At 37.1% G+C, this 72,089-nt stretch overlaps 1 non-coding gene across 1 annotated transcript; it reads right to left on the reverse strand.

Moving 5' to 3' along the window:
* Positions 1-32,093: 32,093 nt before the first annotated feature.
* TRNAA-AGC (transfer RNA alanine (anticodon AGC)) lies at positions 32,094-32,166 on the reverse strand. Its single transcript has one exon. It is a non-coding gene; the product is annotated as a tRNA-Ala (tRNA).
* Between the last annotated feature and the right edge of the window lie 39,923 nt (positions 32,167-72,089).

Consider the following 72,089-nt stretch of genomic DNA (forward strand, 5'->3'; position numbering starts at 1 on the left):
GTTTCTTAATCTTATGAGCCCTCATCATTCACTATCTCTTGGTCTCTCTAGCCCTTTGCTTGGTTTGTTTGTGGTGGGGTTCGATGACTCGATCACGAAACCTTGGATTTGCATCAAGTTTGAATATTCATGAGAAGATAAGAGGAAGAAGGGAGATCATCAGTTGAGCTGATCGATTTTATTGGGTGGTTACGAGGACCACAATGTGTCACCCATATGTTTTTTTTTAGCCAGAGCTATTTTTAGACTTTTAAATAATTTTTGACTTAATGGAAATGGAATCCAAGATTGAAACTACTTGATGATATACTTAAGTTTTATTTCACTCAATTAATAAATGAGATGTTTGGAAATATTATGGAAAGAGAACTTGATTATTAGATACTTATTGCCAATTTATAAAAAATTATTAGTGGTTAAGTCAACATTTTGGACCTTCCCAAAAGGTCTTCTAAAAATCCAATTGAGAAAAGATGGTAGATAAATGAGCATAACAAGAGAGAAAGAGTATGCTAAATACTTAGCTGGAGAGAAAGGATAAGTTGGGCGAAAATTATAATAAAGCAAAGTGGGAAATAAATACATTCTTTAAAGAAAAAGAATTATATTTTTCTGAAATAAAAACAAAAGGCCCAGGTAACTAAAACATGAAAACCCTTACAGTAGGGCACTATTAAGGAAAAATGTGCTAGGAAGAATCTATAAGAAAACCACTCAGGAACCCAAGAAGGTTGTTGCTTCCCAGAGGCAATAAGGTATCATCTCGGGGGGAACTATTGGAGACATTTCAAGGTTGGGTGAAACATGCTTTATTCTTGAATATTCTGCAAGAAACCATTTATGTTTAGACGTGTTTGTGTTTGTAATTTACATGTTGATTATGGGATATTTTAATACTATTATAGTGAGAATGTATATTGAATATTTAATTTAAAGAATGAGTTATATATGGTATAAGTTTTCATTCATAGCTCTATTATTTCCCAAGGAATAAATATGGTTAGATATGTGATTGCAATGATTCCTATATTCTCAATCTTATTATAGTTAATGTTTTATTGTAATGAACTAGATGAATGTGGAAGTAAGAAATTATATATATATATATATATATATATATATATATATATATATATATATAAGTTATTTATGCATAGATAGAGAAATTTCCAAAGTGCTTGATTATGGTCAGATGTGGGATATTGTGTGACTACATGCTAAATCAAATAGTAGTTGAATGTTTATATGAAGGTGAACTAGAGTATATTGTGAATTAGAGTTTAAGGACGAGAAAGAGATAAATTGTACATGCATAGTTAGAGAACATTCTTTTAGACAAATCAAATAGTTGGTGTAAGCTTTGTATTGTAATTCAGTACAGATAACTAAATGAATTATGATAGAAGTATCATCCAATTGTAATACAAGTATCAAAGTTTATATTAAACTTTATATTTAACTATACTATACAATTTCTGGAGAATTGAGACCAAGAAGTTATACATGTTAGTTCTAAATATTTGTTGGTCTAAGTCAGAGTCTTATGCTGATGGAAAAAAGCCAATTCATAAATATCTTATCATTTCACAAATATTTTTTTTAGCAAAAGCTTAAATAATAATAAGAAAATAGACATATTGGTATTATCAAAAATAATGAAAAATAGTTACAACCCTTAAAATTTATAATTTCTTTTTATTTAAAACTAATAATTTTATTTTTATTTTAAAAGAATAAAAATACATATATATTTAGCAAAAGTCTTCATATTTCATCCTCACGAGAAGAAGGTTGGTTGACTGACTTTTTACATGAAAGGTAAAGATTTAATATCGGGTGGATATGCTTCGGTAAGTTTGTCTGTCCATCCATCACTTTTTAAAATAAAATAAAATATTATATTCTAAATAGAAAAATAATGTGAACTATAATAATAATAAAAAATGAATAGCAGTAAAAAAAATTGTTAAAATAAAACATTTTAATGTTGCATATAAAAAAATATATTCAATGTGGGTTATCAATAAAATATTTTAATAAGAACTAATATTGACATATACTTAAAAATATATTAATAATAAAAAATAATTTTAATTTCTGGGATAAAGTGTCTTGATGTACATGTGATGTAAAATGTTTTAATGTAAATTAAGTAGATATTATATATCATTTTAAAAATTTTATGTATATATCATGAAAAAAATAGTTTCTATGGTTAAAATGTTTATTTGGTCCTATATACATTCTATTTAGCATTCAAAAGTATCATTTAAACAATGAAAAATAACACATTATATTTGGCACTCTAAAGAAGTTTGCACATGAAAAACTTTGATCCCTCTCGGCTCATGTTAGATATGTGCTTAAGATGGATCTATGAAAAGAAAATAAACATACTCACAACCCAGAAAGTCGTAACATTCAAAACAGAAGGTTTATATTTCCACAATTTTAGTTTAATAGATTTAGATGTCTATTTTGGAATAGGATTTCCACAATTTTAATTTAATTATCGATAATTATTAGGTGATTTGTAGGGATTTAACTTCCATGAAATATTTTACAATATTTTTAGTAGTATTCACAAATTAAAGGTTTAGATTTATCTTAAAAGTAGTTATGTTATTCCTATCCTTTTAATTAAATTGATTAATTAAAAAAGTATCAATCAACATGTGGCATATGAACATGAGGTATATATTTTTGGCCATGTGATATTAGTAAGTGATGGTAATCTCCATAGAAAAGTGAGAGTGAATTTCCATGGCTAAGAATCTTGTTACATGTTTCTTTAAGTGTATATGTGTTTAACTCATTGGCATACACGTAGTAATGCACATTTTTCCAATGGTTGATCATCATGTTGGTGTGATTCTAAACAACTTATGAATTTTATGACAATTCACATAATTGTCATATTTAAGGATTGGAGAATGTACTTATGAGAGTTGTCGGCAAGAATGTATGTTGTGCAGAGGCCCATTGAAGTGTCAAATATTTAATGCTCTTTGGTGGACAAGAATCTCTTAATACTAGAGTGGAGGAGGTTCCATTCATCTAATAGTGGTGTAATATTGTGCATGTTTATCTATAGTTGGTAGAACCAAGTTTGGGTGCCAACAATGCCTTTTTTTGTGTAAGCTTGGTAGTACTTCCCTTTTCTATTAATTTTCTATAAGCAAGTAGTAAAATATGTCTGGTGAACTCAACCTGCCTGAAGAAAACCAAGTTTGTTGGCTATCGATTAACATCAAAAGCTATCCAAAATTTAAACAGTTTGATTCTTATCATCTAGGCTATATTTGTTTATATATCTACTATATACTTAATGCTTATAAAGTAAATTATATTCGTCATAATAACAAAAATTAATTTTTTGTCTCTCTACTTCAGACATCTGATGATTCTACTGGGACGGGTCTTTCGCACTTGACCCAGGTGCTTCACTCTACAATAGTGTCTGGATCTGCTTTTCCATTCTCTTTAATCAGCGGTTTTGGTGATATTGTTGCACTTGCACTTACTGGATTTCCTTCTAGATATCTTTTAAACTGGGTTCCTCTTTCCTGTCCCCCTCTGGCTCTTCTTTGTCCTTATAAGTTATCATTGCCTTGGCGAAAAGGTTTTTCATTACCCAGTATTGTTGTATGGTCTGCCTGAACAAAGTTTGGTGACCTCGAGTATGGCCTGGATCATTAATTATTGGCTCCCAATCTGCTATTGGGAGTTCTTCATTTTCCACATTAGCATTTAAATTTGCTTCCCATGATGCTATTACTGCATTTACTTCTGTTAAGGTCCCTACATGGTAGGCATGAATTAACTTTTGCATTCTCTCCTCTCCTGTTCTTCTTCCCCTTTTTCTCTGCGGTTTTCTTGTTGATGCCTCCGAGCCCTTCATTTTCTAGTTTGTCTTATTTCCTACTTGTTTTCCAACTTTTTGTCCTTCCTTTACCATATTTTCCTGCTTTTGTTTCCTACAATCCCTGAACTCCCGCAGCCTTACCTGATTCGGTTGCCAGAGCTTTGAAGACTGGAGAGCACCAAGATTAATACTACATGTAATGTGAACCAATAATAAATCATTAAAACCAGTAATAATTTTATCCATAGTATTCTTCCATTCCTTTTTATCTGAGTTTCAACATTATCACTTCTGGTTTTCTTCTCAGCTGCCCAATCACCCCCAGTTTGCAAGCACTCAGTTATTTCCTCTCGCCTCAGTTCTATGTCCCCCTTGATTCCCATTCCCCGGTCTCTCCACAGGTGTCCCCCTCCTCTCTTATGATCTAGCCGACTAGGGGTTATCTTACCGACTTAAGGGGAGCTGAATTTTTTCAGCCATTCTGCCATAGGAATAGACCCCCTCTTAGCTTTTCGAGGTTGCGGCTTCCCTAGAATTCCATCACTAACCAGTGTCCTCACTGTTTTTTTTCCTCCGACCTTGGAAAGCCTGTTAACTCTGGAATTTTCCCTTCCCTACCCCAAAGGTGTGAGTATCCCACCCGACATAGACTATCCTCACCAGGATTTTTTGGCAATTCTGGTTCCTTACTCTCTCCCCTCCCTGTTCCAGGAGGCAACAGCTCCCTCGAAAGCTCGCAGAGGCCTCAAAGCCTCCTCTTGGCTCAGTTCTACAGTTGTTCCTAATGACAGGTATCTTTATTTTTGCCCTAGGTTCTGGCTTTCCTTCAGGCCTCTAACAGGTCTCGATTTCCCCCCCCCACCCATCCAGGAGTACCATCCAGTTATACCCAGATACTATCAACAAGCAATTATACTTGAATACACAAAATTTTCCATTACTTTCCATGGATAAGAAACCATATAGTCTTTTTTTAACCCAGGCCCCTCACAGGGCTCATTTTTTCGCCCCCACCTTTCCAGGAGAACTATCAAGTTAGACCCATGCAATATTAGCAGGCAATTATACTTGAATACATAGAATTTTTCATTTCTATCCACAACTAAAAGACCAGACATTCTTTTCTTAACACAGAACCAACATTTTCCTATTTCATTCAACACCTCTCTCCTTATTTTCCAAACTCTCCTCCAATTGCACGACATTGTTACCATATCAACACAGAGGGGAGCTTTGTTTACATACCAGTTGCTACAAACAAATTCTAGTTGCTACTCGTCGCACCCCTTCTCTTGAAGTTCGCCAACTACTCTGTCTGCTCGTTCTCCCTTAGCCCGTTGCATGCATTCCCCTAGTTGCCTTACCACCTTTCTTTCCCAACTGATCACCCACCTACCTATTCTCATTACCGAGAATTCCTCCACTTGTCGCTTTTCCATGTCCTCCTCCCCTTCCTTCGTGTGAGGTCCTCGACCGAGGCACCCACTTCCCCTCCATTTAATGTCCTATGTCATATCCTTACAATTTCCGGTTGCCCTAGTCGTCTCCTGCTTTCTGTCTCCATACACCAGTTGTCCTGCCCTCCTCCCTGTCCTTCCCTTATTCCATCTGGCTCCCATTTCCCTACGCACCCCAATTAGGGATTCTGTCCTTTCTCCCTCTCTTTTCTCAGAATTTACGTGAGACTATTCATTCCTTATGTTTAATTTATTTCATATCTCGGTATATCCAGGTTGCTCCCAAGCTTTCCACATCCCAGGTTTCCTAAGAAGTCCGTTGCCACGTTCCCCAATCGTCGGACTTGTGTCGGGATGATGTAGTCTATCCCTTGAATCAGGGTTCCTATTTCTTGAACTAGTATTTTCGTTCTCCAGCTTTTGCTTGTCTATTCCCATTGGGTTCCTTGTTGGAGTTTTTTCATTGTGTCTATCACCATTGTTGAGTCTCCTTCCACCGCCATCTTCTGGAAATTTTCTCTTTGAGCAATTGCTAATCCTTGTTTAAGCTCATAGAGTTTCGCTTCATTGTTTTTCGCTATTCCACAATTCATTGCAAACAACCAGATGGTTTTTCCGTGGTGGTCTCTGAACACTCCTCATGAGCCTATTGCTCTCGGATTTACTTTGGTTGCACTGTTAAAGTTTAGTTTTATGAAATCCTCCAGAAGAAACACAAAGTAGGCTAAGGATTATCAAGGTGTAGGTTTCAGTTTCCAGGAGTTAGGCATCAGCATGCTCAGACTCAGATTTAACATCTCCATTATTCGGTGCTCCTGTGGTGTGGTTTCCCAATCCTCTGGGTACCATTTCTCAGCTAAAATCATCTCCCTAATATTATGTACTATCATTTCCCATAACTCCATTGTTGTTTTCCCCCCTTTAAAAATTCTTCGATTCCTCTCTTTCCACACTGCCCACAGGAGAAATACTAAGGAGATATTCCAAGCTCGATTCAAGATAGGACTCTGGTATATTTTCTTTCTCCAGTTTTCCATTGTTGTTTTTGTACTTAATTGATCCCCATCTATGTGGCCGAAGAGTGTTTCATGATTTTTCCATAGGACTTTGTTGTAACTACAGGCATTCATAAGGCATTCCATTGTTTCTGTTTGTCCTCCAAATGTGAAAAGAACCAATGGTCCATGCATCCCCCTTACCTGTAATTGGTCCCATGTTAGGGTGCGGCCATGGAGGACCACCCATAGGAAGAAGGCTACTTTCAGCTACAGTTTGTCCTTCCATATGCATTCCCATATGGGTAACCCTTGTTGTTGTTGGTGTTCTGCTTGCAGATAATATCCTTCTTGGATAGTGAACATTCCTTTTATTCTATATCCCCACCTTATAATATCTGATCCTTTCGCAATCGCTATTCTTTTGGAGTCCATCTCCTTATCGTAGGTTTCCCACTATATAGAATCTGTTATCTACTCTCCCATTTTCTCCATAGTACTCATGTCTCTATTTCCTAGAAGTTTCTCACCATCTGATTTGCTAGGCTATTTGTATTTAAGAATATTTCCGCTAGATCCTTCCTGCTGAATAATTTTTCTCTCTGCTGCCAAGCCTCTTGCCAAAAATTAGCTTTATCTCCTCCCCTAATTTCCCAGAAGTTATGGTTTCTTATCAATTCCTTGTTTTCTGTTGCAAGGTTCCATATGGATGACCCCTTTATATTTTCCTAGATTCTCAATCGTCCTTCTGTCGACCTAGGCATCCCATATTTTCTACCCCATATTTATTTCCATAGATTTGTTCCTCCCTATATCCATATCCACGATAACTTAGCCCCCATTACCTCGTTCAAAGTACACAGGTGTTGAAGGCCTAGCCCCCTGCTTTGTTTGGTTTAATTAGCCAGTTCCAATATAATAAAGCCCATTTCTTTGTTGTTTGTGGCCCTTGCCATAGGAATTTCTTGAAGATATTTGTCATGTCATTACACGTTGTTTTAGGGAATGCTAGGCTTGAGAATTGGTAGATAGGAACTAACTACAACACTGCCTTTAGTAGGATGACTCTACTCACCATGTTTAATTCCAGGAAGGTTCAGTTTTGTAGGTGACCTTGTATCTTTTCCAGGAGAACCTTCCAAGTTTCCACTCTAATTGGATGAATACTTAACCCCCAGATATTTAGATGGTAAGGTTCCAATGCGAAAGCCTATTATTCTTGCCAGGAATGCTTGGGATTTGAGCTAATGTGTTAAATAATAAGAGATCTGACTTCTCTTTGTTGATTTGTGTTCCTGAGGCATTCATGAAGTCTTGCAAAATGGCTAGGAGGGCCCTGGCTTCCTTGAGGGTAGCTTGACAGAACATCCTGATGTCATCAACGAATTTCTGATGAGTTAAGGGAAGGTCATTTCCCTACATGCACAGACCTTTAAATTGTCCTGCTTGCACCTTAGCTTTAATATATCTTCCTAACCCTTCAACTACTAATATAAGCAAGAAGGGGGAAATCGGGTCTCCTTGTCTTATCCTCCTTGTTTCATTGAAGGCTTCTAATGGTCCTCCATTCAGGAGGATTGAGAACATAGGAGTCGATATAAAATAATAGATCCAATTTTCCCATCGGGTGTCAAAGCCAAAGACTTTCAGGATACTTTGGAGATAGGTCCAGCTTAATCGATTGTATGCTTTTGATAGGTCTAGTTTGATCATTGTTCCTTTGGTTTTGAGGTTCTAAAGGGAGTGGATTTCCTCTTGAGCAGTTACTATCCCATCCACAATTTCCCTTCCTTTAACAAAACCAGTTTTCTCTTGGGAGATTAGTGCTGGGAGGATCGGTTTAAGTCGATTAACCATTATGGTTGATAGAATTATATAGATTACATTGCATAAGGCTATAGATCTAAACCCTTGCGGCTCTTCAGAGTGGTCATATCTTGGAATAAGAGCTAAAAAAGTTGAGTTTAGGGTCGGATGTACCTTTTTTGTTCTTCTGGACTCCTCCACTACTCCTAGGATGCCTTCTCCTAGAATTGGCCATGTTGCCTTGAAAAATTTTGTTGTGAAGTCATCTAGTCCCGACGATTTATTCTTTGCTAGTCCATTGACTACCTCCTCCACTTCCTCCATGGTAATAGCCCTCATTAGTTTTAGGTTCTGGTCCCTACTGACTAACTGAGGGATATGCATAAATATCTTGTTTATATCTTCTATCCTATCAGGGTTTGGTTATATCATTATATTTTGGAAGTGATTAACCAACAAGTTCTCCATCTCATCATTTTGTATTAGTTGGTTTCCTTCCTGGTCTAGTAACGAAAATATTATGTTATATTGTCGATGTTGAATCATTACTTTGTGGAAGAATCTAGTGTTCCTTTCTTCCTCCCTTAGCCACTGGACTCTCAATTTTTGTTTCCACGAGATCTCTTCTTGCTACCTCCTTTCCTCCATCCTAGTCAACAGTTGTCCTTCTTCCTTCGCTAAGGATTTCGAATGACCATTTGTTATTATCTGTTGTTGCACCCTTTTCATCCTAGCTTGTAGCAATTCCCGATCTTGTTGAATATTACCAAATTATTCTTTATTCCATTTTTTATTTTTCCTTTGATTTATTTCAGGTGTAGCTGGAATGTATGCATTTTATTTCTCCCTTATTATGTACTTTATCTCCACCATTCCTTCATTTTTACTAAGAAGGTAGGATTGCACAGCCAAAAGGCTTTGAACCGGAATAATCTCTTGTTCTGCCCTTGTTTCATGTCTACTTCTAGCCTAATCGGATAGTGGTCAGATCCCATGCATGGAAAGATTGACGCTTCATAATATACATCTCTACTTATTAAATTCTCCGTTACCAAGAACCTATCTAATCTTGACGTGATTTGGCAGTTTCCTCCTCTTTGGTTATTCAAGGTGTAAGTTCCATTATTGGTGGGGATATCTATGAGATGCAACTCTTATTGAAAATCCATGAACTTCTCCAATTCAAGTTCTTCCCTTATTATCCCTCCCTTTTTTTTCCTTCTGTGAGGTTATCAAATTGAAATCCCCTGCTATTAACCAAAGTTTTTCTGCATGCATTTGGCTTAGTTTCCTAATTCTTTGTATAAATTTTTCCTTCTCTCTAGGAGTATGCATCCCATATACTGCTAAGATTTTGATCCACTCTTTAGTCCCTATATTCTAGAAGTGTCCAGTCAGGATTCGCGACATTCCTATCCAGTAATCTACCATTACCTTTGTCGGGTTCCATAGTATGGTGATTCCCCCCGGACTTCCTTTTGCATCCAATGCTACTACTTCGAATCTTGGTTTCATTTTCTGTAGGATCTCATGTATTTTTCTCCTGTTACCTTTGTTTCCTGGAGGAGAACTATTTGAGGCTTTTCCTTTCTCAACCGATCATGTATGTATCTATGTTTTCCGCGGTTGTTAAGGCCCCTTATATCCCATGATAACACTATCATTGGTTAACTTTATTAAGTTGTTGGAATACCGTTGATAGCGGTACTACCCTTCCATTGTTTACCATCATCTCTCCCATTATTTGGATTGACTCCTGCAGATTTATTCTCCCTCTTTTCTTGCCTCCTTTTACTTCTATTTTGTTGTTCTTGTGAATTTTATTTTTGCATGCCTAGCTGCTCTACTGTGTCTACTTGTATTTCTCCTTGGATAGCCTTATATTTCTCGAAATTTTCCTTGTGCAGATTCTTTTGGTCCTCTGGGATGAATCTTTCATCCAAATGCCTCCACTCATTGAATAGTATTTTCAAAAATTCCTCTTCCATGCTTAACTCCTCCCCCCTGATTGCATATGCTTCCATTACCATGAGATATATTCGTTCCTGCTCTTATTTTTCTATTAGATCTATTTGGGCTTTCCTATTTGGGGTTGTTTTTTATTTACCCTGACTACTCTCTTTTTCTTTATCCTGATAATCCATTGTTTCTGTCTCATTTTCTATTTCTTCTTCTTCTTGCGATAACTCATATCTATTTTCACTAGCCGTTTGCTTTTGGTTATTGTTTCCTGGATATTTTTGCCCTCTCATGGTCTTCCTCTCGTGCTTGATCTCTTTGAACCCCTAATTTTCCTCCTATGGGGGTTTTATTTGATTCACTTTTAGATCCAACCGTACTTCTTGGTTCACCGAGAATTCTTTGAATAAGTGGCCATACTCATGGCACCGACGGCAGCAGAATGGGATATGCTCGTAGTCCAAAGTCTGTTGCTAGATTTCTTCATGATATTCCAGTTCTATTAATTTAGGGATGGGCTCTGAAATATTCATATACACGCAGATCCTAGCATATGAAGTGTAACGGCCCCTTCGTGTGGTTTCTGCGATTTTGACAAATCTTCCTATTGAGTTTCATATTCCTTCTAGAATTTTCAGGTCCCAGAAATCCATTGGAAGACCAAAGAGTCGTAACCAGACAGGGGTTGCCAGGAATTGCTCTTTATCAGGGTTATAACATTCTTCCCAGTATCTCATGAACAATCCTGCATTATAATGAAAATATGGACCGTTTTAAAAAATTCTTTCCTTATCTTGCAAGTTTGAGAAGATTTCCGTAAAGAATCCTCTGGCTCCCAAATTGAGTTCTACATGGCCTTTTGGTTTCCATTTCTGCTGGATCCATTTTATCAGGTCCTTCTTTGTCAGCCAAACGCCAGTAAATTTTCATATCATGAGGTGATCCTTCATGTAGTTGCGATATTTCTCTAGTTTTTTTAGAGGTATTACAAAACTAGATTTCTCTGCTACGCATGGCAAACACTTCCCTCTACTTCTTGCCTGTCATCTAGCTCCAAGGACAGGGCAATTAGTGGGGCCTACCACTTCTAGGGAGCTTGCATGCTTGCTGGATTTCCCACTTGACTCGCAAGTTGTTACATTCTAGTAGGAGGGGATCGCTCCCCCCCCCCCGCCCCTGAAGCTTGCATGTTGCTTCCTTCTCTCAGTTGTCTATCATATCTAGTCGCTCCTCCTGTATTGTCAGGGTTTGTGCAGGTTTTGGAACCCTAATTATTCTTCATCTTTTTCAAAGCATTGGTTAACCTGTTATGAAAAAAAACCAATCACCAACAATGCCTTTTTGTGTAAATATTGTTTTCAAATTGATTATAGCAGTAAAGGTTCTCCATAAACACCTCCTTGGAGTTTCCAATTCATAAAGAGGTCTCCCACAAAAATTATTTCAATAGCCCTGCTTAATGCTCTTGAATATTGTGAGTATTTTATTTTTGTAGTTAATAAAAAAATGACTGATGACTGAGATAATAACCATGAGTAGCTATGCTATCATAAGTGGGAAGGGTGAGGGGGTCTAATAGATTTCTTCATGTATAAAATTCTGTGTTTTTTCTATCTATCTTACCTTATCATTTTTGTCTTATTTAAGCCATGTGTAATGGAGAAAACCATTCCTAGGATTAAACAAAAACTCCTATAATCTAGCAATGCGTCTCCCCTACATTCTTAGAACAAGAAGAAGTAGTGGGGGAAAGTGGAATTCATGCATGGAAAATTATAATAGATGGAGAGAGGTTGTTATAAAAGAGAGAAATTACCATATAAATGAGATCAACCATGAAAATGAGGATATACACTTGTTAAGAAGAGCCAAGGAACTAAAAAATTTAGAAGAGTTTTGAGATAATAGCTAGACCTTTCTATTTCCACATTAAAGAGCATTGGAGGGAGTAATTTCTAAAGGACTATTTAGCAAAGAAGGAAGTCATCCTTTTGTTGTTTGGGGTAAGTAATATGGATACCTAGAGCTCTTATGTCTTCAAGAAAATTATGTAGTGAAAATTATTTTGATTTGGACCCCATTAAGGATGAATTCAAAGTCTCACTCTTCTTACTTCACCTTGGTGGTATCATAGTGTGACTAGGGGGTGGAGTTCTACAATGAATACCTTATAGTTGGGTGGAAACCACTGGGTCTTGTTTGATTTATTGGTCATTTTCTTTCCATACAGATAAATCATTTATCTCTTTTCTTGGAATGGGTTTGAAATATTATATATATTTAGTGAGTCTTGTTCTCTTACTGGAATTTGTTTATGGTGATAATTCTCTATCAAGGGGATTTATTGCATAATTTTTTCAATCTGGGTTGAGTTCTTATACAAAAATGACATGTTACAACATAAAATAGCATTGCAAACTTTGCTTGATCTCACTATTCAATCACATGGGAAAAAATGTGTGCAATGATTACTATGTAGGTACAACATTATAATTAATTTAATTGAATATCTAGTTTAGTTTTGCAAAAATATTTTGTCTTTTACATTCTATGTTTTGTGTTTTGACGTTGTGCAAATTTAAATACTTTTTTGGGTTTTGAACTACTATCAAACTCTGTACAACATAGTTTTGTTAGAATGGCCTTGGAGTCTCTATTTGTAACTAATATCAAGGCAGGTTATTTAAAAAGTTATCCAAAACCATTACATTGAATGGATTAGATTTTTTAATGTGTCATGTTGTTGTATCTAAATTAATATGTCATGTCTCCTTTTATTTCCATTTATTTAGAATTATGTGGATGCAAATATAACCATATTCTAACCATGATTTAGGTGGAAAAGCATAATAGTTTCATTCCACATTTTCACCAGTTCCATTTTTCTAGAGACAAAGGATGTGTTTGTGCATGCATTCATGTGTGTGATAAGAGAGTGGCAAAGGAAGGAGTCACTATGAGATTCCTAACTAGCAAGTTGAAGCTAGTGGTAGGTTATAAAGACATTTTAAATTCTTGATAATAAAGTCAAGGTTTATTTAGTCATGTCTATAATAAGCATATCAAGGTAATCTAGGGTTTGTCTTATTTATAAAAGTTTTACAAGTGCGCTCTCTTGGTGAAGAAGGATGATGCATTAGTACAACCTTCTCCTTTATCCATTATATATTTTAGTTTCCCACATAAATCAACAACAAAGCAAAGCAAGAATTACAGTTATGTATTGATTACTCTTTTCACAAAAGAATTTTCTCGTTAATGTTTATAGAAATACCATTTGCAATGATTTTGAATTTCTCGTGATAGTTATTTTGTTCTCAATGTGAATTTGACAATTAAGTAAGATAAAAAAGCTTCTCGTATCATTTATCCTTAAATGTTAGCATCGCATTGAAACTTATGGGAATGAGTTTCCTTAACATGTATAGTGTTCTTTAGTAGGGTAATCCTTTTGAATTTCCAATTGGACATGAAATTCCAATTTGTATTAAAGGGTAATATTGGACATTTATTTAAGTCTTGGACTATTATCCTGTTACATAATTTTTGGAGTTTCATATATTAGTAGTACAAGCCTTTAGGTTTTATTAGAATTTTATAATATAAACTCTTACTCATTTTTTCTATATCTTCAATACATGTAATGCTCAGCTAGAGATTAGGCAACTCTGAATATGGAAAATTGTGAAATGCCACACCATAAAGGGGATACAATTTCCTCTTTCTGAGTTATTGTTATAGAATGGAATATCCAACTTAATGGCTCGGAGATATAGGTGTTAAGGATAGTGTGGATCACATACCTTTAGATAACCACCAACAACATATATATATGATATTGTAAAATACAGAGATGGTACAATTATTGAGCAATGATCAAATGAACAACGATTCTCTCTATAAGTCCCTCACACAAACGACTTTCAATCTATACATAAAAAGTTTGGGTCTTATGAATCTCATCTCATCAATGAGAATGCACCAATATGTTTCAACATTTCTTGGAGCTTTGTAAGGAACTAACCATGTAAAGGGTTCATGTCCTTAATAGGAATCTTAAGCCATGCATGTATGTTAAACATGATAACTTTAGTAGGAGCAAGAAGCAATATTAGGCAATGTCCAGAGTTAGCAGCAATAAATAGTATTAGGCTATGACTAAAGGTTCCTTGAGAAGATAATGCTTCTTTGATGCAACTTATAAGGTATGATTTCATTGTGCTTGCAATGTCTTAGATGATCATCTTCAATGGTTGTTTTGATTCCATTGCTTGTGAGTGTTGTGGCACTATATTGAATGAGTTAGTTGATTTCTAGACAATATATTACTGGAAGGACATAGGGGATCGGGTTCTTGTATGACTTCCTGAAACCAAATTTGTAGGGTGACTATCACATGGATCCATTTTGAATATGTACCTAATGTCATGGGAATGTTTTGGAAACTCTCTTTAGCAACATCAAACTCTCAATAATATTTTTGCAATTTCACCTTTCGTTGCAATACTAGTCACAACTTGAGTATTATCACAACTCAACATCTCATTTTCTAATGTCTTCTCAACTACTCCGTTATTGGCAATTTTCATCTTTCCACCATCCAATTTTCCATCACTTTCCTAAAAATATACATGTTCAATCAATTTTGCACCAATAAATCTCTTTTATCAAATAAATTGTATTAAAAAAATCTTCTTTAACATCAAATTTAATTATTTAATCATAACCCATAAATTTTGTAATAAATTTATTTTATGAAATAAATTCCTAAGTAAAATTTATAATCAAATTTATTTCTAACCAATATTATGATGAATTGTAAATCAATCTTTTATGCTATGCAGTTCACATATGTACATATAAATATTGAATAGTTATGTACTTTTATTAAATAATTTTTAAATAAATAGACTTCATTGACGATGTCCCTGCCCATAATAAAATTAGAAATGGTATATAAAATCTCGAACGTGTGATACAGAAGAATTGAATGGAACGGGTTAGTCCATAAAAAGAAATGAACAAAACGTGTTGCTCTAGGAGGAGGCATAAATTCAGCCTATCCACAACCATCTTGACATTACCATTACATACATATAGCAATAAATTAAGTAACGATGATGTTATTTATGCTTGAGTAGATCTTGTTAATATGTGTGTGTCAAATTTGACAGGGCTACAATTTAATTCTTTTGGTGTGATTTTATTGTTTTTCCTAATGTTTCAAGTATTTAAACTTTATTTTTGATGTAATTTGGTTATATATTATTGGAATAATAAATTTGAGTCGTTAAATTTGTATAAATTTAGTGTTTAAAGTTTGTTTAAGATTTTACATTTTTTTATGCATACAAAAATGTATTTGTAATAATTTTACAATAAACTATACTTTAAATTTTTAATAAAAGAAGACAAAAATATAGAATAATTAAACTTTACCTTAATTTATAATTAGTTTGAAAATTTTATATTTTTTTTTTGCTTTCAAGAGTATTTTTTTTTCAGAAAGAAAAAGCGAAATTGTATTATATTGAGTCTATATAACTGCTCCAGATAGTACATTTACATGCTAATTGAGGAAGCTAAGAACATATGACACAAAACCAGAGGAAGAGATCCTCTGAGAAGGATGTCGAAGCTCAAAAACATACACAGATACAAATATATTAGACACCTCCAGCATAACTAGGAAGATGATCAGAGATAGATATAGTCATTCATACCATACAAATGCTTGAAAACCAAAAAGGTAAATAAAAATAGACCTGAAGGACATAAGCAAGAGATTAAAAGCCAGGGATAGCAAAATCCTGAATGATAAAGGACTCCTCGCCAGATATTACCTTCATGGACCAGGAACCTGTACCTAGTTGAAGACCCTCCTTTGACAGGCAGTCCGCTTGCTGGTTCTGAGCTCTGAAGATGTGCTGAATGGAACACCCTCTCATAAGTCCCCAAAAAAACATGATCCTGTCCATCCAGTCTACCAGGTGAGGGCACCTGATGAAGCTTTTACCATTGACATGATCGACCATGGTTTTGGAGTCCCCATAAATAGAGATGGAATGAATGTAAAAAAAAATACAGAAGGCGAGAAGACCCGCAAGGGCCTTCGCCTCTGCCATGCTGTTTGTGCCCTTACCTGCATTCCAAGAAAGACTATATTGGAGATTCTCGTCCATAATTATGAAAACCCCACAACCGCAAGAGTTTTGCTGAGCGGCGCCATCAAAAAAGGCCCTCGGGGACCTGAAAAGAGAAACTACTTGTCCATTTCTGTTGACAGCTTTCAATTTGGGCAACTTTTTCGGGACAGAGTCGTAGATGAGAATTATGTGTTGTAATATATCCTTGAGAGGCTCCTTTGCTTCTTTGAAAATTATGTTGTTCCTCCACCTCCAAGCACACCATAGAATTGTTGAAAATGCAACAAGATGATGGAGCTTAGTGGAAAGGAGTCGCCTTCACTAAGTGGGCCTGCAAGCTATTTTTGGCGCAAAGTCTATTTTTAGACTATGTCTATTTTTAGACATATGGATCATGCTCTATGAGTTGCAGGATGCTATTTGTGGATGATTGGTCATGTTGGTAAAAATAGATGGACTTCTATTTTTAGACATATGGGCGGAGTCTATTTTCAGACTGCCAGGCTAAAAATAGAACAGTCGAATATTATTAGCTCATAATAATATTTGGACTATAAACATTATCTTATCCTCTTGGAGCACTTTAGTTTGAGCTACAGATGTGGCACATGCAGCTGTCAGAAGGAAATACACTTTTCTTGTGGTTCAGTTGAGTTATTGCATGGTGGACTTCAGTTAGAACTCAAGTGGTTGAGTTTCGGTGGAGTTGATTGAGGAGTTGATGGAGTTGTGTTCAGTTAGACTTGGTTAAACTAGTTGTATTTAGTCTAACTGCAGAATACACTAGTGATGAGTGATGTGAATTAATTTTTAATTAATTCACTAATTATTAACTCATAAAGCAACTAAAGAATACATCAGTTAACTCAGTGCATGGACAGTTCAATGGAGACAGGTGTTAGAGGTTGAGATTGCTATCAGTTGTGACTATAGTTGTGCATGAGATCTTGCACAATCAATGGATTGAGTAATGCCAATGAGGATTGTGTGGTTCAACCAAGGAAATACGAGTTTGGATCAGCCATTCATCATTATTCTCATGCAGGATTGTGCAGTGGAGGCAAGCAGATAGTGGAGGAGATTTGAACCTGTGATTGATTCAGATCTGAGCTAGTTTTGCGTGTAACAGGTGGAGATAACACTGAGTACTTGTGAGGAGTATTGTACTATGTATTGTTACATGTTCTCAATCATTATAATATACAGATAGTGTGGGGATTTCAGCTGTATGCTTTCCCCAGGTTACATACTGTGTTAATGTGCGCATGCGATTGATGTTTCATTGTTTTTAATGCTGCTAAATTGATGATCAACGTAGAGGAGGTTATGTATTATGCATGTATTCCGCAATAGTGTATAATTGGGATAATCTATGTGAATAAGTGTCATATTATTCAAAATTTCTACATGGTATCGAAGCAGAGTTGATCATCAGATCTATTATTCAGAAAGTGTTTACATTTTATTTCTTCAGGCAGAGTCTGTAATCGGGCCAGGTAGCCTCTGGATTCATCCTTCTTTGGAAGGGGAGATATCCGGTAAAAGCCCATACAGTCAATATCTATATGAGAAATACTTTGTTCTCACGAATTTTAGATCAGAAGCAGTTTAGTTTTGAGCTGGTGGAATTCGAATTTGCAGCAGTTTTCTTGGTGTCAAAGTTGAAATGTCTTTCAACGGATTGCGATTGGAGTATGCTCTTGATGGCAGCTCGAATTATATTGCATGGAAAGACAGGATGGAGGCGGTGTTAGATGACAATGGGCTGAAGGAGTTCATAGAGGCTAAGGTCCCAAAGCCTACTGATACTGCGCAAGTTGATGCTTGGCAAAAGAAGATAGCAAAGTGTTGAAGGACTCTGTTGGAGGGTGTGAAGGATCACATTGTGTCCAGCCTGCATGGAAAGGCTTCTCCATACTTGATGTGGAAAGCGTTGACATATCTATTCCAAAGCAAGAGCGATCAGAGGAAGCTAGCACTCAAGGATAAACTCAAAAACATTAAGTGTGAGAATGGAGACAGTATGCCCAGGTATCTCACGAAGTTCACCCAGTGCCGGGATGAGCTGGGAAGTGTGGGGGTGACTGTTGATGATGAGGACTTGGTGAGCTTGGCTCTCCTTGGTCTTCCGAAGATTTGTCATTCTTATCAGGACTATGTCAATGGTCGGGAGAAATTGCCAGGATCGGAGAGACTTTGGTCGGATCTTGTGCAAGAGGAGATCAGGCGGAATACCAGGGATGGATCTTCATCAAAGGCATCTGATGAAGAAGAATGCGCTTTGGCTGCCAAAGCAAAGAAGGGGAAGGAGAAGGGTTCTCTTTTCGAATCCAGCTCTTCCAATGATGGGAAGAAGGTTGACAAGTCGAAGGTGAGATGCGTTCGTTGTCATGAGTTGGGCCATTATGCTACTAATTTCCCCAAGAAGAAATCCAAGAAGGGATCTGGGGAAGGATCTGAAGGTGAGGCACTTGCTTCACAATTTGAGTTGAATTTCACACTCTTCGCATCCATGGTTTCATCCATGGTGGGAAGTGGTTGGTTTCTTGACAGTGGAGCTTCTTTCCACATGACCGGTGACAAAAGTTTGTTCAATACTTTGGAGGAGAAAGATCTCCAGATACTCATAGTGATGGGTAATGATGAGAAGTATAGTGTCTCAGGTGTAGGCACGGTTATTTTTCAGAGGGAGCATGGAGCTCGCCTTACCTTGACCGATGCCAAGTATGTACCAGGATTGAAGAGAAACGTGGTGTTGATCGCGATGCTGGAAGACAAAGGCTGTGATGTAGTCTTCAGTAAGGGAAAGGTTTTCCGTAGACACATCATCACTAGACGGGTGAAGCAGATTGGTTCACGGGTCAAGAACCTGTATGCTCTTGAGGTTCAAGATGCATGAAAAGCCTTGAGCAGCGAGGCAACTGATGGAGACTTGGTGGTTGAGAGGGATCGTATATTACCTCTCAACATGCAGAGCCAGAAGAAGTCTCAGGCGATTGTGGAGGAGCCACGATTGGTGCAACAGCTTCAGGAGGGTGTGGAGCAGCCACAACAAGGGAAGCTGAGAGGAGATCGAGTAGAGACATCTACTCATGCAAAGACCTCCAGTAGGGGGAAACTTCGAGCCAGGTGGGTAGAGGGATCGCATGCAGCCATACCTCCAAGTAGGAGGTGGGGTGATGTGGATTGATTGTCCCAAGGAGGAGGGGTAGGATCCTTGAGGTACCCAACCTCTTGGATGAGACCTTGCTACGAGAGCCCCGATGTGGAGTAGCAAGAACTGATTGATTGGGTAGAGACAAATGCGGATGGAGCGGCAGAGAGAGCGACAGTGTAGGGAATCCCAAGGGGACAACGCATAACTAGCAGGCTGCAGCGATGCGAGAGGCACAAGTGTTTTGCACGATGCTAGGTGGCACAGAGAGGTGTGCAATGGTTCGAGATGCATGGAGTTGTTGCAGTAGTGCAAATTTCAGAGAGGGAGCAGTTGTCAGCAGCAGGTAGAGCTTCAGCATCAGAGTATGTTCCTAGCCCAACGGAGTGGTCAGTTGGGAGTGTTTTTTGTTCCAAGTGTTGTTGGAGCAAGTGGACCGGGCAAATGTGTTGCATGCAGAACATTCCAGAGTTGTAGGATAGGGGTTGCAGATAATCCATATCTTGTTGAGAGAGAGTGTTGAAAATGCAACAAGATGATGGAGCTTAGTGGAAAGGAGTCGCCTTCACTAAGTGAGCCTGCAGGCTATTTTTGGCGCAAAGTCTATTTTTAGACTATGTCTATTTTTAGACATATGGATCATGGTTTATGAGTTGCAGGATGTTATTTGCGGATGATTGGTCATGTTGGTAAAAATAGATGGACTTCTATTTTTAGACATATGGGCAGAGTCTCTTTTTAGACTGCCAGGCTAAAAATAGAACAATCAAATATTAGTAGCTCATAATAATATTTGGACTATAAACATTATCTTATCCTCTTGGAGCACTTCAGTTTGAGCTATAGATATGGCACATGCAGCTGTCAGAAGGAAATACGCTTTTCTTGTGGGTCAGTTGAGCTATTGCATGGTGGAATTCAGTTAGAACTCAAGTGGTTGAGTTTCGGTGGAGTTGTGTTCAGTTTGACTTGGTTAAACTAGTTGTATTTAGTCTAACTGCAGAATACACTAGTGATGAGTGATGTTAATTAATTGCTAATTAATTCACTAATTATTAACTCATAAAGCAACTAAAGAATACATCAGTTAACTCAGTGCATGGACAGTTCAGTGGAGACAGGTGTTAGAGGTTGAGGTTGCTATCAGTTGTGACTATAATTATGCATGAGATCTTGCACAATCAATGGATTGAGTAATGCCAATGAGGATTGTGTGGTTCAGCCAAGGAAATATGAGTTTGGATCAGCCATTCATCATTATTCTCATGCAGGATTGCGCAATGGAGGCAGGCAGATAGTGGAGGAGATTTGAACCTGTGATTGATTCAGATCTGAGCTAGTTTTGTGTGTAACAGGTGGAGATAGTACTGAGTACTTGTGAGGAGTATTGTACTATGTATTGTTACATGTTCTCAATCATTATAATATACAGATAGTGTGGGGTTTTCAGCTGTATGCTTTCCCCGAGTTACATACTATGTTAATGTGCGCATGCGATTGATGTTTCATTGTTTTTAATTCCCCAAAATTGATGATCAACGTAGAGGAGGTTATGTATTATGCATGCATTCTGCAATAGTGTATAATCGGGATAATCTCTGTGAATAAGTGTTATATTATTAAAAATTTCTACAAGAACGATAATAATGAACGATCTCCATGAATCTCTTTGCCCACTCCACCAATCAAAAGCAGCATGCATAGAAGCATGAGAGACAAGAGGGAAAACATATAAAATTTCCAATTCGTGCCATATTTGCAGAATATATTTGCATTGGAAGAACATGTGAAATTTTGTTTCCTCTTCTAATTCGCACATCAGGCACCTACTCGGCCCATGCCACTTCCTTTTCTTTAAATTCTCCCAGGTTAGATTTTTATTGTAAAACACCAGCCACGAGAAGTATATTAATTTGGGAGAGCATCCTGATTTCCAGGACATTTATCCTTCTTAAAGGCCTTCATAACCCCTAAAATTTCTTCCTCTATTATAGGCTGGAAGAGATCTTCATTTTTTCCATCATCAAACATTTGAGGGACCGGATCAATACCCCATAGGACATCCTGAAAGCTACTATTTTCCCTTCTTTTGTATTGGTCTTTAAAATGTCTCACTGCTGCCTTTGAGATTTCTTGCTGAGAGAAGAGAAAACCTCCCTGACCATCACTAATTTTCCATATAGTGTTCTTCTCCCACCTGGAATTTGCATACTTGTGAAAAAATTTAGTGTTCCTATCACCTTCCTCGAGCCAGATCGCCTTGCTCTTTAATCTCCATAAGGCTTCCTCCTTCTTTAGAATATTTTGCTTTTTTTCTTTCGAGCTCATTTAGGCGGCATCTCATGCTAAAAGGGAGAGAGTTAGCTTTCAAAAACTTGGAAATATCGTCCAGTTCCTTTTGTATTTCTTGTAGAGCCAATCTGTCCGACTGTCTTTTTTTATGTTGCCATTCCTTTACCACTTTTCTCATTGAGGACATCTTGTCTCTAAAGGTCATAAAAGGAGGAAGCGAGCCTTTTGCAGATAATTCCTTCCAAACTTTTGTTATTTCTTCATTGAAAGCTGGGTCCTCTAGGCATGTTCTGTTGAATTTAAAGGGGTACCCATTCCTATACCCCTTTTCCCTCCAGCTGAGAGAAATTGGCCTATGGTCGGAAATGAAGACATTTTCAATGGACGAAAAAGGCATGCCCATTTTGTCAATAATGCTGACATGTACTATAAACCGATCTATCCTTTTTGCAATGTAGGCCTCTTCTATTCTTCCGTTATCCCACGTAGGCGACATTTTGGGCGGGGCAACATCTACAAGATTCCTGTGGAGGAATTCATACTTAATTCGATCTGAGAGTGGATCTCTCTTCCTGCACTTTCCCCATCTTTCTTCCGAGCTTAGAGTAATGTTTAGATCGCCTGAAATCATTAATGAATCAATGTCAAAGATTTCTGAATCAAAAAATTTATCCCAGAAGTGAGTCATGTTCTTATAAGGGGCATAGATATTCAAGATATTGATGGGACAGTTATATCCTCTAATAAACGTTGTGATGAGAATTCCAGCAAAACATTTGTAGGCTTTAGCTTTGATCCACGAAGGATCCCACATAACCGCCAGCCCTCTCAAAAGTCCCTTGGCTTCCGAGGCTGCCATATGCGACAAGGGAAACATTTTCCTGAAATAAGAAATGGACACCTGTTTACTGTGCATGGTTTCTTGTACTAGAATGATTTTTGGCTTGGCTGAGAAGAAAAGCTCTTTGAGCACCACTAATTTGAGATCTGCTCTCAGACCTCGGATATTCATTGATATGATGAAAGTCAATTGAGGAGATTTCCAGCCGCGCTTGCTCTAAGAGGTTGATTCTCTGTCATGTCAATGATGGGAATGTCCACAAGGGACAGGTTCCTTACTGCACAGTCCGCATATTTTTTCCTCCCCCGATAGTGTCTACTACCCCCCTTATTTTTTTCCTCATTGTTGTATTTTTAGCAGAGTTTGGGCTAATGAGCGGGGGCGAGGGATTCTGAGGTTTATGGATGGTTAAGGGCTCCATCTCGAGAGATTTCTTGCTTAGAAGAAAATCTAGGTCACTGTCATACAAATTTGTTGGAGATGAGACCGGGGAATTTAAAGGGGTGGCAGATACCATCGGCTCTTTGCCTTTTGAGGAGGGAAAATGGATTTTATCGGGCGTAGGCGAGGAAGATGAGATGAGGATGGATTGGGATCCCACTTTAAAATCCTTTGGCTTGGAGATCGGAGGGGGAGGAGGAATTTCTTTTTCATCCTTTGGTTCTGGGGGGGGTGAGCAAAGAAAAGTTTGTAACTCTTTTTCGGCGCTAAAATCAGTTATAGAGAAAGATTTCGGCTTGGAACCGAGGCACAGAGAGCGATCTTGAGAGAAATACTGAGGAGATTGAATGGTTCTGTTTTCCAGATTCTTGAGATCTTGAACAACCTCCAGATCTGTCGGAGTCAAACTGGCTGTAGGAGATAGCTTCTCTTCATCAGAGGACAGTGGTGAAGCTGCCCAGACCTTTTCATGATACACCCTTCTTTTTATAATCGGGCGCCGAGGGCAATTTCTTATTAGATGTCCTGTCTTGTGACAAGCGGCACATCTGAAGGGGATACCCCAGAAGTCTAGCCTTTGTTTTATTTTTAAGTCCCTCCAGGCAATCTCTATATGATCCAGAAATCCTCCCCTGTAGGCCTTTTCAATAAGTATCCATGCAATGCGCTTGTCTTTTTCCCCTAGACACCATGGGTCAACATAGACAAATCTTCCAATGGAATTACCTATCTCTGTTAAAGTCTCCTTGGACCACATCTCCAGAGGAAGATTTGGGAGCTTGACCTAGATCAAATTATTTGAGGGGGTGTTTTTCAAAGGGTTGTATCCTATATACCACCTATGGAGTGCGAGGAAACTTCTTCCATGTACCCAAGGCCGAGTCTGAATGGCTTCTACATCACCAGCGCTTAAAAAATGAAAGCAGTACCACTCCTTCATGAGCTTTGATACAATGGGAAGGTATCCGATCAGCGGCTTCCACTGAGACACAAGCCAATTTCTCATCGCGGCATCATCCATTTTTGGAAAGTGCCATCTACCCACCAAGGCAAGGTCCTGGAGGCTTTCTATACGCTCAGACAAGGCGGTACTATCCAGTTTTAAAGCAGTAGGCGGAGGAGTGGTTTTAACGGGGTTCCGGGTCTTGTTATAACGATTTGCATGTTCATGCAAAACTTTTTGTGACCGGTCTCTATCCTTGTCAGCATCTGGCATTGTTGATTGAACGACCACGTCATCCAAAGTAGATTGCCAACCTCCCACTAACGTGGAACCTCCCCATTCTTTCTCAGCCTGTATGGCAGCGCGTATCATGGCCTCCATGGCCGATACGTCTGACCCACCCTCCATGCGCCTCCAATTCGTCCACCTAGCTTTGACTGTAGGATTTTTGTCCTAGATAGATTTCCAAATCAGGTTTTATAAACCAGGAATAAATGAGCAGCAGTCCGGCCTCTGAATGAAATGCCTGGATGATATAATGCCAAAAGTGGGGGATAAGACTTTTCTGACAAAGAAACCTGGCGATCTGAAGACTCGGTAAGGAATGTTTTAATGGGCACAGATATAGAAAATCCTCCCTTCCAAGGATAATAACTAGGGGATGGATTGCCAAATCAGGAGATTGTCAGCTATAAATGAGCATCTGACTAAGCACTGAAAATAAGACCTGGATTAGGTAATGCTGGAAGTATGAATTAAGACTCTTCTGCCAGAGGACTCGCTATTCGAGAGAGGCTCGGGAACAGATATGGACAGCTGTCCAAGACCAATAACTAAGATTTACTGCACTCAATTTGGCAAGGTGAAATGGCGTCGGTCTTGGTACCTTATCTCAGTGCCATTTGAAAAAACCGGGATAGGACACTCAAAACCCCGGTCCCGTGAAGAGGTTTCTGATCCCGTGAAGTGGTTTTGGAGGGAGAGAGTTCTGAATCCTGCTCATGAGCTATGGCGAAGAACGGACCCTATCCAGTATTCTACCAAGACTTACAATGGAGTCTTTCAGCTTCTATGAATAATTTAACTAGATGATGAGTCTTGGCAGACTATGCAACAACAGTAAATTTCAAAAATGCACCACCAGGTTCCTATCTTAATTCGAAAATCTGAACAGGGTTTATAGATTACTACAGACTGCTTCAGTTTGTGTATGAAAACCCAAAACATGCTGATAAAACCAGACTCTAAGCAATGGGACTTAAAACTTTGCTGGAAAAACCCGATTTTTAACAGAGATGCTAAATACTGGCCAAATTATAACTCGAACTTTCTTCCCATCTATAATCTTTTTACAACATCTGAGCTAGGATAAACATCAGTCTAAACAAGCTCACTATGACTATGAAACGCTAAAAATTTTCAAACGAGTGCCTGCATTTCAGGAGCTTAAAGAGGAACTGAGTAAACTGTAAAAAGCGGAAAAAAGAACAAGAGAAGACTGACCTCTTACCGAGCGCAAGCCGAGTGGAGAGCAACTTTAAACCTCCAGCAAAACCAAAACCAGAGCTTCGACACCGGAGATGATAGTGAAAGAGAAAGAAGGGAGAGACTAGCTGCAAGGTCGACCCTGCGCGGACTGAGAAGAAATGCTGGCCAAACTTCTTCCTTCCCGCAAAGGCTGGATTTGTAGAAGCTACTAAGGATTTGAGACCGGGGAGAAGTAGAGTGAGCGTGTCAGTCTATGGAATGGCATGGAGGGTCATAGGGCCATATTCTGACAGATGGCTAGCGCGTCAAGTAGCAAACGTGCATGGGCATTCAAACAAAAACGTCGGGATAATCGTGTCGGTGAAAAGCAGAAAGTTAGACATGCATTGGCTCCACGCATTCCTGCATTGCACTGATAGGCTGTGAGTGAGAGATAGTCATGGCGGATGCGACCTGGTTGGTTGCCTTCAGCATGCAGCTCCACCAATTGCTTGAAAACTAACCAAGTATTGTTGTAATACCATATTTGAGTTGTTAAATTTGTATACGTTGAGTACTTAAAGCTTTTCATGGTTATGAATTAGTTTATGCATTCAAAAATGCATTTCAAACAATGAAAAATAACAATCTTACCAAGAATTGTATGATCATATTCTGGCAAAAATAACAAGAATGTAAAACATTTAAAGTTCATTTAACTTGTAAAGTAGTCCAAATGGTCTTCAATTTTACACTTATTTGGGTAATTTTTTTTTATAAGTTTTGCACAAATTTTGGCCAAAAAATGTTGGAATGACATATTAGAATTGTTATATCTATATGCATTGAGTGAGTCAAGGGTTTTTTCAAGGCTCTAAATCCCTTCATGCATTCAAAAATGCATTTCAACCAATCAAAAATAATAGTGTCACAAAGAATTGTATCCTCAAGTTCTAGCAAAAAAAAAAGAAAAAAAAAGTAAAAGAAATAAACTTCACCTGGAGTTATTATTAAATGTTCTGCATTTGTCCCTTTTCCTTGGTATATATTTCTTTATGTGTTTAGCAAAATCCAACTAAAAATTGTTGAAATGGTAGATTTAAGTTATTAAAGTTGTATAGATTAACCAATATAGGGGCTTTCTAGAACTTTAAATCCATTTACGCATTTAAAAATGCATTTCAAACCACATAAATTACTTGTATCTTGGGATTATAGAAAAAAAGTGAGAAGGCAGAACATTATACTTCACCTTTAACTTTTCCTAATCTAAATGTTCAACATTTTTTCCCTTTTCCTCGTATATATTTTATATGTTCTGCCTAAATTTTAAACAAAAAAAAATTGTAATGTAAATTTGAGTTGTTAAATTTATATAGACACTTCAAAAGTTCAAAAATATATTTATATATTCAAAATTGCATTTCAAATAATAATAAAATTAACAATTTTATTTTAATTTTATTTTTCAGATGAAAAAAATATAGGCTTTTATTATAAAATATACCTAATAAAAATATCAAAATTTGAAATTATCTTCTAGATCCATCTCATTTAGATTATTTTTGCCTAAGATCCTGAAGATCATTTCAATCCTTAATTCTGAAAAATTAACGATCTCATGTTCATTGACAGTTTCAGATGGAAACAGTTCCCTCCAAATTGACATACCGCAAAATCAATAACTCTTGGAGCAGAGGAGAATTCGATCTACAAGTCAGAAGCAAACCGGAAGCCTCCAAGCTTTTCGAAATGCTAAACATACGCTGTATTTGGTTCAAAAACCATCCCCTGGATAGCCAAATTCATGCTGCAGCTGACACTACCTGAAGCGCTTCGTTTCTGATGACAAATCCCTCCATTTATTTTCTAGTTATTTCGCTTGAATGCTTCGTATGAATTCATGGCAGGTAAAATGACAGGGAACAGTCTTAAAATGAATTGAGCAGCAAATAGATTTTATCGGATAGAGGAAGTCTTAACCGTAAATCCATTGAGCAGCAATTAGATTTTATTGGACAGAGGAAGTCTTAACCGTAAATCCATCCATTTATTTTCCAGTTATTTCGCCTGAATGCCGAGTAGGAATCCATGGCAGGTAGAATGACAGGCAATAGTGATTGAGCTGCAATTAGAATTTACTGGATAGAGGGAGTAGGAATCCATGGGAGGTAGAATGACAGGCAATAGTGATTGAGCTGCAATTAGAATTTATTGGATAGAGGAAGTCTCCACTGTAAGTAATCCGAAGAGTGAGGGCAAAATCATCGATCCATTTATTTTCCAGTTATTTCGGCTGAATGCCGAGTAGGAATCCATGGCAGGTAGAATGACATGCAATAGTGATTGAGCTGCAATTAGAATTTACTGGATAGAGAGAGTAGGAATCCACGGGAGGTAGAATGACAGGCAATAGTGATTGAGCTGCAATTAGAATTTATTGGATAGAGGAAGTCTCGACTGTAAGTAATCCGAAGAGTGAAGGCAAAATCATCGTTTTGGCTGCCTGTAAACTTTAGACGCCGTTGCCGGCGATCGAACCCGGGTCACCCGCGTGACAGGCGGGAATACTCACCACTATACTACAACGACAATGTGATATTTTATATTTCAGCTGAATTTTCAAATTAAATATTATATATTGAAAGATAAAAAAAAACTACAAACACAACTAACGAATATAAATGAGTAGTGATAATCACAACTAGTAATAGAAATGAATCGTTAAAGGTGCATCCAAATTCATGGCTTCGTTTTAATTCTGAATGAATGGTAAGATTTTTGTATTTAAGTTTCTGTGATTCATAATGAATCAAGGAAAGTCTTTCGGTAGAAATCATATAAGAGAAAATTTTCACTGACGGAAAGGTTGTTCATCTGTGTTGGAATATACATTTTTCAATGCGATTATCGTGATCCAGTCTCGCCTATCATTGTACTAATAAGCAGAGATTTGTGTTTAAATAAAATAAGGCATTGTCTATTGAGGCACAGAAATTGCCTAGACAGTCAAAAGTCGTTGGAATCCAACTAAAAAAAATTAGAAAAATTTCATAGTAGTAGTGTCTAAATCATGTTTTTGATGGAGGAAATGGATTTAACACCCTCAAAAACCTCTACGGCATTTAAAATCTTGAAGTTTGACAACTATAGCCTGGATTTACAACAATCCCTACCATATTTAATCAAAATCTTGCTGGTATTTCCATGATTCTCAAAACAATTTTGCAAACTGATTAGACTACAACGTTAAATAAGACGATTCCTTAGTTGCGGTGAAGTTCTTGAAAGTTTTTAATACAAATTCAATTGATCTGTGATTTTTATATGTTGAAAATAGAAATATTTACCTTCATTTTCATTATATATTCTATTATACTATACTACATTTTCAAAAGAAAAAAAAGATCGAATGATTTCCTTTTACCATGGAGAGATGGTTTCAAAGGAAAAATAAAGTTGGGATGACTTCCCTTTTACCATGGAAAGATGGATGGTGTATCTCATTCTCATAAAAGATAGTCACTATATACTTTCCCAACATATACCTCCTTAGTTTTGTACTTTCACAACATATACCTCTCTAATTTTGTTTTGTCCTCCATTGCCTTCCATTGCCTTCTTTCTCATAAAGCTTCATTTTTACCGAAAAAGGGGAATCCCATGGCTAATCCATCACATCCTGGACACTCTCACTAAAATGATGGATAAACAAAAACATCAGGGCACACTTGATTAGTTGCTTTAAACCCTTCAATGTTCATTTATTAATAAAACATAGGGATTTGTTCCAATTATGATTACTAACACATGAAAAGTATGGTCAGACAAAAATCTAATTCTTTCTTAGTAATGTGTATGCTCTCATTCCAAATGAGACAATGTGATCAAGATTGAGTTTGTGTTCTTCATTGTTTTGCTCTATTATATCTAAGGTGTTCAATAAATGGATAATTTTTCTCTTGTGAGGTTTTTGATGTAATTTACATTAATATTCCATCTAAAGTAGTTTGATTTTAGTAAGTAGAGTTTGTGTAATTGGTTGAGGTATTCTTAGGTATTTTAGTTATGTTAAATATGATGTCTTAGTTCGTAAAGATTTTTTTATTATTTTTTCTCTATAAATTAACAAATTCATTGGCCAACTTTTGCAAGACTATTCACATTTTTTCAATTTAAGGATGAATCTTAGTTGAGTTTATGATAATCTTAGAGAAAGTTGAAGCAATGTAATGGATTAATTTGCCTTATCATTTTTTTGAGGAATGGTGCATAGAGTTGCAACATTTAAAATATAAGTTACTTAAAGAAAAGGCATTTCCTCTTTATATGATGCCTTTCAATATAAGTAGCCTACAAATCTTGAATTCAACTCTCTTTATTAAGAACATCAGAGGGACCAAGTGTAATAAGGTAGAACCCTAAAGTAAGTCGAGCTAGTTGTGTGGCTTCAAGAATGTGTGAGTACAATGTTGTAACTTAGTGTTAAAATCTTGAATTATCTCCTTCTATTGGAATTTGAGCTTGATCAATTGCAATACAAGAGCCTTGGGGTTTTGATATCCCCAAATGTTTTAAATAAAGTGTTCTCAAACTCTTGCTATTCATGAATAGAACCTACCGATAAATTGTAAAACCAAGTTAATTTTCTATCTATGAAGGTAAAAGGAATTGGTCTACAAACGATGTCTTCAGCATGAACATTAAATAATCAAATAGCCTACATAAAAGGTTTAATGTGTTCTTCAACTAAGACCTCCTTAGCAGAATTAAACTTGTGTAGATCAATTTTGACATTCTTAGGTAGAGCATGGAGTTGGTCAATAATTTGTAATCAATTTTCAACTAGTAAGGTTTGTTGTTGTCAAATCAGTATCATTATGTTTAGTTAAGGGTTACGCTGTAGGTTAAGGTGGACATCTTGTATAATAAGATTCAAGTAATTCTTCCCTCTTAATAGTAATGCTTATGGAATCAATTTTCTCTTATGGTTAGGTCATCGATTCTAAGTGGGAGATTCCTCATAGATTATTATGACTCAACAACAATACACATATTATACACATATTGGAGTACAATTCCTTCTTGTTTGGAAAAACTTTGAGTGATCCTTCGAAAGATTTATGAGGTAATACTTACATTATTCAAGGCTTGTTTGAACTACCCTAAAGAAGGTTTGGCAATTTCTTCACCTCCTAAGGAGTAAGAAAAATTTTGTTTGGTGACCTCAATTCATCTCTAGCATCATGGGATTCCTCTCTCCGAGTGTGGGGCTCAAATTAGATACAGTTCATTGTTTAGTTACCCATATGGCCAACGATTTTTTAGGTGTAACTGTTACTGGGTGAAAGTGAATGACAGAGGCTCTGGATGATGATTAGTCTAGCTCAATGCGTGGCTCGATCGCTGGTTTTCTTTGTGCACTGAATGACAGAGGCTCTGGATGATGATTAGTCTAGCTCAAGGCGTGGCTCGATCGCTGGTTTGCTTTGCGCACTGAGATCGTGAACGAGGATCTCAGCCTGATATAACCCTATCCTTTGTAATACGAAACGCGACGGGATAAGAACTTTGAATTGCGGTTGCAGACCTTAGTAGAAAATGATCCGGACAAAACCTCTCCCTGGTGTTTAATGGAAGTAATAGGCTTACAGGCCTTTACTCACGGTCACGAACTCCTCCGGTTCGAAGAATCTTTCCCTCCCTAAGCTAGAGTGCGATAATCACTCCGCAATGTCTATTGTTCCCTCCTGCTGTCGGACTTCGAGAGTGAGACCAATATAAGATAAACCCTTGCATCTGCAACCATGGTTACAATTACTATGGCCTATGCCAAAACGGAGATGCGGGGTATCGATCCCCGTACCTCTCAAAACGAAGAAGATGGGAACCATGCTCTCAGCAAATGCAATACAAGATAAAACCGAAATGGAGATGCGGAAAATCGATCCCCGTACCTCTCGAAGATGGGAACCGTGCTCTCAGCGAATGCAATATAAGATAAAACCCTGGGAACCATGGTTCCCAGCATGGAATATAAGAGAAAACCCTGGGAGCCATGTTTTCAGCATGGAGATGCGGGAAATTGATCCCTGTACCTCTCGAAGATGGGAATCGTGCTCTCACCAAATGCAATTTAAGATAAAACCCTGGGAACCATCTTCTCAGCAAATTGGCCGGGAAACATGCTCTCAACAAATGCAACGTAAGATAAAACCCCCCTTGCTTCTGGCGTATAGCGAAATGGAAGAAGATGGGAACCGTCCTCTCAGCCAATGCAATATAAGATAAAACCCTTGCATGTGACCTATACCAAAATGGAGATGCGGGGAGTCGATCACCGTACCTCTCGAAGATGGGAACCGTGCTTTCAGCAAATGCAATATAAGATAAAACCCTGCGAACCATGTTCTCAGCAAATTGGACAGGAAAACCCTTGCATGTGACCTATACCAAAATGGAGATGTGGGGAATCGATCACAGTACCTCTCGAAGATGGGAACCGTGCTCTCAGCAAATGCAATATAAGATAAAACCCTTGGAACCATGTTCTACAACAAATTGGCCGGGAAAACCCTTGCATGTGACCTATACCAAAATGGAAATGCGGGGAATCGATCACTGTACCTCTCGAAGAGGGGAACCGTGCTCTCAGCAAATGCAATATAACATAAAACCCTGGGAATAATGTTCTCATCAAAACCCCTGCACATGGCGTATACCGAAATGGAGATGCGGGGTATCGATCCCCGTACCTCTCGCATGCTAAGCGAGCGCTCTACCATCTGAGCTACATCCCCATCTGCAGGCTTTATTACTTATTGATCTTATAGACTACTTGTTTGTTTCATAATTATACAGTACATACATAACCATCAGTTTGACTTGGAAATCTTGGAATAAGGAATGAAAGGTTTTAAATGTCGTTGCCAGGATCGAATTTGGTTACATAATCATCAGTTGCTGATAATCTTCTTTCTAGACAGATAAGTCATTTATCTCTGTTCTTGCAATGGGTTTGAAATATTGTATACATTTGGTGAGTCCTATTCTTTTATTGGATTTTGTCTATGTTGATCATTCTATGTCAATGGGATTTACTGTATAATTGTTTCAATCTGGGTTGAGTTCTTGTAGCATAAACCACACAAGTTACTGCATCAAATAGCATTGTATACTCTGTTCAATCTCATAGTTCAATCACTGGCATGGGAAAAAACTTGTGCGTTGGTTACTATGCAGATACAACATTATAATTAATTCAATTGAATATCTAGCTTCACTTTGAAAAAGAATTTGTATTGTACATTCTGGGTTTCATCTTCTGAAGTCTACTCCATACAACATTTTTATGCTAGAAGAACCTTGGATACTCTATTTATAACTGATATCAAGGCAGGTTGTCTAACCCTTATCTTGAATGGATTCGATTTTCAACCTGCCATGTTGTTGTACTTAAATTTATATGCCATGTCTCTTTTATATCCTTCCATCTAGAATTATGCGATGCGAACATAACCATCTGCTAGTAGTGATTTAAGTGGCAAATATTAATGGTTGCAGCCCACAGTTTCATTGTTGTGTTTGATCGAGAGTGGCAGAGGAAGGAGTGGCTGTGGGATTTCTCACCCGCAAGCTGAATCTAGTGGCAGGGGAAGATGGAATTTTAAATCCCTGATAAATAAAGTCGAGGGTTATTTACTCATGTCTGTAACAAGGCCCAGCCAGGTAATCTAATGTCTGCCTTGTTCATAAAGGTCTTACAAGTTCACTTTCCTGACGAGCAAGTTTGATGCATCAATATGACCAACTCCCTTATTCATTAGATACTTTAGTTGCCCACATAAATCAACAACAAAGCAAAGCAAGAATGTTCAGTGCCAATTACTCGTTTCACAGAGGCCTTTCTCGTTAATGTGTACAGAAAGACCATTTGTAATGATTTTGAATGTCTTGCAATAGCCTTTTTGTTTTCAATGTGAGCCTGACAATTCTGTAAGATAGAAAAGCTTCTCCCACCATTTATCCTTGAATGTTAGCGTCTCATTGAAACCTGTGGGAATGAATTTCCTTAACATGTGTAGGGTTCTTTGGTAGGGTGATATTTTTCAATTGCCAAGTGGACTTGAAACCAGGATTTCAATTCGTATTAAGAGGGGAATTCTGGACATGTTATTAAGTTCTGGACTGTTATCCTGTAACACGATCTTTGGAGTCGCATATAATATTAGTACAAGTATTCTGGCTTTATCCGAATTTTAGAACACAAACTCTTACTCCTCTTTTATATGCCTTCAAGACATTTAATGCTCAGCTTGATTTTTGGGAACTCTTGAGTATGGAAATTTGGGAAATGCCACACTATGTAGGAGATACAATTTCCTGATTATTGCTATGAATGGAATCTCAAATTTAATGAGCTAGATACATAGGTTTAGATAATAAGTAAATTATTGGTGACTTACTGAGGATAAGATAAAATATGATAATTATATTTATGTCTAACTAATGACCATAAAGTAGGTTAAAGGGACTGCTGACTACAATGATGTCTATACAATGCGGAAGAACTAAAGGTCTCCTATAAAAAGTACAATGCATATATGTTGAGGAGAAAGGAAAAAATTACTTGTATGTTGCAATACAATATGGAGATGTATCAGAGCTTGGTTAGAAAACTGAGAGCTAATTGGAAATGTTACAATGGTATCAGAGCTCGGTTAGAACACTAAGGGCTATATAGATTGAAGGAAGAATGGATGCCAGCATAAATATCAAGACTCTTTTCACTAGGTAGCTTGGACCAGCGTAACTTTGAAATTTGAATATTTGTTAAGGACCTAATTTAGAGAGCCAACATAGGAAAGCTATTCAAGTAATTAGATTCAATGATCTAGGTGGATATTGGTGGCCACCCGCCAAGTCCACTTGGACCCCCACCATTGTTTTTTTCAACTTTTCAGTTTCCTTAATTGTAACACAGTGTACTATTTTTAGCAGTTTTTTCGGGTCCTGATTCGAGACCCTAAACGACGTTTTTTGGGAAAACTGGGAGCAACATAGGTCTACGGACTGATGTTGCTTGTCCCAAAGTTGTAGTTCTCGGATAAATCTTTCTAACGAGATATTGTGCGCATCAAACGGAGATCGTATGCCAAAGTTACAACCCCGGGAAGTTGATGTACCAATTTACTCAATCGGGGCCCACAGTTTGGAATTTCATCTTCTAGGGTTAGGTTTTTGGATGTTTAGGGTTTTCCATTATTTCTCAACAATAAATAGGCCTTCGAGCCTCATTGTAACACAGTTCAGAGGCATGTAGCCGTCACATCTCTTCTTAGATATAAGCTACTATCGCCCTCGCTAGTTTATTTCCATTTATGTTTGTAAGCATATTTCAGTGTTTTACAGTAGTGAAATGAAGTATTATTTCTGCTGCATCTCTATATGTATGGTTATATCTATAATTTGTTGCATTCCTGTTTAAATCTGGATCAGTGGTATCAGAGCGGTCTGCTCTTTCTTTGTCTTTCTTTGCATGTCTCCAACGAGGTCGGGATATACGGAGTTAGGGCTTGAACTAGTTGAACCTTTGCAAGACCAGCCTCGCAAATCCTAATGGCCTCCCATGACAGATGAAAAGAAAGACGGAGAGCAGGAGATCCTATCAAAATGTTGCTCAAAGAGGCCCTTGAGCGACAAAGGAACGCGATGATGGACAACTTTTCCCAGATCCTTTAGCGGCTACCCAGGGGCGACACATGTACTTTCAGCAGCTACTATGGAAGCACCACACCCTTTAAGGTACAAGTTAACTTTGACATTCCCATATTTGAGGGTCAGATAGATGCATATGCCGTAGATAAATGGTTAAATCTACTAGAAGGGTATTTTTCTGTTCATGATTTTTCCAGCCGGGAAAATATTACTTTTTCTCTTCTCAAAGTTGTCCCCCACGTCAAGGACTGGTGGGAAACCTACTACGAGCAGAAGGATGAAAGTACGACCTTAATGTTTTCAACCGCACCCACTTGGAATTCATTCCGAACTGTCATCAAGGAGCAGTACTACCCTATCGGAAGCTATGAGGATCAATACATAAAGTGGACCACATTGCGGTAGGGAAGGGACCAAGACGTGCCGGAATGTACCAATATTTTCCATACCCTTCGCACAAAGTTGGGTATCAAGGATTCAAAGCAGAATTTGGTACTCAAATACCGTGGCTGCCTGCACAGGTACATCCAGGAAGAAATAGAATTCCTGAACATCTCCTCGCTTGGCACGACATACCAATATGTCGTCAAGATCGAGCAAAAGTTTAAATAGAAGAAGCGAGACTTTGGATCTGCAAATCCGAAGCAAGGGAAAGGTGCCCCCAAATTGCAGAACAAAGGACAAAGCCAAGGCGGGGCGGCCCAAGACAACCCACCAAAGCTGCAAGCAAAGAACAATACCGCGAAGCCGAAAAAGGACACGGGAAAGTGGTATGAGTTCCATAAGAGCTCCACTCACAACACAAGTGAGTGCCAGGCCAAGCAGTTGCTAGTGGCCGAGCTAAAGGTTTCAGAATCAGATGCATGTTCTGACTCTGAGTCAGAATCTGACAAGGGGAATGAAAAAGGGAAGCAGATTATCGATGCAGAGCCCAACGCTACCGTTGCCACCACGAAGATCCAGAAGGAAGAACCCGAAGATCCAAAGGAGGAGGAGCGTCTCTTCCACTCCCAGATGTGGGTCAAGGGCTCCCAGCTACAGTTCATTGTCGACAACGGGAGCCAAAATAACCTCATTTCGGCAGAGGTCGTGAAGCATCTGGGCTTACCGACCATAGCACATCCACAACCGTACACCATCGGGTGGCTTCACCAAGGATGGGATCTTTGCATGAGCCAACGATGTCGCCTTCCATACAACATCAAGCCCTTCACAGATGAGGTATTATGTGACGTTGCTCCCCTTGATGTTTGTCATGTATTATTAGGACAACCATACTTGTGGAAGCGATATGCTGTGTATAAATCAAGGCTCGTGTTGCTATTGCTACTTTGGGAAATAATTTGTACAGGATACCGGAGGTAGCATTGCCTACCACCATCTCTTTGGTTACTGCAAAAAAATGCAGTAAGCTCATTTCCAAAACCGGGAAATTTGTTTTCCTGATGATACGCCCTCAAGGAAAGAAGAAGACGGTGGCCACGACCTCCAGACAGGGCCCCTTCGCACGACAACTATAGATGGACAAGGTCGCAGAGGAGTACGAGGACATCTTCACCTCCCTCAAAGGGGTTCCTATGCAATGTCAGGTCAAACACTCCATCAATCTAACCCCAGGTGCGTCGTTGCCCAATGGACCAATCTATCAGCACTCCGTTCTGGAGAACGATGAAATCAAGAGGCAGATTCAGGAGCTGCTACAAAAAGGTCACATCCGTCCGAGTTCATCGCCCTGTGGGAGCCCGATCGTGTTGGTACAGAAGAAGGATGGGACTTGGAGACTCTGTATTGACTATCAGGCGTTGAACAAGATCATTGTCCGTAATAGGTACCCGATCCCATGGATTGATGACCTCTTGGATCAACTGAAGGGGTTAAAATATTTCAGCAAGATCGATTTGAAGTCAGGATATCACCAGGTACCAATCGAACCCTCCGATGTGTGGAATACTACCTTCAAATCCAAGGAGGGCCTTTTCGAATGGTTGGTTATGCCTTTTGGATTGACGAATGCTCCTGCAACCTTCATGAGGCTAATGGAAGACATCTTGCGGCCATTCACCTGTAGAATTTTGTAGAATTTTTCTACAAATCAGCTAGCTCTGATACCATGTAGAACTTTGTCTACAAATCAGCTAGCTCCGATACCAGGTAGAAATTTCCCACCTATAGATCACCTAGTAATGTAATGTACTAAAGCAAAACACTTGATCTACTTCTACAAACAATTTAGTGGAAGCTTAATCAACCATGAGAAACATCAATAAAAACACATATAACTAATATGAAGAAATCAAACACACGTAACACAAAATATATAAGCAGGGGAAAGCACCAGCCTAAAACCCCATCTCTGTATTATCATACAAAGTGGAAATATAGTCTGGATTACACAAAGCCTTAGCTTGGAAGCTATCCAGCTCTCAATATAATCCCTCTGCTACTCATAGATAGTCAAAGGCTTCTTACAAACCTTCTCCTCTGCCTTCCAAGTCTTCTATTTCCTTGTGCATTTTTCCTTGGGGTCCAGTGCTACCACTTGTGTGAATTGGCCTCTTCACACACTCACTAACCTCTGATCTAACTGCACAAACTTGAAGGGGATAAATCCTCATCATGGATGAGCTTCCTTTATAGGAAAAATATTCATCCAACTGATAGTACATTGTCCCTTCTCTGATCTCAACTGGGTCTTTGACAGAACTGACATGCATCAGTTATCCATGAGTGAATACTCAGTTATCTGAAAATACCAGTTGTCACATGCATGCAAGCATCAACAAACTGAATCTTATTAATTTAACAACTTGTTAAATTGATCTCACTAAACTTGACTAAGTTAAACTAAGTCAACTGATCCTCTCAATATAGAACTCATCCTTAATTCCTTAATCAGTGGAGCAAATCAAGGACACTTTCCCCAATTAATGGAGAAATTATTGCATGTTCTCACAAAGACTTCAAGTTTGATTTTCCTTAATTAATTAACTCAAGGAGAATTAATTAATTAATATTCAAACTACTGGTAAGACCAAATTCGAATTTACTTCCTATAGTTATACCAGGGACTGCTAAAAATAGGAATCCAACTTGAACTGCTAAAAATAGAACTTCTATTTTTAGCACTTTCATTTTTCATTCCATGTTGCCCAATCCAGCGCTGATGCCCAAACTGTTATTTTTAGCAATTTCTTGTTGCCAATTTTCAACATCACCAACTCACTTGTAGTGGTATACTTGGATGACATCCTGATCTTCAGCAGCCAAAGTTGGGAAGAGCACCTCCACCACATCTGACAGGTTCTCCAAACACTGCGGCAACACAAGTTATGTGTCAATTTGGAGAAATGCAGTTTTGGCATGACCGAGGTTTAGTATCTGGGATACATTATTGATGAACGGGGGGTGCATGTGGATCCAACCAAGATCCAAGTCATTTGGGATTGGCCATCTCCAACCACTCTGACAGAGCTCCGCAACTTTCTAGGTCTTGCCAACTTCTACCATAGGTTTGTGTTGGGATTTTCTCATATCACTTGGCCCTTGAGTCAAGTCACCAAGGGAGGAGCGAAAGAATAATTCTTTTGGTCTGAATCTCAACGGAAGGCATTCACAGAGTTGAAAGATCGCCTCTGCTCGGCACCAGTGCTCGCATTACTAGACTTGCAACAACTGTTTGAGGTCGAGGCAGATGCTTCTGACTATGCTATTGGGGCAGTCCTTACTCAACACGAACACCCAATGGCATATCACAGTGAGACACTTTCAGACACAGTCCAGAAGTATCCCACTTATGACAAAGAGATGTATTCCATTATGCAGGCTTGCCGACAATGGAAGCATTACATTTTGGGGAAGGAAACGGTCATCCACATAGACCGCTGACCCCTACAGTTCATACAGACCCAAGGGAAATTGCAGAATGATCGCCATCAGAAGTGGTCCACATACCTGTAATAGTTCCATTTGAATATCCAGTATAAGAAGGGCAACACCAATAATGTTGCAGATTGCCTCAGTCGACCACCGATCATGGCGTTAACCACCGTGCTCAACTCTGGTGGGCACGAGACTTCTGATTGGCCACTTCTCTACAAAAGCGACTCGGAATTTGGCCACACATACCAGACACTCTTGGAGGGTCAGCATGTTCCATATTTTCACCTCCAGGATGCCCTGTTATGCCACGTGGGTCACCTTTGTGTTCCTTCAAGTGAGCGTGCCAAGATGATTTGGGAAGCACACTACAGTCAGGCTGCTAGGCATTTCAGAGTTGAGAAAATGGTGGCAGTACTGTAGAAGTATTTATATTGGCTGAATCTTCGACAGGATGTTGGGAAGTACATCAGATCATGCATTGCCTACGCCATTTCCAAACCGACCATCAAGAAGCAAGGCCTCTATACCCTGATGCCTACCCCTAGTTGACCTTGGGAATCCATCTCTATGGATTACATGTCGGGCCTTCCTTCTACTAAGCATGAAAACGACTATGTTTTTGTGGTCGTCGACAGGGTCTCGAAGATGGCCATTATGGCAGCCTGCAAGAAGAATATCACAGCAGAAGCCACTGCTAAACTCTTATTTGAACGAGTGTGGGTACACTTTGGGATCCCACAATCTATCATCTCAGATCGGGACAACAGCTTCCTCAGGACATTTTGGTCTAGTCTTTGGTCGATGCTGGATGCCAAACTTGCTAAGTCCACAGTGTTCCATCCTCAAACTGATTGCCAGACAGAGGTTGTCAACAGGATGATTGTACACATTCTGCGCATGTACAACTCAAAGCATCCATGCGCATGGGATGAGAGCCTCCCCTATGTTCAACACAGCTACAGCCGGGCTCTCTACAGTTTGACTGGCCACAACCCTTTTCAGGTGGTCTTGGGATTCCAGCCATTATGTTCGATTAATGTGGCCAATGTGCCATTTGTAGCTACTCATGCAGATTCGGCTCATGTCTAGTTTGAAACAGATAAGGCAAACAACTTCATTGAGCACATCCAACATATTCTCCAGCAATTCCACGGCATTCTGGAGAAATCAAATGGCAAGTACAAGCAGCGACATGATCAACATCGGGTGCCACACAAGTTTCAGGTGGGTGACAAAGTATGGTTGCGTTTGCAAAAGGAATGCCTTATCGGAGCCTATCAGAAACTCAGACCACTCCGATATGGTCCTTACACAATTACCAAGGCTGTGGAAGACAATGCATTTGAGCTCAGCATTCCCCCATTCCTTGGCCTGCACCTAGTGTTCAATGTGGACCGCCTTCGGCCATACTTTCCACCATTACTAGACACATTCGACATTGCAGAACAACTCACACCCACAGAGTTAAATCCAGATTGCATGGAACAAGCTGCAACTGATCGGATCATGGACACACAGATCAAGCACACTCGCCAACAGAATATCCAACTGTATCAAGTTGTCAAAGCTAGCCAACTCCTTCACCAGGGCAAGTGGCTCCCCAAGGACCAAGTTCAACAGAGGTTTCCTCATCTCATGGAGGAACTCAACGCAATGGGGACCATTGCTTCCTAAGGGGGGAGGAATGATCCAGATGGATATTGGTGGCCACCCAACAAGTCCACTTGGACCCCCACCATTGTTTCTTTCAACTTTTCAGTTTCCTTAATTGTAGCACAGTTTACTATTTTTAGCAGTTTTCCGAGTCCTGAACTTTCAGCGCTGTTTTGAGGCCCTAAATGACGTTTTTTTAGGAAAACTGGGAGCAACATGGATCCATCGATTGATGTTTCTCTTCCCAAAGTTGTAGTTCTTGGATAGATCTTTCCAATGAGATATTGTGCGCATCAAACGGAGATTGTGTGCCAAAGTTATGACCCCGGGAAGTTGATGTACCAATTTAACCAAATGGGGCCCACTGTTTGGTGCTTCATCTTCTAGGGTTAGGTTTTTGGATGTTTAGGGTTTTCCATTGTTTCTCAACAATAAATAGGCCTTCGAGACTCATGGTAACACAGTTCAGAGGCATGTAGCCACCACATCTCTTCTTAGAGATAAGCTACCATCGCCATAGCTAGTTAATTTCCATTTCTGTTTGTAAGCATATTTCAGTGTTTTACAATAATGAAATGAAGTATTATTTCTACTGCATCTCTATATGTATGATTATATCTGTAATTTGTTGCGTCCCTGTTTAAATCTAGATCGTTCAAAGATTTGAACTATGGTACAACATGTTTAAAAGCCTGAGATAAAAGTCTAAACAATCTAGTTTTCATGCTTGCCGTGTTTTTATTCTCAACCAAAATATTAAATGTCTCTCTGGCTTTCGTAAGCTTTTGAATATTAAATACCCTAAATGGCAAACCTTTACTAGAGTGATTAAGGAAGTTTTAAATAGTCTTCATGGCTAAAAGTGAGGCAAGCTTGAAAGTTTTGAAGTTCTTGATGCACCCCTTTTGATCATGTTAAACGTTCAACCTGTAATGTATTTTGCAAGTTAACATTTACACCAGATTGCTATGTTCCCATCTTTCGTGCTGAGAGGCACATGCACTATTTCTCTAACATTACTATTGTTGATTATGTTCACTGAAAAAGAAAAATTAATGCTAATATTACTGCTATCGATTATGTTCACTGACAAACAAAAATTAATGAATGACTCCCTCGGGATTGATCACCTTGTTATTATTATGTATTATTTTGCATTCATTGTCTTAGTAATATGGATATTGATTTTTATATGATTGGATTTCAAAACATTACAAATATTTTCACAGATATTGCCAATTTAGCATTCAATTTTAGTTAACAGAGTTTAAATTTGTTAAATATTAGTATCGTTAATTATTTGAATGTAGACTTTTGTGAATAGAATTATTTAGATATCTGTCTTCCTGATTCATCACATAAAAGTATTAATTATAAACTCTTTTAGAACCAATTAATGTAATTCATCATCAAGAAGAAAATCTTATCCTTAATAATAATAATAATATTGTTAACTCCTTAATATAATAATTTATATTTATTTATTGTTATTAATAATTATTATGTTTATAATTTATTTAGCCCTAATTTCATTACTTCTTTAATATTTTTTTTATAATTACAATATTTATTTATTTTAATTATTAATATTAATATTTTATGTGTTCTAGTATGATCTTTAATATTATTATTAATATTATAATTACTTGTATTTATTAACGTTGATTATTGCGAATTATTATTATTATCACAACATTGTTATAATTATTTAGGTTTATTTATTATTATTTAATCGAATTTTATTATTATTATTTATTCCTAATGGTTAATTTTGTTGACTTTTGATTTTTGACTCGATTTTTTAGTTTTTTGACTTCTTTCTTTTTTATATCTTTATTGGATCATATTCTCTTCATCTTATCATTCTAATGATAAACCACATTGGTTGGTTCGAGACGCGTCGACAATTAATACTTTTATGTAATGGATCCAGAAGACAAATATCTAAGTGTTGTTAATTTTTAATAAGAACTATTATATTTAGCTCTATAAAGAAGAGAAGAGTTGGGGATTTTTCTAGTCGTTGTAGGTTGTATCGTATTTTGGAATTATTTTTTTGAAATGTTTCATGTGTTGTACGCAGTTTCAACCATATTTTTTAAGGAGTTTCTCAGTTATATCAAGAAGAGTTTGAGAGAGAATAAAGTCCATATTGGTTTGATCATGGGTTCTTTTGGCATTTTTCTAGCAATATTAACATGAAATTCCTTTGCACTTATTTAGTTTCAAAATTGGTTAAAAGTAATTCTTGAATGGATTTGTATGCTCCTTACATTGTCAAAATAAGATTGTAATAGGGAGCAAAATCAATGAATACACAAGTTAGTTTTATATATATATATATATATATATTAGTGTTAAATTGCAATTTTTAGCTTGGTCGACTTTTTTCGACTAAAAAAATGGATGATTTTTTCAAGGTGAAAAAATCACGTTTTAAATGTAAATTACGTGAAAAATTAATAGTGAATGGAAAAATCACATGTAGTGCACAAGGGATGATTTAAGTAGTGTTATAAGAACCAAATTAAAATGGACCCTTGGAATGCAAACTTTAAAAAAATAAATAAAAAATTTATGAGTGAGATAACTAATGTTCAAACCTCATTGATTTTTTCAGGATGTTTGAGAGTGAGTCCAACCTCATTGAATTCCATATGAGCAAAACAGAATTATATATATCCCATTCAAAATCTGATAGAATTAACAATTTTCATGGTTTCGAAAGTATGGGGATTACAACGTTTTCATTGGAACTTGTTATGTATGTGGTAATGGAACTAGCATTTAATCAAGAGCATCAATCCCTCTATATATCTCAATGTTTGTGGCATTGATTGCTAAACTCCTTTGTCATGACCCTACTAAAAGATGTATCCATCACTCAAACAAAACATAGATTTGATATGTCAAGTTTTTTTTCAATCTTATTTTAATGCTTAGAGGGTGATATTGATGATTGGGATCCTGATATAAGCAATGATTTTGATGATATGTAGGTATTTGTTGTAGCCTGGTTTTTTTATTAACTTTAGACACTATCTGCAGCCTCTTGTTAAGGCATTTTTGGTTCATAAATGAATACAGTCAGTGCTATTTTGGTTATATGGACCCTTGCCATATATATGAGAAACTTTAAATCTTTGTGTATGGTTTGGATTCATATGGATACACATCAATATACATGTTTTCTTTTCCAAAAATCTTCTATTTATGTATTTTTTGGCTGAACAATATTTTAGTTCATTTTTTTTATGGTTCCAATGTAGCTTATATTGTTGGGCTCTACTACTTCAATGAATGGTCTAAGACTGATAATATTGCATTGAAGTGAATATTTTTGACTTCTTCTCTCATTTTGCAAATAACGAGAAAGATTTGAACATAAAAGCAGGATGTCAAGAGTCTAATGTCAGCCCCAACACCTTCTTCCTCTAGAGAAAGAGACATTACCTTCGCTTGTAAAAGAGGCTGAGGAAATCACTAATTTATGTATCTAATTTCATTGTAGATGACTTATGATGATGATAACATTTACTACATTTTTTGTTGATATTTATTGTGGAGTGAAGGTTCAAGATTTAGGACATGATTTACTATTAATGTGTGATGTAGCACTAGACATCTTATACATCTTATATAATAGTTTTGTTTGCATATTTATATTGCAATGCATTTATTTGATTTTGTGGATACTTTAGATGCTACAATTTTGAAAATAAAAATGAATATTTTTGGTTTTTTCCTCCATTTTTACCAATATTTTCTCCATTTTTTCATCATAAAAATGATAGAACTCCAGAGTTTTAAGGTGAAATACCTTAATATGTATCATATTATTCCAATGTATGCACTTGGACATGATTTACTGCATTCCTTATTTTGTCTTCTATTGTGTGCACCCTAAGAAAAAACCAAACTAACAAGACATTTTGTTTGTACAACACATCTTGAAAACTTTGTAATTTCCATAGATTTCTTTAACTTTTGTTTATGAGTTTCTAAATTTTCGATGTTAAAAGTTTGTGATACCTTTCTCCATATTCCAAAATGATAATCAAAGTTTAATTTTCAAATTGAAATTAGAATTCCATGAGAGTACAAGAGTTTAACAAGGTTTTGGAGGAAGTGTATAAAAGGTTTTGGAGGAAGAGTTTAACAAGGTTTTGTGCTTAATGTGGTGAGTTATAATACCATTAGCCATTCTTTTGGGAAAAAGGGTAAAATGCAAAAGGTAATTTATTTTTTTGAATATAATATTGAGAAGGTTTCATTTTTGGTGTGGTTACGATTAACTCTTTAATAAAGGTGTAGTCTAACTTATAGATGAAATAGCCTTTTTCATGACATTTTTTCTATTTAATTGTTTTTCAAAATCCGATAGAGATTTTTATAAACTTGAGTTTAAATTGTTTAATCTATATAATTCGAGTGCCCCATAGGTTTTTCAGGTTGTTGATTCCATTTATGCTTTCAAAAATGTATTTAAATAACAAAAAATCACATTCTTGCTTGAAATTTTATTGTCAAATTTTGGTGGATTCCAGTGAAATATGCTATTTCGTCTATAACTTAGACTATGCCTTTAATAAGTGGCATGTGTAAAGAAGGTAGAAGGCGCATGAGGCTTTGAAATTTTCAAAGGACATGTTATTGCATGGTATAATTGCAAATATTGACTAATAAAACGACTCTACAAGGACGATGAAGTGAAGAAGGCATCATAATTGTTTGAGGAATTGCTACAAAAGAACATTGCACCTTTCACCATTTTAAGTTTGCTTGTCATTATGGTTTTGTTGTGCATTCTATATGTAGATCTTATGCTTGTATCATAGAGATAGAGAGCTAATAATGGTCAAAACAAAGATTGTGGATCTAGTCCACAAGGAATTCATTGCATGGATAATATATTAATATGTCGATTCATATAGGGGGTTAAAAAAAGAGTAGAAGTGAAAACCAATATATTGCATAGTATTTAAGGGTAGAAAGGATTTTTTAACTATAGATAACAATATATGTATTTTGGGGTGGCAGGAAAATTTTTTGGCTTGCGGGGGAGTTCACTAGTCTTCCAAATGTAATTCCACACCCAAGCCATCTTGGCAATGTTCTATAGCATACATGATAGGGAGGGATTTGAATTCTTGTATTAATTGGTGGAGATATTTTAAAAAGAACAATACATTTTCATTACTTTCTACCATATTAGTTGATTTCATATGTGACTAAAAATTCTCTTGCCCCAATAATATTGACCTAAAAATATACAATTGGAAATATTATAACATTATAATGTTGTAGACAATTTCTGATATCTTGTTTCATGGATGCCAATTTTTAAGTCTAAGGGTTAATTAATGATTAGATTTGATCCAAGTGGATGTTGGTGGCCACCTGCCTACCCCACTTAGACCCCCACAATTGTTTCTTTTAGTTTTTTTAGTTTCCTTAATTGTAGCAAAATTTACTATTTTTAGTAGTTTTCGGGTCCTAAACTTCCAGAGTGATTTTCTGATAAAATCGTCTTTTTTGTCGTAGTCCTCGAAGAGATCTTTCCAACGAGGTATCATGCGCGTCAAACGGAGATAATATGACCAAGTCACGACCCCAGGAAGTTGGCTGTCCAACTAACCCTAATGGGGCCCATAAACTCTTGGTGTTACATCTCCTCGGGTTAGGGTTTTGGTTGTTTAGGGTTTGCTCTTATTGTTCAATAATAAAAAGTCCCTTGAGCCTCATTGTAACACAGTTCAGAGGCATGTAGCCACCGCATATCTCCTCAGAGATAAGCTACCATTGCCCGAGCTAGTTTATTTCCATTTCTGTTTGTAAGCATATTTCAGTTTTTTTACATTAACAAAATGAAGTATTATTTCCGCTGCATCTCTGTATTTACGGTTATTTATGTAATTTGTTGTGTTCTTGTTTAAATTTGGATCAGTGGTATCAGAGGTTTTTGCTATTTCTATGTTTTTCTTTGCATGTCCCCAACGAGGTCGGGATATAAGGAGTTAGGGCTTGAACTGGTTGAACATTTGCAAGACCAGTCTCGCAAATCTCGACGACCTCCCACGGCGGATGAAAATAAATACGAGAGGACAGGATATCCTATCAAAATATTCCTCGAAGAAGCCCTCGAGCGACAAAGGAACGTGATGATGGACGACTTTTCCCAGATCCTTCAGCGGCTACCCAGGGGTGACACATCTGCTTCCAACAGCTACTCTGGAAACGCCACACCCTTTAAGGTACAAGTTAACTTTGAAATCCCCATATTTGAGGGTCAAATAGATGCAGACGCTGTAGATAAATGGTTGAATTTGCTAGAAGGATATTTTTCTATTCATGATTTTTCCAGCCGAGAAAATATTACTTTTTCTCTTCTCAAAGCTGCCCCCCACGTCAAGGACTAGTGGGAAACCTATTGTGAGCAGAAGGATGAAAGTACGAACTCACTATTTTCAGCCGCTCCCACTTGGAATTTATTCCGGGACGCCATCAAGGAGCAGTACTACCGTGTTGGGAGCTATGAGAACAAATACATAAAGTGGACCATGCTGCGGCAGGGAAGGGACCAAGATGTGTCAGAGTTTACCAATGTTTTTCATACCCTGCGCACGAAGTTGGTCATTAAGGATTCTAAGAAACATTTGGTACTCAAGTATCGTGGCTGCCTACATAGGTACATCCAAGACAATATGGAATTCTTGGACATCTCCTCGCTTGGCACGGAATAGTGATAGACTATCAAGATCGAGCATAAGTTTAAACAAAAGAAGTGAGACTTTGGAGCTGCAAATCCGAAGAACAAAGGACAAAGCCAAGGCGGGATGACCCAAGACAACCTGTCGAAGCCGCAAGAAAAGAACAACACCACGAAGTCAAAGAAGGACATAGGAAAGTGGTGTGAGTTCCATAAGAGCCCCACTCGCAACATAAGTGAGTGTCGAACCAAGCAGTCGCTGGTGGCTTAGTTGAAGGCTTCAGAATCAAATGCATGTTCCGACCCTGAGTCAGAACCCGACAAGAGGAATGACAAAGGAAAGTAGATTATTAATGCAGAGCCCAGCACCGCTGTTGCCACCGCCAAGATCTAGAAGAATGAGCCCAAAGATCAAGAGGAGGGGAAGCATATTTTCCACTCACAAATGTGGGTGAAGGGTTCGCTGCTGCAATTCATTGTCGACAGTGGTAGCCAAAAGAACCTCATTTCAGCAGAGGTCGTGAAGCAGTTGGGCCTACAGACTACACCACACCTGCAACTGTACAATATTGGGTGGCTTCACCAAGGACGAAATCACCAAGTTTGCCAGTAGTGTCGCCTTCCTTACAACATCAAGCTCTTCACATATGAGGTATTGTGTAATGTTGCACCTCTTGATGTTTGTGATGTATTATTAGGCCAATCATACTTGTGGAAGTGACATGTTGTGTATGATTCAAAGCCTCGTGCCATTATTATTTCTTTGTGTAATACATTATACATGATACCGGAGGTAGCCCCACCTACCGCCACTTCTTTGATCTCTGCTAAGAAATGCGGGAAGATCTTTGCCACATCCATGACCCCCGGGAAGGGTTCCTCCACACAGCAGCAACAGATGGATACGGTCATGAAAGAATACAAGAACATCTTCTCCTCACCCATAGGGGTACCATTGCACTGTCAGGTCAAGCATTCATTCACTCTGACTCCTATATCACCTCTACCCAACGGGTCGATATATCATTGCTCCATTGTGGAAAATGCCAAGTACAAGCAGTGACATGATCAACATCGGGTGCCACACAAGTTTCAGGTGGGCAACAAAGTTTGGTTGCATCTGTAGAAAGAGTGCCTTACAAGAGCCCATCGGAAGCTCAGACCACATTAACATGGTCCTTACACCATTACCAAGACTATGGGAAACAATGCTTTGGAGCATAACATTCCCCCATTCCTTGGCCTGCACCGAGTGTTCAATGTGGACCGCCCTCAACCATGCTTCCCACCATTACTGGACACATCAGAGATTGCAGAACAGCTCACCAGGGACCAAGTTCAGCAAAAGTTTCCCCATCTCATGGAGGCACTCAATGCAATGGGGACCATTACTTCCTCAGGGGGAAGAATGATCCAGGTGGATGTTGGTGGCCACCTGCCTATCCCACTTGGACCCCCACAATTGTTTCTTTTAGTTTTTCAATTTCCTTAATTATAGCACAGTAAACCATTTTTAGTAGTTTTTCAGGTCCTAAACTTCCGAAGCCATTTTGAGGCCCTAAACGGTGTTTTGTGGGAAATCTACCACCAGCGATTTTCTAATAAAATTGTCTATTCTGTCATATTCCTTAGAGAGATCTTTCAAACGGGGTATCATGCACGTCAAACAGAGATAATATGACCAAGTCACGACCCCGGGAAGTTGGTTGTCCAACTAACCCCAGCGGGGCCCATAAACTCTTGGTGTTACATCTCCTCGGGTTAGGGTTTTGGTTTTTTAGAGTTTTCTCTTATTGTTCAATAATAAAAATGCCCTTGAGCCTCATTGTAACACAGTTTAGAGGCTTGTAGTTGCCACATCTCTCCTCAGAGATAAGCTACCATCGCCCAAGCTAGTTTATTTCCATTTCTGTTTGTAAGCATATTTCAGTATTTTTACATTAATGAAATGAAGTATTATTTTTGCTGCATATTTGTATTTATGGTTATCTCTATAATTTGTTGCATTCCTGTTTAAATTTGGATCAAGATTAATAAATAAATTATTATATATAAACGTATTGGAGGGTGTGTTAATAAGAAGTATTGATTCCAAATTTCCTATTAAATTTTAATGTCATCGATGATCAAACCATAATGGAGTTGGATGTGAGAATTATAAACGTGCAATAGCTTTGATCCAACAATGCAGGGTCCCTTGATTTAATGACGGTCATAAATTTCTCCCAATTAAATTGCATGCAATTTAACATAGACTTCACGGGTGAAAAGGCTATACCACTCTCCATGTGCAATAACCAAATTTTTCCCAATTTCAAAGAAGTTCAAACCTACTTTAAGTGTGGGAAAAACCACCAGTTTGTATTGGTGTTTTCCATAAATTACTTTACACATGGATATAAATGAGGGTATATAATGGATCATCATAGTTATGACATGGAATAAAGGAATATGTATAATATTTTGCATTAAAATAATATCCTTACCATAACTTAACTCTGCATGTGATATATGGCTATAAGTTATTCCGACAGGTAACTTACTTGAGTTTTAACACAATGAATGAGGGAAAAAGGGTAAAACCATTTTTTATGTGCACGGGCCAATCAAATTCATTCTACCTGCTTTGGAAGGGAGGTCAAAACATTTTAAGTGTGAGACAAAATCATCCCAGTTTTGCCTATGTTTTTTACTCATTATTTTAGGGTCCACCACACACTATCTTGAATTAATAATTAATAGTGTGTTAATGTGTTTGGTTAATTTAGCTTGATTAAGATTATAAATCATGTTTAATATATTTTTAATCAAGTTTGAAATGATCTATGACTACAAGTTATTTTATCATGGTGTTTCAACACAATGAATAGGGGCAAAAAGGTAAAACCATCTTTAATGTGCATAGGCCAATCATATTGATTTCACCCGCTTTGGAAGAGAGGTCAAACCACTTTAAGTGTGGGGTGTTTTTGTCTATGTTTTTTACTCATTATTTTAGGGTCCACCACACACTATCTTGAATTAATAATTAATAGTGTGTTAATGTGTTTGGTTAATTTAGCTTGATTAAGAATATAAATCATGTTTAATATATTTTTAATCAAGTTTGAAATGATCTATGACTATAAGTTATTTTAGGATGGTATTTCAACACAATGAATATGGGCAAAAAGGTAAAACCATCTTTTATGCGCATAGGCCAATCATATTCATTTCCCCCGCTTTGGAAGAGAGGTCAAACCACTTTAAGTGTGGGGGTGTTTTTGCCTATGTTTTTTACTCATTATTTTAGGGTCCACCACACACTATCTTGAATTAATAATTAATAGTGTGTTAATGTGTTTGGTTAATTTAGCTTGATTAAGATTATAAATCATGTTTAATATATTTTTAATCAAGTTTGAAATGATCTATGACTATAAGTTATTTTAGCATGGTATTTCAACACAATGAATAGGGGCAAAAAGTTAAAACCATCTTTTATGTGCATAGGCCAATCATGTTCATTTCACCCACTTTGGAAGAGAGGTCAAACCACTTTTAGTGTGGGGTGAAACCATCCTAGTTTTTCTCCTGGTTTCGACATATTTATTGTTTTAGAATCCACCACACATTATCTTGAATTAAGATTGGCATGTTTAAATTATAGATGAAATGATCTTTTTCACCATACAATTTCAAGAAAGATTGTGATTTTTTGTTGTTTAAACTACATTTTCAAATGCATAAATGGATTCAACACCCTGAAAAAGCCTTGGGGCATTCATAATTCTACAGATTAAACAACGTAAACTTAAGTTTTTAAAAATCTATGCCGGATTTTGGTTAAAATTAACCAAAAAACACGCCCCGAAAAATACTATTTTGTCTATTATTTAGACTATGTGATTAATAATTAATAGTGTGTTATTGTGTTCAATTAATTTAAATTATTTAAAATTGTAAATCATGTTTAATATATTTTTAATCAAGTTTGAAATAATTGATTGTTAAAAGAGATATAAAGTAATAAATCATTGATTAGATATTGCAATTAAAGATTTGTTTAGTTATTGTTTAAAATGTAATTACAAGTCTAGTTGTGAGTTTATATTTTTCTATAATTTTTATGGACTACCATATGTTTTTTCTCCGTAAATACTAATTCTATTAAAAAAGGTGAAAAAATATATACAATGAGGTCAAGACCTCAGAGGAGGCCGAGGCCATTCCTCAACCAAAAACTCAGGGACATTACAGTTCAGCCCTTCAACCAGATTTACAGTACAGACTTCAAAAATTTGGCTTTGGTTTCTGACATACTGACAAAATTTACCAGGACTACAATCTTCATAACCTTCATTGACCAAAAAAACCAAGTAGCAACTAGCATAGCTATTTTTAAGACAAAAAATAAGGCCTGTATTGGATGTTGTTACTGCCTGAAGCATGAGAATGAACCATACATAGACCTCTAACTTCAGACTCAAAGACACAAGAACAAAATTGCATAGCATATAAGCGAGAAGGCCACCCGGCAGAAAGGAGCTGTGATCAATCTGCATGACTTGGTGAAGCTGGCGTATCCTCCTTTACCTGGCTAGTAGAAGCTGCCCAGGTCACGAGACCGTCTTCGTCCAGTACCGGCGCACCTCCATCAGGATTAGTAACCAAATGTAGAATACCAACTGCTCTTTGAGATGGCCCGCAAACTAAAGCATCTTCCTGTGTTGGATCAGGCTGCTGAGGCGCTTCCGAAACAGGGGCATCCTCTTGCATGTGGTCCGCATGAAACACTCTCCCCGTCAGGTCCCCTAGCAGAACACTATCATCCTGAGAATGTGAGGAAACGGAAGGAGTCGAACTGAACTGGTTGCTCTCCTCCTCCGAGACAAATATGGTAAAATTTACTGTCACCATGGGCCTGTTGAGCCGACTTTGGAATGTAAACCTGGAGGTCTGATAAGAATTATTCGGGAGAAGCCTATCTTGATCCAAAGGCGGAGAAGAAGGAGGAGCTAAGGCAATGGGAGCAATATTCTGAGGAGCAGGTCGAAAAGGGCTTCCTCTGTTCCCTGAGTGACTTCCTCTACGCGGGATTCCCCGGCTGCGAGGCATGATTACAGAGGCAAAAGAACTGGGAGAACGATTGAAACAGAGCAAACCAGAAGTAGTGAGAGCGCTGAAAAATTCAGGGCGTATCCAGAACCAATCTAACATCCAGACCCAAATAACTATACAGTGGATCTGAAGCGTCTTTGCTTCATAATAAACAGAGTCATTAACTGCGTTGAGCGGCTCCATGCCAATGAGCCCAATTGTGTGCAGAGCAGCCATGCTTGCATTGAATTCAAACCAAATTCGAGGCTGCTCAGGATTTAATTCCTTTGCCCTGAACTTGATACACCATCCTACGACGTGTACCTTGCAAACCTTCCGCCTGCCATTCGTCAGGCCAGATGTCTGTCTAGCGGAGTCCATCATTAAATGCTGGTAGAGTCACCCGCATCCGGGTATGGACTACCATATGTTTCTAATCAAACATCTCATATTTTATTTTATTTTATCTTTTAAAATCATTAATATATGTCTTTCAAATATAAGCACGTGATTAATGATATTAGTTATAATTAAATGTAATTTAATAAAATGTATTTGTGTTTGATTTATATTAAAAGGTAAGATGGGTATCATATTTAGAATAATATTGAAGATATATTAATAATGCATGCCCTTTAAATAATAGTTTATAATGAGCATTTACATCGTTAATGTATAGATGAACAATATTAGAAATATATGATTATATTAGTAATTATTCATTTGTGGTTGGAAATAAAAAATGGTATTAAAAATGCCACATTAAAAATGGATACTTAGAATATCTCGTAAAAATAGGGATTTTAAAATTTGTAAGTATTATTAGAAGGGGGGGAGGTCAAACATCTCATATTTTATTTTATTTTATTTTTTAACATCATTAATATATGTCTTCATCATTAATATATGTCTTTCAAAATATAAGCACATGATTAATGATATTAGTTATAATTAAATGTAATTTAATAAAATATATTTGTGTTTGATTTATATTATAAGGTAAGATGGGGTATCATATTTGGAATAATATTGAAGATATATTAATAATGATTGCCCTTTAAATAATAGTTTATAATGCTAATGAACATTTGAATTGTTTATGTATAGATGAACAATATTAGAAATATATGATTATATTAGTAATTATTCATTTGCGGTTGGAAATAAAAAAGGTATTAAAAATGCCACGTTAAAAATGGATACTTAGAATATCTGGTAAAAATAGGGATTTTAAAATTTGCAGGTATGATTGGAAGGGGGGGAGACAAACAAAAGGAAAATTTAGGGGAATTTTTTAATATCTACTAAAATTAGAGGTATTCCTTAATATCTCACAAACAAACGTACCATGACACAAGTTCATTGAGTGAATCCCTCGTGATTTGGTTAAAAATCATGAAAAACGTTACAAATCCCCACCAAGAATCTTCTTGAAGCTTTGGAAGCTAGACTAAAATATCTAGGAAATGAAAGAAAGAAGAGTGATGAGGCAATTTAGGAAATTAAAAAGGCAAGAGCACCTACTTTTGAAGAAAATAGAGTTTAGCCAGGGCTAAAGCAGATCAATTAGGCATATATGTTATATCCATGCTTATCATATCAAATTTATGGACATGTAAGGGTAAATTTAGTGTCAATGGAAGAAATAATTGGGGAATTATTCTACTTTTAAACAATAGTCATTGTTACTTGAGGTGTAGTAATTTAAACTCACAAGAAGGAAAAATATATGTTAAGGTCACTAAGTTGAATTCACAACTTGAACTTTTAAAGATGTAACTAAGTACAAATAATTACAAATTATTGAGGCGTTAGTAATGCATATACAATATATAATATTTCACTGCATTAATATCAATAACAAATGAGAATGAATTGTTTGTTTTAAAATTTTTGAGAACAATTAATGGAATATTGTAGATGTTGCAATGAAATGATGATAGGTGTACTCATAGTGGTTTGGTTGATTGAAGGTTTAGATTTAAAATAGAATATCCTTGGATACAAAAATAAGTGTAATTCCATAATGAAGACAACTCGGTGCTACCACATGCAATAGCCAATCATTATGAGAAAAATCTCGTACTTTTGAAATATGATTTCTATATGAAACATGTTTGAAACAAAATATTTCCAATTGAAATTATTATAATGATATCTCATGTAAAGTATATGTATATGATACAAATGAAATGATGGATGTGTCTAGGAAGGAAAGATGGTGGTTGTTGAAGCTAAAAAGCATAGAGAACATGCCATTGCAATGACATTAGAACTCTATGATAGACCTTGATCATTGTTGATATGTGTTATGCTATGTTAGAGAAAGCTAGAGAGACGCATTAGAAAATGATGGATCACCTTAGGGACTGTACAGTAGAGAAGGGGATGTATGGACCTAAAGGGTGAGTGATAGCAAGGAAGAGGAGATTTGAATCAATTTGTGGGAGATTCATGTTACATGCTAGCTAGGATCATGAACGCATTAGGTGCATCTCATAAAATAATGTACTAATTTTTATCCATGGCACCCATATGAAGTAAATATGTATTCATAAAGATAGGTATTGAAATAAATTGTAAACTTAGCTCGTGTCATATATGATCCAATTCCAAACCAAAATTCATAGACTGGAATTTATATATTGATGAAATATTTTATACATAAAACTGCTATGATATATGTTTATTTTGATGATTGCTAGGAAAATTCTGGAATGTTGTATACAAAAACAACGAAGAAGATAATATGGCAGGTATAGATGAAGAATGATCACATAAACATTACTGCAACAATATGACACCAAGGATGGTGTTTTTTCCAAGAGGAAAGGGATGTAATATCCCTATTTACCACTCTTGAATATTGTGACTTTTTTATTTTATAGTTAAAAAAAATGAATTTTGACCAAGATTGGCAGACCATGACCACCTATAGGGACTATGATACACAAGTGGGGAAAGGTGAGGGGGTCTAATGAGTTTCTTCATGTTTTAAAATACTATTTGTTTTCCATCTATCTTACCTTATCATCTTTACCGTATTTGATCCAAGAATGTTGGAGTAAACCATTCGTATGATTAGGCTACTATTCCTATAATTGGGCAATCTGTCTATCTTACATTCTTGGAACAAGAAGTAGTGATGGGAACCCTCTTGGTTCATGTATAGACAATTTAAATGGATGGAGAGATGTTATTAGAAAATTAAAAAGAGGAAGTTTTAGAGGGGAGAGTAGAGGAAAGAGAGTTATGACCATATAGATGAAACTAGCTATGAAAAGGATGATATATATCTATTAAAAGGATCCAAGGAACTTAGAAAATATGCAAGAATTTTGAGTTAACTGTAATATCCCTTTTTCTAGATATCGAGAATGAATAATAGCTCCATATCCTAATCAATTCCCATGAGATACAAATTAGAATTAATTGAGAGATATCAAGGAATAATAAATTAAAAGTGACTATATAAAAATAATTCATAAAGTAACCTTAGTAAATGGAGAAAAAAATGACCCATGGTATTCTGATGGACACCTCAATAATAGAAAAGGAGGAGCTCATTCAAGGTGATGGGATGTTTTGGTAAATTGATTTGTGCACTCTTAAAGCTTTGTATGAGTGTTTGTAACTCGACGAATGGATCATCTTCAGTGGTGAAATAACCACCCTAATGATCAACATTGGTTTTAGAGTTGCAATGATACACCCTAGCCAATTAACAAGGAGGAGCCATCCAGGTTTCTCACTTGAACTCAATTGGTGAAGTTTTCTCTAGTTATTTTAATAAAAGGTTTTATGAGTATCTCATAGCATCAATTGTGATAGGTAGTTGAATGAAGGTATTGTAGCTACAATTGAAGGGAGCTTAGACAAGGAGGTTGAAGTATGGATTTAAGGTTCAACTGTGGAATGTTGGTCAGAATGTTGTCAAGAAATAATCCCGAGGGCCATATTTCTTAAGAAATAAAAACATTATTTCTTGGAGGTTGAGACTTTAAGGTTACTGGACTTTACTTATAGACCAAGTTTCCCTTTTTGTTGAGTGTCATGTTTAGATGCCAAAATCAATTATGAATGTTGAGTACAATTATGTAGTATCTTTTGGGTATAAGGCTAATTATATATTTGGAAGGGGACGATTTCTATCTATAATAGTGATGAAATTTGCGTAGTTTGATCATGTTATAGCCAACACTTTGGAAAAAATTTCCTCTCTTTTACAAGCTATATTCTTAGTACTTCCTGTAGTCCTAGCATAATAATTGCAAGTGGTATCAAAATGAGTTGGAAAGAGAAACAATTAATATTGGAATCATTAATTACATAATCAAGATAAGAGGGTTGAATTGTTCTTCTCTCTCTCTCTCTGGAAGCTTGTTATAACCTTGTACCAGCAACAAAGGATATCTCCCTTATTATAATAGCCAAGGGTTTCAGTATTGATGTTGAGTCTGTTTTATGGAAAGCCCATCATTTTCCAGTTTGAATTGATTAGAAGGAGGCCAAGGATCTTGTGAAGCCATTGTTGTAGTAAACTCTAGGTTCTTGAATAAAATTTCCTATAATTGGATTATATAGCTTAAAAAAAATAAGTTGGAGTTTTGGTTTCCATCTTGGTGTATTATTTCAGAAAGATTAGCTAGAAGTGTTCTCTTGTTTTTTATTATGTCAATTCTGAATTTAACTCATAGAAATCATCTAAAGAAACTAAGTCGTTGGAAAAGTTCTTGTCAAAAGTCATACAAAGAAAGTTTTAAAGATAATTTTACAAGTAAAACAACTCTTATAGTAAGAGGGAAATTATAGTGGTATTAGAGCTAGTATTCCTACCAGTCCAAGGGGTTGTATTAATTTATGAATCCCGAAAACAGGGAGTTTGTCACATACATGAAAAACAAGAAAGGAAAGGAATTTCCCCATTCAAAGTCAGAGGAGGACAAAGTAGAAATGGGTGACTGAGAAGATTAACCGTGGGGAAGCATCATGCATTCTTTGGGAAATTTAGCTATGGAACAACATGAGCTGGTATAGGGACAAGAAGAATTGGTGTAGACAATGGTAAAGGGGTAGAAATAATTGGTGCAATCCATCACTCGATCAATTGCAAGCTTGCAAGGGAATCATTAGAATAACAATAGTATTGGCACTAAGAGATCAAATGGGAAGCATGTCAAGGCAAGAAATGCTTCCAATCTAGCCAAATCTAACTCACAATTACCCAACAAAATAGACATAGGCCACTCCTATTGAGCCCTGAAATTACATCTCTCCTACACACTTTCCTAGACTTTTTCCCCTCACTAGTACCTCCTAAGCTATCAAATATCATTACATATTGATTCTAAAAGAGCATTTCAGTGGTTTTCTAACTATGTTTTTGTGTTTGCTGTTTGACTTAGATTTTGCTCATTAGCTACGGAATGCAGCCACTTTCTGCAGCTGATTCAACTTTCCACAGCTGTTTTTGTTGATCTCTAGGTTGCAGGTGTCATCAAGAATAACGAGGCACGTGGGTAGTTTTAGAATGACCTGGACATGGATCAGATCCTATTGGTTTAGCCGGATTCATAAAGGAAGGTCGTGGTCAAACGGTGGTCAAATGAAGAAGTCCTACAGCAGCAGGTCTCTATTTTCCAACACGTGAAGGCTCCGAAGCCATTCCTAGACTCATGGGTTCATTTTGACAGCTGTAGACTACCCCCACGATGCAAATTCAACAACCACTTTTGATAGATTGAATGATCTCGGCAACTAGTATGCTAAGATTACGAACGCTGTCCTTTTACGTGTCCTCAGTTGAAGATATTTCATAGGAAAACATTTATAAAATTTTTGTTATAAATAACGCGTTTCAAAATGCATAGAACTAGTCTTTGTTTATGTAATTTTGCTGTTAAGTTTACTGTGCCTTGACACTAGTCCTGCTGTGGTGATGAGAGGATTCTTCCTCTGTTTTGAAATATAAGAAGACTTTGTTTCCATATGACTGTGTAAGCATAATCTTGATTTGATAGCGTGTTGACCAAGGCTCTGCAGAGGGCCCTTGCTAGCTGAGGTTTCGTTTCCTTATTTTTGTAAAGTTTTTATGTGTTGTCTCTTTATTTCCTCGCACATATTTCATAGTTTATTCAACTGTGTATATTTCACTAGTTATGATGCTAACATTTCATTCCTGTACATGATTCTTCAAGCTTTGTAGATTGTTGCTAACACTGATCAGTGTGTGTGTTTCAAAATAGAGTAGGCCCGGGCATTTTCATACAATTTTTGCAATAACTAGTGACATGAGATTAGCCTCTTTGCTGACTTTTCTTTTCTTAGTTTTTTTAATTCCAGTTATACTTTGATTTCAGTCTTATTCACTTGCTTTGTTAGTTAGTTTAAATATCAAATTGCTCATATCATTGACGTTATCTCCTAAAGCCATAGCTTAGACTACTTGGCGAGCTATCAGACTATGAATGATGTGATTTGATTATAGTTTTACTTTTCTGCAATTAGATATCAAACTGCTCATATCATTGACGTTATCTCCTAAAGCCATAGCTTAGACTACTTGGCGAGCTATCGGACTATGAATGATGTGATTTGATTTTAGTTTTACTTTTCTGCAATTAGATATCAACTTGCTCATATCATTGACGTTATCTCCTAAAGCCATAGCTTAGACTACTTGGCGAGCTATCGGACTATGAATGAAGTAAATTGATTTTACTTTTATTAGTTTGTAGTTTTTGATTTGTTGAGTGCAGTAGCTTAACTCATTTTTCTTTCTGTATTTAGATAAGCAGCAGAGATAATGATTTCATGATCAGTAGTTCATTATTTGTTTGATTTGAATAGCAGCACATTTTCATTCTTGTTCAAGTATTAATTTCATCACTAGTATGTTTTAAGACCTTCTGAAGTGTTAAGTTCTGGAAATCATTATAGAGGACATAATTGCCTTAAAATCTATATCCATACTTGCCTTCTAGAGTATTCTTAAAACTCAGGGATAGGATTTCCATTCACATTAGGAGATAAACAAAGATAAAACCCCCAAAACAAAATAAAAATTGAAAACAACAAAAAGTAAGAAAGAGGTTGTCTTGCACATATACTGCGCCACACTTCATTAGTTTACAACTCCTGGATTGATAATTAATGTAGCAATTTAGGACACACTAAATTGACTAAACATTTTGGCGTTGTTGCCGGGGAAGCGTAACTAGGTAGCCGATCTCTTACATAAAAACAAAAAAAAAAAGAAGGAAAAATTGATAACTTCTTGAAGTATGCTCTCCTCTTGCACCTAGTGTGATCTAGAGGATCAAAAAAGAGAGTTATTAGTTCAATAATTTCTTGATTATGCTCTCTTATTGCACCTAGTGTGATCTGGAAGATCAGAAAGAGAATTATTAGCCCGACTTGAAAGAAAAATAAAAAATAAAAAAAATGACATGCATAGAGCAAGAGATTCTAGGGGAAGGTTTATAGCTAGGGCCAAGAGTTCGATTTTCACAACTCCAGCTACTTCAAGGCATAGACAAGATTCACCCCCATCTACTCCCAGCCTTAGGATTCCTAGAATTCAAGGAGCAGCAGCTGAATTAGAGGATTCTCCCACACTATCTACTAAATCTGATCTAGGAGAAGAACCTTTCTTCACTTCTACAGGGGAACATATTGTAATCAAAGAAGTAGAATCACCTGAAGAAGAAGGAAAGGGAGAAACTCTCTCTCATCCACCCTTGATAGAAGAACCAGAAGATTCTGAGGAAACTATCATGACGGAGGAAGTAGTAGATGGATTTGGAGGAGGGGGTAGAGGTAGAGGAAGAGGAAATGATGGAGGCAACAATGGTGGAGGTAGAGGTAACAATGGAGGAAATAGGGAAGGAGATAACTCATTTGGGTTCCCTATAGCTGATGAGGAAACTCATACAACAATGAAAAACATTTCACCATCTATCCTCCCAATCTTTTATGGGTTGCGAAGTGAGGATCCTGAAACATTTCTATTTGAGTTTGAAGTCTTGTGCCGAACCTATGACTACATGGAAGACTCTCAAAAACTCAAACTGTTTCCTTCAACATTGAAGGGAGCTACTTTGAAATGGTTCATGGGATTAGTCACCCAATCTATTAGGACTTGGAATGATATGAAACAAAATTTTTTGGATAGATACCTGGACTATTGTATGCCCACCAATCATAAGGATGAGGTATTCAAAATGATGCAAAAAGAAGATGAAAACTTGGAGGATTTACTTAAAAGATTTCAATACAACTTAAAGAGAGCAAAAATGAGTAATTTAGACGAGGAAACCTTGAAAGCCCTTCTATTGAAAGCCATTAGAGATGAATGGATAGATATTTTAAACATGATGGGGAAGGGAGACATTTCTCAACTTCCACTTCGTGACATAGCAGAACTATGTGTCCATCTCTCGAGGGGAAAATCTAAAACAAGAAAAGGGCCTAGAGATCTTTCTCTTGTTAGAGCAAACAAATCTGCAATTGGATCAGTAAGTAGGGCAGAGATTGGCAATATGCTTGATGAGTTCAAAACTGATATTCTAGGGAGCCTTAGTGAACAACTAGACACCCTTAAAATACAAAACAAGCAGAAAACAGAAGCTAATGCCTTGGCCATCTTTTGTCCAAAATGTAGGAAGAAACATGCTCTAAGGGAATGCCCCTTGGATGCAAAAGTTGTAGAAACATGTATGATTTTCTCAGAAAGTCATGAGACCAGGGATTGTCCTTCAATCCCTGGGATCAAAGCTGTCTTTCAAGAAGACCCAAATTCAGTAGAGTCCCTTTGTTTTGTTTCAAGAAGACCTTGGCAGGGGCCACAAAATCAAGGATTTAACAACCATATGAATTTTTAGCCCCCGCCAAATTGGAATTCTTGGCAACAACCTTCGCCCCAACCTCAAAATCCATATTAATCATGGGCACAAGGGATGCAAAATCCTTATGGGAGATTTCCTCAATTTTATCAGTATCCTCCATCTTTTTAAAATCAACAAAATCCACAACTTCCAAATCAAAATCCACAACTTTCATTGCCATTTCCACAACAACAACCTTCTCAACAAAATCCAAATCCTCAACTCTTGCTTCCATTTCAACAAAAGACAAATCAACTACCAGCTCAGCCATTGCCAAATCCTAACAATAAAAATCCTTAGAATGCTTACATGGTAGAAGGACAACAATTTCCTACCTATATGATTGTTCCTCTTAATGATGTTCAACTCAGATTTGGTAGAGTTTTAGAAAAACCTTCTATAGATGTCCAAGAGTCTGAGGAGGATTCTCTTAAAGTCAATAAAGGTTCTGAGGAAGCATCTCTTCAAAACCCAATCATTCAAAAAGAAAAAGAAAAAGAGTCAACCCCCACAACTCCTATAGTTGAGCAACTTGCATCTTCATCCACACCTCCTTTCCCTGAAAGATTACAAATTGACAAAGGGGTGTAAAAACAAATCTTGTTACCTGACTATGATTTTCTAGATGAATTAAAAAATGTCTGTATCAAGATTCCCTTGCTACAAGTCGTTAGAGAGATTCCTATTCTAGCAAAACAATAAAGGAGTTGAGTCTCAAAAGACCAGGAAGGAAACCGAGAGATACAAGAAGAATCCACCTGGTAGGAAAAATTACAGATATCATGATGGGAAAAATTACCATGCAGAAATATGTGGATCCAGGTAGTCCAATTGTCAAGACACATATAAATGGGATAGAAATTCCAAATACTTTGATTGACTTAGGGGCTGCTATAAACATTATGAGTAGACAGACTATGGAACAGCTTAAACTTCCTAATCTTCTTTTTACACCTACCTTACTACAACTTACAGATAGATCAATAATCAAACCAGATGGTGTATTAGAAGATATCTCAGTCTCCTTAGATTCTTTGGAATATCCAGTAGATTTCATGATTTTGACCCCCAAGAGTAATTTAGGAGGGCACCCACTCATCTTAGGAAGACCTTGGCTAGCCACAGCTGATGCTTTCATTAGTTGTAGATCTGGGGATATGTACATTTCTGATGGTAGTTCGACAAAGAAATTCAATTTGTATCCTCCAGCAAAAGCAATTACAGAAGTAGGAGACAATGAATGGGTCGATGATGAGGACATTATACAACCTGTCTTTACCGTTTCTGAAATTAGTGAAGATAGTCAAATTCTGAACACCTTAGAAAATTTCGAAACATCTTCAGAATATGACCACACGCAATTTCAGTTAGATTTTGACATTGAGTATTTATCATCAAGACAAATGTCGCTTTACTCTATGGAAGAGTTCGGTAGTTCTACCATTGAGATTTTTCCTGGTAAAACATTGAATATCAACAAAAATTTGGAAAAGTCACAACAAGAAGAACTAACCAAAATCTTGCAAAAACATTCTACTGCATTTGCATGGGAGTATACTGATATGAAAGGTATTGACCCTAAGAATTGCATACACCATATCTATATCGAGGAAAACAGTAGACCAATTAGACAACCTCAGAGAAGGATGAATCCAAATTTTAGGGAAATAGTGAAAGAAGAGGTCCAAAAACTACTCAATGTAAACTTCATTTATCCGATTTCAGATAACCGATGGGTTTCTCCTTTGGTTATAGTACCTAAAAAGAATGGTAAATGGAGGGTATGCATTGATTACAGGGAATTGAATAAAGTAACTTTGAAGGATCACTTTCCTTTGCCATTTATCGATCAAGTATTAGATACATTAGCAGGCAAAAGTATTTTTCATTTCTGGATGGTTTTAGTGGTTATAATCAAATTCAGGTAGCACCTGAAGATCAGGATAAGACCACATTTACCTGTCCATGGGGAACTTTTGCTTACCGAGTGCTTCCTTTTGGATTATGTAATGCACCCGCAACATTCCAAAGAGTAGTACTAGGAATTTTTTCTGATCTAATCCATGATTGTGTAGAGGTATATATGGATGATTTTACAGTTTATGGTGATTCATTTGAAGAGGCATTAGAATATTTGGAAAAATTGCTTATAAGATGTAAAGAAACAAACCTTTCATTAAGCCATGAAAAATGCTTTATGATGTTTACTGAAGGTATTGTTTCAGGACATCATATTTCAGGGGATGGGATTAAAGTTGATAGATCAAAAGTTGAAGTCATCTCCAAGTTACCTATTCCAAATTGTCAAAAAGATGTTAGAAGTTTTTTGGGATTTATTGGATATTATAGAAGATCTATAGAAAAATTTACCAAAATAGCATCTCCACTCTTCAAACTACTTACAAAAGACTGTGAATTCAAATGGGATCCTGATTTCCAATCAACATTTGAAACTTTGAAAAAAAGAATATTTGAAGCACCTATCTTGAGAGGACCAAATTGGAAACTTCCTTTCCATATTTCTACAGATGCTTCAGATACAGCTCTAGGGGCTGTGTTGGGACAAAAAGATTTAGTTCCTTGTGCCATTTACTATACCAGTAAAAATTTAACTCCCACTGATTTAAACTATACTGTAACTGAAAAAGAGTTCTTAGCTGTTGTTCATGCAATCAATAAGTTCAGACATTATATAACAGGCTATGAAACTTTTATTCATATTGATCATTCTGCAATTAGATATCTAATGAACAAACCCATTACTAATGGCAGAGTTACAAGGTGGCTCCTACTTTTATAGGAATTCAATATTACTATGTTAGATAGACCAGGGAAACAAAATACAGTAGCTGATTTCTTGACTAGGATTCATAATACTAAAGAAGATTCTCCTGTAGAGGACAAGTTTCCTGATGAATATTTATTTGCAGTAACTGCTAAGACCCCTTGGTATGCAGATATAGCTAACTATTTGGTTACAGGGAAACTACCTCCACATTTATTTCCTGGTGAAAGAAGAAAGATTATTGAGGAGAGTTCAAAATATTCATGGATTTCTAACGAATTGTTTATAATAGGGCCAGATCTTGTGATCAGAAGATGTGTTAGGGAAGATGAAATGCCTGATATTCTCAAAGCATGTCATGATGAACCATGCGGCGGACACTTTGCTGACAAAAGGACAGTCTATAAAATCCTCTCTTTAGGATATTATTGTCCATCCCTCTTCAAAGATGCAAAACAATATGTCAAAAGGTGTGACAGTTGCCAAAGAGTAGGGAAACCTACCCTCTCAAATGAAATGCCATTGCAACCACAGGTACTCATCAAACCCTTTGAAAAATGGGCTTTAGACTTCATTGGACCTATTAACTCACCATCTAAACAAGAAAGTATATATTGGTATGTACTGATTATGTCACTAAATGGGTAGAAGCCAAAGCATTATTTTCTGCTACTGGGCATTCAGTTATTAGTTTTCTTTATGAGGATATTTTTACTCACTTTGGTGTTCCAAGAGAAATTGTGACAGATCAGGGAGGTCAATTCACATCCAACCTGGTGGAGAAGCTGATGGAAGAATACAAAGTCAAGCACAGAAAATCTACTCCTTACCATCCGCAAGCAAATGGTCAAGTGGAGTCTACAAACAAAGTTCTTGAAGGCATCATTACCAAGACTATTCATCTACACAGAAGAGATTGGGCAGAAAGGCTTCCCGAAGCCTTATGGGCCTACAGAACTACATGGAGGAATAGAACAGGACATTCTCCCTATGAGCTTGTTTATGGGAAAGAAGTCTTGCTCCCCATTGAATTCCAAGTTAAAACTTTCAAGATGGCAGTTCAGTTGGGAATGGATCTATCAGAAGCCCAAAAGCATAGAATGGAGCAGTTGAATGAGCTAGATGAGATTAGGCAAGAAGCAATCCTAAGAACCGATCTAGTTCAATATCAAAGAGTTAAGTGGCATGACAAATACATTAAGGAGAAAAAGTTTCAAGAAGGAGATTGGGCATTGCTATTTGATTCCAAGTTTAAAGATTTCAAAGGTAAATTTCAAACTCATTGGCTTGGGCCATATGAGAGCGACAAGGTTTTTAGTAATGGAGCGGTAAGAATCAAAACCATTGATGAACATCAAACTCCTCTTATTGTGAATGGCCACAGATTAAAGATCTATCATAAGCCACTCTCAAAGGAGGAATTTGTCAAAATCTTTTAGGATAATTCTGCAATAAGGCTGGTGAAGAAGAATCCTTTTTTTCCACCAGCCTAGTCCTTGTTCTTTTTTTGTTTCTAAAAAAAAATAAAAAATAAAATAAAATTGTATAAGCCTGAAAACCAATCACTGATTGGCAGTCTTATACAGAAAATACAGAGCGAAAATCAGAACCTTCTGATGCCCTATATTTTCCAAAAAAAAAAAAGGTCTCTCTCATTTCATAGTTTCATGTCACTTCACTTCATTTCACTCCATTTCGCTTCATCTCATTTCATTTTAACATCAAATTCCGCCAATAAAAGTTCTTTTATGACCAGTTTTCATTCACTCAGTCATCTTTCATCCATCTCCATTCAGTCATATGTTCACTGTGTCAGTTTCCGTAGCTGAATCCTGTTTCCACAGCTAAAAACTGATTCTGCAGCTGATTGTTGATTTCCCAGCTAGCATTCTGTTATTCAACACTGACAGTCAGATGTTAGCCAAATAATAATGGGAACCAAATGCAGGTATGACAAAGGAAAATATGTTGAAGATATGAAGCACCTAAAAACATCAACTGGGAGCAGCCAATCAAAGGTTAGTGGATGGAAGTGGCAAAAATTCCAAGATATGAGTAAGATTCATTTCAAATGTCATTTTAGCACATTTTATATAATTATGAAACCACGGCTCCATTATATGTAATGATTACCATTGATAGCTTCCATAACCGTTCCACGACCTTTACATGATTCTTCCACGAACCTTGCATTAATTTTTAAACGGCCTCATGATCAGCCTCCGAATTTAACTCGTGTGACACTCCATTGGGTAATTATGGGAACATGATCGATTTGATCACGGCTCTTTCCTGCCACACAAATTCCGCAGCCATTTGGTGAGCAAGCCAACGTCTATTCCGTAGCCGTCTAATTCAGAGCTCTCTCGAGCTCACTCTATTTCCATACCTCACTCTATTCCATACTATTCTATTGGAGTTGTATTTGCCCTGTTCAGATAAACCTGTGCTCCGTGAACTCATTTTCATTACCTGTCTCTGCTCTTTTGTTTACGACTTCTGGCTTTTCTCCATAAACCTTCTCCATCTCACGTTAACACAACCATTTCCGTTAGCCCTTCACCCACAGTCTATCAGACGCAGATGTATTTTAAAGCAGGAGGAAGGAATGGGTCTTTTGTTAAGATCAGAACCGGAAGGGCCCAAATTCATGGAGGGGTATTCGCAATTGAAAAGCATACTAAGGAAGGCACGGTGGCTACAGTTCATCCGAAAATTCAGAGGTTATAATAAAGAAGTTACAAAGACTTTTGCGAGGTCTTTTAATGGCGTGGAAGTGGAGGTTGGAGACCTTAAATTTTCTATCACAGAGGCATCTATAGCAGCCACAACGGAACTCCCACAGGAGGGGAACGATGGTTCAAAAATAAAAGCTTTGACGAGAGGGCCTGGAGGGTTATCCTACGCAATCCAGGTATGGATATAACTATTTTCAAATGTGGAATCCCTGTCTCTGCTTTAGAAGAAAAGTGGGCCTGTCTATTATTGATAATCCAAAAGTTTATTACATGTGAAGGACGATTTGGGTCCATGTATATGTACCACACCCGGTTGCTGATGAATTTCCTAGAAAATCAAACCATTAATTTGCCTTACTTTTTATTGAATAGCCTAAAAAGATGTCCATAACTGTCCAAAAGAATCTGGAGGACATAGAACCCCACCTGTACCATCACGGCCTTGTGAAAATTTTGATTGAAAAACAGTTGAAGGAAAAGAAGGACACCTAGGAACAGTTTTTGGTTAGAAACTTCTTTCAAGATCCACCTGAAACACCAGAGAGCAGCTCAGCAAGGAAAAGTAGGAGAAAGAAAACAAGTGTGAGAATTCAAGACACTCCTACTAACATAGCTAAAGAAATTAATCAAGAAGAGAAGCTGTCTGAAAGTAGGAAGGAAAGAACTGAGGATAGGAAGCAAAGAAAATTAAAGGGGAAAAGAAACATTGAGGCTGTCTATCAAACCCCAGAACCTTCCTCAGAAGAGGACCACCAAACACTTTCTGAAAGACTAGTTTATCTTCAGGAACAATCAGCTGCAACAAAGAGGAAATGGAAAGAAAAACAGAGTGTGGAGAAAGAAGATACTAGCCTACAAAATTTAAGGAGGAGCTCCAAACTTAAGGGAAAATTGAGGAAAATACAAAAAAAAGGGACCCACTTCATTGATTTAGTAGGGGAAACACCGGAACAGCCTCCAGTAATCCCTCCTGGCCATAGCCCACACCATACTCCTATTTCTCATCCAGATTTAGAGATCAGTCCTTCTCAACAGGATTTTGGGGTCAGCCTAAGAAATACTACAGCTGAGATAGACCCAAACCAGCAAGAAATGTATGATTATATCGAATCGTTGGAGAAGACTGCCACAGATCCAGGCACTTCATTTGCCCAACCTAATACAGCACATGAAGCTCTAATCCAATCACTAAAGTAGGAAGTTTTTGAACTGGAGGTCTTAAATCGACACATCAAAAGAGAAAATGAAACATTAAAGGAACAAAGCAAGTTGGATAAAATTATTCACGACAACACTATGTTGCATCTTGGGCTATGGTAGAAGAAGAATAGGAAATTGAAGAAAAAGAGCAGGAGGTTGAGCAGAGCTCTTATCAACCTCAAATTCAGGTGCCTCATGAGGAAGCCGAGGATGACAGTGGTCCCAAGAAAGAAGAGAAGAAGGCTGGATGTGTTAGCAGAGGTCTCAGAACACATGAACTGAAGGGAGGTTGGTCAAAGTTTTGGTTGCATGGGGACATGCAACACCTTCACAGTGGGGGTATGTTGAGCCCTGAAATTACATCTCTCCTACACACTTTCCTAGACTTTTTCCCCTCACTAGTACCTCCTAAGCTATCAACTATCATTACATATTGATTCTAAAAGAGCATTTCAGTGGTTTTCTAACTATGTTTTTGTGTTTGCTGTTTGACTTAGATTTTGCTCATTAGCTACGGAATGCAGCCACTTTCTGCAGCTGATTCAACTTTCCGCAACTGTTTTTGTTGATCTCTAGGTTGCAGGTGTCATCAAGCAAAACGAGGCACATGGGCAGTTTTAGAATGACCTGGACATGGATTAGGTCCTATTGTTTTAGCCGGATTCATAAAGGAAGGTTGTGGTCAAACGGTGGTCAAACGAAGGAGTCCTACGACAACAAGTCTCTGTTTTCCAACACGTGAAGGCTCCGAGGCCGTTCCTAGACTCATGGGTTCATTTTGACAGCTGTAGACTGCCCCCACGATGCAAATCCAATAGCCACTTTTGATAGATTGAATGATCTCAGCAACCGGTATGCTAAGATTATGGACGTTGTCCTTTTACGTGTCCTCAATTGAAGATATTTCATAGGAAAATAGTTATAAAATTTTTGTTATAAATAACGTGTTTCCAAATGCATAGAACTAGTCTTTGTTGATGTAATTTTGCTGTTAAGTTTATTGTGCCATGACACTAGTCCTGCTGTGGTGATGAGAGGATTCTTCCTCTGTTTTGAAATATAAGAAGACTTTGTTTCCATATGACTGCGTGAGCATAATATTGATTTGACAGCGTGTTGACCAAGGCTGTGCAGAGGGCCCCTACTGGATGAGGTTTCGTTTCCTTATTTTTGTAAAGTTTTTATGTGTTGTCTCTTTATTTCCTTGCACATATTTCATAGTTTATTCACCTGTGTATATTTCACTAGTTATGATGTTAACATTTCATTCCTGTACATGATTCTTCAAGCTTTGTAGATTGTTGCTAACACTGATCAGTGTGTGTGTTTCATGACAGAGTAGGCCCGGGCATTTTCATACAATTTTTGCAATAACTAGTGGCATGAGATTAGCCTCTCTGCTGACTTTTCTTTTCTTAGTTTTTTAATTCCAGTTATACTTTGATTTGAGTCTTATTCACTTGCTTTGTTAGTTAGTTTAAATATCAAATTGCTCATATCATTGAAATTATCTCCTAAAGCCATAACTTAGACTACTTGGTGAGCTATTTGACTATGAATGATGTGATTTGATTTTAGTTTTACTTTTCTGCAATTAGATATCAAACTACTCATATCATTGACGTTATCTCCTAAATCCATAGCTTAGACTACTTGGCGAGTTATCGGAATATGAATGATGTGATTTGATTTTAGTTTTACTTTTCTGCAATTAGACATCAACTTGCTCATATCATTGACATTATCTCCTAAAGCCATAGCTTAGACTACTTGGTGAGCTATCGGACTATGAATGAAGTAAATTGATTTTACTTTTGTTAGTTTGTAGTTTTTGATTTGTTGAGTGCAGTAGCTTAACTCATTTTTCTCTCTGTATTTAGATAAGCAGCAGAGATAATGATTTCATGATCAGTAGTTCATTATTTGTTTGATTTGAATAGCAGCACATTTTCATTCTTGTTCAAGTATTAATTTCATCACTAGTATGTTTTAAGACCTTCTGAAGTGTTAAGTGTTGGAAATCATTATAGAGGACATAATTGCCTTAAAATCTATATCCATACTTGCCTTCTAGAGTATTTTTAGAACTCAGGGATAGGATTTCCATTCACATTAGGAGACAAACAAAGATAAAACCCCCAAAACAAAATAACAATTGAAAACAACAAAAAGTAAGAAAGAGGTTGTCTTGCACATATAGTGCGCCACACTTCATCAGTTTACGACTCCTGGATTGATAATTAATGTAGCAATTTAGGACACACTAAATTGACTAAATAACTCCTACCAAAGTTTTTTGAGGAACAAAAAATAGATGATATATGGAAATAAAAAAGGGGTGAGACTTTTGATGGGTATGTAAAAGAATATCAAGAATTGCGGAAAGAATTCCATGTGGCTATTTCCCTGAAAAACGTTTGCACCATCAAATACAAGAACAGGCCTAGGGAGTATGGACAAGGATCATAAAACTATGATCTTCCAAGAATTGAAAGAAAAATAACCATTCCCTCTTTTGATGGGACATATAGTTGTACTACTAGGGAATGGGTTCAGAAGTTGGATACATACTTCCAACTCAACCCTATGACTGAGACAAAGGTCATCCAGTATGCTACTCTACATCTAGAAGGTGAAGCTCATGAGTAGTGGTACCATGGGATCACTACCTTGGGACATTCCAACATCATATCCTACTTAGAGTTCACTCAAAGGTTGATCAATTGTTTCGAAAAGAAGAACCCAATGCTTCATTTTTTAGAGTTAGGTCAAGAAGACAAGAACTCCAGATACGTATATCTCTAAGTTCTAGTGGATATCATTCATTATTATTGATGTTCCAGAATGCAAGTTGGACATGTTCTTCATAGAGGGATTAGATGAACCTTTATGGGGTTGGGTTAAGTCCTTCAAGATAGATTTATTACAAGATGTCATTATTAGGACGAGAGATATGGAGGAAGAAGTGCCTAAAAATAAAGCACCTTCCAAACCATCACTTCATCAACAGATTAAATATAAGAATCCATTTCAAAAGGAGGAGGTCTAGAGAAGTATATTAGATGGAGAGATTCAAGATGAGTTAAGGAGAAAGAAGCTTTGTTTTAGTTGCAGGGAAACTTGGGAGCTATGAAACATATACAAGGGAAAGGGTAAGGTGCACTACATTAAGGTGTTTTCCTGGATTGATGAGGAGGAAGAGGCAAGGTTGATAAAGAATAATGAGATTAACATTTCAAATGATGGGCAACCATGGTTGGAAACTAGAGGTGGCGCATTAGCCACAAGTTCAGGAGTTCTGAGCTACTACACTTTCATAATCAAAGGAATCATACAAGGGAAGTGGGTCATTCCCTAATTGATGGTGGGTCAACCCACAATTTCATTAACTCAACATATGTAGCCAGGAGAAGCATCCATAGAAGGGAATTTGGAGGTTTTAATGTGGAGATGGTTAGTAGATTTAACATGACATGCAACTGAAAGGTTCCAAGATCAAAACTGAATATGGGAAACTACACCATGATTGGTGATTTCTATGTGGTGAATTTTTTAGACGCCAAAATGGTATTGGCTATCCAATTTAGTATCACTATAAGGAGACATTAGAAAAAATATCAAACCATGGACATGGGGTTCATTTCAAAGAATGGTCAGATGATAGTATTGAGATGCATGAATGAAGTTTCCTTGAAATTTTCTATAGCCAAACGAATGAAGTTCTTGATCAAAGATGAACACATGGTGATATCATAGGAAAATCAACATAAAAGCATTCAATTTCTAATAAGCAATGGGAGAAAATCACAACCTAGACTAAGAATGATGACTCAACTTGGTTTCAAGCTTGTTGAGAAACCATTAGCATAGGATGCATGCTCAAAGAAGTTGTGTGAAATAGAGAAAGGTAGTTACCTTCCATTTAGAGGACTTATTCAGCAACAATTGTTGGGTGAAAAAAGATGGATAATTAAGATTGAGCTAACAAGAGCCAAGCTTCTAGAATGAGCTAGCCCATGGAGAGAATTTTGGGTGGTAGGAAAAACATATATATATCTTATCTATGTTTACATTATCA

This window comes from Pinus tabuliformis, chromosome 8 (assembly GCF_031772625.1).
Source record: "Pinus tabuliformis cultivar Carrire ecotype Pingquan chromosome 8, CPIR1, whole genome shotgun sequence".
In the NCBI taxonomy this organism is placed as follows: Eukaryota; Viridiplantae; Streptophyta; class Pinopsida; order Pinales; family Pinaceae; genus Pinus; species Pinus tabuliformis.